This window comes from Meriones unguiculatus (assembly GCF_030254825.1).
Source record: "Meriones unguiculatus strain TT.TT164.6M chromosome 13 unlocalized genomic scaffold, Bangor_MerUng_6.1 Chr13_unordered_Scaffold_34, whole genome shotgun sequence".
NCBI classification, from domain to species: Eukaryota; Metazoa; Chordata; class Mammalia; order Rodentia; family Muridae; genus Meriones; species Meriones unguiculatus.
In genome coordinates, this window is record NW_026843646.1 from 12,408,848 (window position 1) to 12,480,936 (window position 72,089).

Below are 72,089 nucleotides of genomic sequence, written 5' to 3' on the forward strand. Positions count from 1 at the left end.
ATGTGTCGCCTGTTCAATTATTATAACAGGAAAACTGAAAAGTGATATAACGCACTGTACAGCATAGGAATAAGTTTCCATCGAAAGAACAGAAACGCAAAGCACAACTTTGTAAACTAATTCACATATGTGTCGCCTGTTCAATTATTATAACAGGAAAACTGAAAAGTGATATAACGCACTGTACAGCACAGGAACAAGTTTCCATCGAAAGAACAGAAACGCAAAGCACAACTTTGTAAACTAATTCACATATGTGTCGCCTGTTCAATTATTATAACAGGAAAACTGAAAAGTGATATAACGCACTGCACAGCACAGGAACAAGTTTCCATCGAAAGAACAGAAACGCAAAGCACAACTTTGTAAAAGAATTCACATACGTGTCGCCTGTTCAATTATTATAACAGGAAAACTGAAAAGTGATATATCATATTGTACAGCACAAAACAAGTTTCAAATGAAAGAACAAAAAAGAAAATCACTAATTTGTAAACTAAATCACATGTGTGTCACTCGCTCCATTAGGAATACAGAAAAACTGAAAAGGGATATATCTCACTGTACAGCACAAGAACAAGTTTCCAACGAAAGAACAGAAAAGCAAAGCACTACTTTTAAACGGAATCACCTGTGTGTCGCTCGCTCAATTAGGAATACAGGAAAACTGAAAAGTGTTATCTCGCACTGTACGGCACAGAAACAAGTTTCCATTGAAAGAACAGAAACGCAAAGCCCAACTTTGTAAACTAATTCACATATGTGTCGCCTGTTCAATTATTATAACAGGAAACCTGAAAAGTGATATAACCCTAACCCTAACCCTAACCCTACGTCCCTAACCCTAACCCTAACCCTAACCCTAACCCCTAACCCTAACCCTAACCCTAACCCTAACCCTATCCCTTATCCAGCCCTAACCTAACCCTAACCCTAATCCTAACCCTATCCCTTACCGAGCCCTAAACTAACCCTAACCCTAACCCTAACCCTGACCCTAACCCTAACTTATTCCTAACAGGAACAAGTTTCCAACGAAAGAACGTAAATGAAAAGCACTACTTTGTAAACTGAATCACATGTGTGTCACTCGCTCAATTAAGAATACAGGAAAACCGAAAAGTGTTATCTTGCACTGTAAGGCACAGAAACAAGTTTCCATCGAAAGAACAGGAAAGCAAAGCACAACTTTGTAAACTAAATCACATACGTATCGCCCGTTCAATTATTACAACAGGAAAACTGAAAACTGATATATCACACTGCACAGCACAGAAACAAGTTTCCAACAGAAGAACAGAAATCCAAAGCACTACTTTGTACACTAAATCACATTTGTGTCGCTCGTACAATTAGGAATACAGGAAAACCGAAAAGTTTTATCTCGCACTGTATGGCATAGAAACAAGTTTCCATGGAAAGAACAGAACTGCAAAGCACAACTTTGTAAACTAATTCACATACGTGTCCCCTGTTCAATTATTATAACAGGAAAACTGAAAAGTGATATAACGCACTGTACAGCACAGGAACAAGTTTCCATCGAAAGAAAAGAAACTCAAAGCACAACTTTGTAAACGAATTCACATACGTGTCGCCTGTTCAATTATTATAACAGGAAAACTGAAATGTGATATATCATAGTGTACAGCACGGGAACAAGTTTCAAATGAAAGAACAAAAAAGAAAATCACTAATTTGTAAACTAAATCACATGTGTGTCACTTGCTCCATTAGGAATACATAAAAACTGAAAAGTGATATATCTCACTGTACAGCACAAGAACAAGTTTCCAATGAAAGAACAGAAAAGCAAAGCACTACTTTTAAACGGAATCACCTGTGTTTCGCTCGCTCAATTAGGAATACAGGAAAACTGAAAAGTGTTATCTCGCACTGTACGGCACAGAAACAAGTTTCCATTGAAAGAACAGAAACGCAAAGCACAACTTTGTAAACTAATTCACATATGTGTTGCCTGTTCAATTATTATAACAGGAAACCTGAAAAGTGATATAACCCTAACCCTAACCCTAACCCTAACCCTAAGTCCCTAACCCTAACCCTAACCCTAACCCTAACCCCTAACCCTAACCCTAACCCTAACCCTAACCCTAACCCTAACCCTATCCCTTACCCAGCCCTAACCTAACCCTAACCCTAACTCTAACCCTACCCCTAACCCTATCCCTATCCCTTACCGAGCCCTAACCCTAACCCTAACCCTAACCCTAACCCTAACCCTGACCCTAACCCTAACTTATTCCTAACAGGAAAAAGTTTCCAACGAAAGAACGTAAATGAAAAGCACTACTTTGTAAACTGAATCACATGTGTGTCACTCGCTCAATTAAGAATACAGGAAAACCGAAAAGTGTTATCTTGCACTGTACGGCACAGAAACAAGTTTCCATAGAAAGAACAGAACTGCAAAGCACAACTTTGTAAACTAATTCACATACGTGTCCCCTGTTCAATTATTATAACAGGAAAACTGAAAAGTGATATAACGCACTGCACAGCACAGGAACAAGTTTCCATCGAAAGAACAGAAACGCAAAGCACAACTTTGTAAACTAATTCACATATGTGTCGCCTGTTCAATTATTATAACAGGAAAACTGAAAAGTGATATAACGCACTGTACAGCATAGGAACAAGTTTCCATCGAAAGAACAGAAACGCAAAGCACAACTTTGTAAACTAATTCACATATGTGTCGCCTGTTCAATTATTATAACAGGAAAACTGAAAAGTGATATAACGCACTGTACAGCATAGGAATAAGTTTCCATCGAAAGAACAGAAACGCAAAGCACAACTTTGTAAACTAATTCACATATGTGTCGCCTGTTCAATTATTATAACAGGAAAACTGAAAAGTGATATAACGCACTGTACAGCACAGGAACAAATTTCCATCGAAAGAACAGAAACGCAAAGCACAACTTTGTAAACTAATTCACATATGTGTCGCCTGTTCAATTATTATAACAGGAAAACTGAAAAGTGATATAACGCACTGCACAGCACAGGAACAAGTTTCCATCGAAAGAACAGAAACGCAAAGCACAACTTTGTAAACGAATTCACATACGTGTCGCCTGTTCAATTATTATAACAGGAAAACTGAAAAGTGATATATCATATTGTACAGCACAGGAACAAGTTTCAAATGAAAGAACAAAAAAGAAAATCACTAATTTGTAAACTAAATCACATGTGTGTCACTCGCTCCATTAGGAATACAGAAAAACTGAAAAGGGATATATCTCACTGTACAGCACAAGAACAAGTTTCCAACGAAAGAACAGAAAAGCAAAGCACTACTTTTAAACGGAATCACCTGTGTGTCGCTCGCTCAATTAGGAATACAGGAAAACTGAAAAGTGTTATCTCGCACTGTACGGCACAGAAACAAGTTTCCATTGAAAGAACAGAAACGCAAAGCCCAACTTTGTAAACTAATTCACATATGTGTCGCCTGTTCAATTATTATAACAGGAAACCTGAAAAGTGATATAACCCTAACCCTAACCCTAACCCTACGTCCCTAACCCTAACCCTAACCCTAACCCTAACCCCTAACCCTAACCCTAACCCTAACCCTAACCCTATCCCTTATCCAGCCCTAACCTAACCCTAACCCTAATCCTAACCCTATCCCTTACCGAGCCCTAAACTAACCCTAACCCTAACCCTAACCCTGACCCTAACCCTAACTTATTCCTAACAGGAACAAGTTTCCAACGAAAGAACGTAAATGAAAAGCACTACTTTGTAAACTGAATCACATGTGTGTCACTCGCTCAATTAAGAATACAGGAAAACCGAAAAGTGTTATCTTGCACTGTACGGCACAGAAACAAGTTTCCATCGAAAGAACAGGAAAGCAAAGCACAACTTTGTAAACTAAATCACATACGTATCGCCCGTTCAATTATTACAACAGGAAAACTGAAAACTGATATATCACACTGCACAGCACAGAAACAAGTTTCCAACAGAAGAACAGAAATCCAAAGCACTACTTTGTACACTAAATCACATTTGTGTCGCTCGTACAATCAGGAATACAGGAAAACCGAAAAGTTTTATCTCGCACTGTATGGCATAGAAACAAGTTTCCATGGAAAGAACAGAACTGCAAAGCACAACTTTGTAAACTAATTCACATACGTGTCCACTGTTCAATTATTATAACAGGAAAACTGAAAAGTGATATAACGCACTGTACAGCACAGGAACAAGTTTCCATCGAAAGAAAAGAAACTCAAAGCACAACTTTGTAAACGAATTCACATACGTGTCGCCTGTTCAATTATTATAACAGGAAAACTGAAAAGTGATATATCATAGTGTACAGCACGGGAACAAGTTTCAAATGAAAGAACAAAAAAGAAAATCACTAATTTGTAAACTAAATCACATGTGTGTCACTTGCTCCATTAGGAATACATAAAAACTGAAAAGTGATATATCTCACTGTACAGCACAAGAACAAGTTTCCAATGAAAGAACAGAAAAGCAAAGCACTACTTTTAAACGGAATCACCTGTGTTTCGCTCGCTCAATTAGGAATACAGGAAAACTGAAAAGTGTTATCTCGCACTGTACGGCACAGAAACAAGTTTCCATTGAAAGAACAGAAACGCAAAGCACAACTTTGTAAACTAATTCACATATGTGTCGCCTGTTCAATTATTATAACAGGAAACCTGAAAAGTGATATAACCCTAACCCTAACCCTAACCCTAACCCTAAGTCCCTAACCCTAACCCTAACCCTAACCCTAACCCCTAACCCTAACCCTAACCCTAACCCTAACCCTAACCCTATCCCTTACCCAGCCCTAACCTAACCCTAACCCTAACTCTAACCCTACCCCTAACCCTATCCCTATCCCTTACCGAGCCCTAACCCTAACCCTAACCCTAACCCTAACCCTAACCCTAACCCTGACCCTAACCCTAACTTATTCCTAACAGGAAAAAGTTTCCAACGAAAGAACGTAAATGAAAAGCACTACTTTGTAAACTGAATCACATGTGTGTCACTCGCTCAATTAAGAATACAGGAAAACCGAAAAGTGTTATCTTGCACTGTACGGCACAGAAACAAGTTTCCATAGAAAGAACAGAACTGCAAAGCACAACTTTGTAAACTAATTCACATACGTGTCCCCTGTTCAATTATTATAACAGGAAAACTGAAAAGTGATATAACGCACTGCACAGCACAGGAACAAGTTTCCATCGAAAGAACAGAAACGCAAAGCACAACTTTGTAAACGAATTCACATACGTGTCGCCTGTTCAATTATTATAACAGGAAAACTGAAAAGTGATATATCATATTGTACAGCACAGGAACAAGTTTCAAATGAAAGAACAAAAAAGAAAATCACTAATTTGTAAACTAAATCACATGTGTGTCACTCGCTCCATTAGGAATACAGAAAAACTGAAAAGGGATATATCTCACTGTACAGCACAAGAACAAGTTTCCAACGAAAGAACAGAAAAGCAAAGCACTACTTTTAAACGGAATCACCTGTGTGTCGCTCGCTCAATTAGGAATACAGGAAAACTGAAAAGTGTTATCTCGCACTGTACGGCACAGAAACAAGTTTCCATTGAAAGAACAGAAACGCAAAGCCCAACTTTGTAAACTAATTCACATATGTGTCGCCTGTTCAATTATTATAACAGGAAACCTGAAAAGTGATATAACCCTAACCCTAACCCTAACCCTACGTCCCTAACCCTAACCCTAACCCTAACCCTAACCCCTAACCCTAACCCTAACCCTAACCCTAACCCTATCCCTTATCCAGCCCTAACCTAACCCTAACCCTAATCCTAACCCTATCCCTTACCGAGCCCTAAACTAACCCTAACCCTAACCCTAACCCTGACCCTAACCCTAACTTATTCCTAACAGGAACAAGTTTCCAACGAAAGAACGTAAATGAAAAGCACTACTTTGTAAACTGAATCACATGTGTGTCACTCGCTCAATTAAGAATACAGGAAAACCGAAAAGTGTTATCTTGCACTGTACGGCACAGAAACAAGTTTCCATCGAAAGAACAGGAAAGCAAAGCACAACTTTGTAAACTAAATCACATACGTATCGCCCGTTCAATTATTACAACAGGAAAACTGAAAACTGATATATCACACTGCACAGCACAGAAACAAGTTTCCAACAGAAGAACAGAAATCCAAAGCACTACTTTGTACACTAAATCACATTTGTGTCGCTCGTACAATCAGGAATACAGGAAAACCGAAAAGTTTTATCTCGCACTGTATGGCATAGAAACAAGTTTCCATGGAAAGAACAGAACTGCAAAGCACAACTTTGTAAACTAATTCACATACGTGTCCACTGTTCAATTATTATAACAGGAAAACTGAAAAGTGATATAACGCACTGTACAGCACAGGAACAAGTTTCCATCGAAAGAAAAGAAACTCAAAGCACAACTTTGTAAACGAATTCACATACGTGTCGCCTGTTCAATTATTATAACAGGAAAACTGAAAAGTGATATATCATAGTGTACAGCACGGGAACAAGTTTCAAATGAAAGAACAAAAAAGAAAATCACTAATTTGTAAACTAAATCACATGTGTGTCACTTGCTCCATTAGGAATACATAAAAACTGAAAAGTGATATATCTCACTGTACAGCACAAGAACAAGTTTCCAATGAAAGAACAGAAAAGCAAAGCACTACTTTTAAACGGAATCACCTGTGTTTCGCTCGCTCAATTAGGAATACAGGAAAACTGAAAAGTGTTATCTCGCACTGTACGGCACAGAAACAAGTTTCCATTGAAAGAACAGAAACGCAAAGCACAACTTTGTAAACTAATTCACATATGTGTCGCCTGTTCAATTATTATAACAGGAAACCTGAAAAGTGATATAACCCTAACCCTAACCCTAACCCTAACCCTAAGTCCCTAACCCTAACCCTAACCCTAACCCTAACCCCTAACCCTAACCCTAACCCTAACCCTAACCCTAACCCTAACCCTAACCCTAACCCTATCCCTTACCCAGCCCTAACCTAACCCTAACCCTAACTCTAACCCTACCCCTAACCCTATCCCTATCCCTTACCGAGCCCTAACCCTAACCCTAACCATAACCCTAACCCTAACCCTAACCCTGACCCTAACCCTAACTTATTCCTAACAGGAAAAAGTTTCCAACGAAAGAACGTAAATGAAAAGCACTACTTTGTAAACTGAATCACATGTGTGTCACTCGCTCAATTAAGAATACAGGAAAACCGAAAAGTGTTATCTTGCACTGTACGGCACAGAAACAAGTTTCCATAGAAAGAACAGAACTGCAAAGCACAACTTTGTAAACTAATTCACATACGTGTCCCCTGTTCAATTATTATAACAGGAAAACTGAAAAGTGATATAACGCACTGCACAGCACAGGAACAAGTTTCCATGGAAAGAACAGAAACGCAAAGCACAACTTTGTAAACGAATTCACATACGTGTCGCCTGTTCAATTATTATAACAGGAAAACTGAAAAGTGATATATCATATTGTACAGCACAGGAACAAGTTTCAAATGAAAGAACAAAAAAGAAAATCACTAATTTGTAAACTAAATCACATGTGTGTCACTCGCTCCATTAGGAATACAGGAAAACTGAAAAGTGATATATCTCACTGTACAGCACAAGAACAAGTTTCCAACGAAAGAACAGAAAAGCAAAGCACTACTTTTAAACGGAATCACCTGTGTGTCGCTCGCTCAATTAGGAATACAGGAAAACGGAATAGTGTTATCTCGCACTGTACTGCACAGAAACAAGTTTCCATTGAAAGAACAGAAACGCAAAGCACAACTTTGTAAACTAATTCACATATGTGTCGCCTGTTCAATTATTATAACAGGAAACCTGAAAAGTCATATAACCCTAACCCTAACCCTAACCCTAAGTCCCTAACCCTAACCCTAACCCTAACCCTAACCCCTAACCCTAACCCTAACCCTAACACTAACCCTAACCCTAACCCTATCCCTTACCCAGCCCTATCCTAACTCTAACCCTAACCCTAATCCTAACCCTATCCCTTACCGAGCCCTAACCGAACCCTAACCCTAACCCTGACCCTAACCCTAACTTATTCCTAACAGGAACAAGTTTCCAACGAAAGAACGTAAATGAAAAGCACTACTTTGTAAACTGAATCACATGTGTGTCACTCGCTCAATTAAGAATACAGGAAAACGAAAAGTGTTATCTTGCACTGTACGGCACAGAAACAAGTTTCCATCGAAAGAACAGAAAAGCAAAGCACAACTTTGTAAACTAAATCACATACGTATCGCCCATTCAATTATTACAACAGGAAAACTGAAAACTGATATATCACACTGTACAGCACAGAAACAAGTTTCCAACCGAAGAACAGAAATCCAAAGCACTACTTTGTACACTAAATCACATTTGTGTCGCTCGCACAATCAGGAATACAGGAAAACCGAAAAGTTTTATCTCGCACTGTATGGCACAGAAACAAGTTTCCATAGAAAGAACAGAACTGCAAAGCACAACTTTGTAAACTAATTCACATACGTGTCCCCTGTTCAATTATTATAACAGGAAAACTGAAAAGTGATATAACGCACTGCACAGCACAGGAACAAGTTTCCATCGAAAGAACAGAAACGCAAAGCACAACTTTGTAAACTAATTCACATATGTGTCGCCTGTTCAATTATTATAACAGGAAAACTGAAAAGTGATATAACGCACTGCACAGCACAGGAACAAGTTTCCATCGAAAGAACAGAAACTCAAAGCACAACTTTGTAAACGAATTCACATACGTGTCGCCTGTTCAATTATTATAACAGGAAACTGAAAAGTGATATATCATATTGTACAGCACAGGAACAAGTTTCAAATGAAAGAACAAAAAAGAAAATCACTAATTTGTAAACTAAATCACATGTGTGTCACTCGCTCAATTAGGAATACAGGAAAACTGAAAAGTGATATATCTCACTGTACAGCACAAGAACAAGTTTCCAACGAAAGAACAGAAAAGCAAAGCACTACTTTTAAACGGAATCACCTGTGTGTGGCTCGCTCAATTAGGAATACAGGAAAACTGAAAAGTGTTATCTCGCACTGTACAGCACAGAAACAAGTTTCCATTGAAAGAACAGAAATGCAAAGCACAACTTTGAAAAATAATTCACATATGTGTCGCCTGTTCAATTATTATAACAGGAAACCTGAAAAGTGATATAACCCTAACACTAACCCTAACCCTAAGTCCCTAACCCTAACCCTAACCCTAACCCTAACCCCTAACCCTAACCCTAACCCTAACCCTAACCCTAACCCTAACCCCAACCCTATCCATTACCCATCCCTAACCTAACCCTAACCCTAACCCTAACCCTAACCCTAACCCTATCCCTTACCGAGCCCTAACCTAACCCTAACCCTAACCCTGACCCTAACCCTAACTTATTCCTAACAGGAACAAGTTTCCAACGAAAGAACGTAAATGAAAAGCACTACTTTGTAAACTTAATCAAATGTGTGTCACTCGCTCAATTAAGAATACAGGAAAACCGAAAAGTGTTATCTTGCACTGTACGGCACAGAAACAAGTTTCCATCGAAAGAACAGAAAAGCAAAGCACAACTTTGTAAACTAAATCACATACGTATCGCCCATTCAATTATTACAACAGGAAAACTGAAAACTGATATATCACACTGTACAGCACAGAAACAAGTTTCCAACCGAAGAACAGAAATCCAAAGCACTACTTTGTACACTAAATCACATTTGTGTCGCTCGCACAATCAGGAATACAGGAAAACCGAAAAGTTTTATCTCGCACTGTATGGCACAGAAACAAGTTTCCATAGAAAGAACAGAACTGCAAAGCACAACTTTGTAAACTAATTCACATACGTGTCCCCTGTTCAATTATTATAACAGGAAAACTGAAAAGTGATATAACGCACTGCACAGCACAGGAACAAGTTTCCATCGAAAGAACAGAAACGCAAAGCACAACTTTGTAAACTAATTCACATATGAGTCGCCTGTTCAATTATTATAACAGGAAACCTGAAAAGTGATACAACCCTAACCCTAACCCTAACCCTAAGTCCCTAACCCTAACCCTAACCCTAACCCTAACCCTAACCCTAACCCTATCCCTTACCCAGCCCTAACCTAACCCTAACCCTAACCCTAACCCTAACCCTAACCATATCCCTTACCGAGCCCTAACCTAACCCTAACCCTAACCCTAACCCTAACCCTAACTTATTCCCAACAGGAACAAGTTTCCAACGAAAGAACTTAAATGAAAAGCACTACTTTGTAAACTGAATCACATGTGGTCACTCGCTCAATTAAGAATACAGGAAAACCGAAAAGTGTTATCTTGCACTGTACGGCACAGAAACAAGTTTCCATCGAAAGAACAGAAAAGCAAAGCACAACTTTGTAAACTAAATCACATACGTATCGCCCATTCAATTATTACAACAGGAAAACTGAAAACTGATATATCACACTGTACAGCACAGAAACAAGTTTCCAACCGAAGAACAGAAATCCAAAGCACTACTTTGTACACTAAATCACATTTGTGTCGCTCGCACAATTAGGAATACAGGAAAACCGAAAAGTTTTAAAGCGCACTGTATGGCACAGAAACAAGATTCCAAAGAAAGAACAGAAATGCAAAGCACAACTTTGTAAACTAATTCACATACGTGTCCCCTGTTCAAGTATTATAACAGGAAAACTGAAAAGTGATATAACGCACTGCACAGCACAGGAACAAGTTTCCATCGAAAGAACAGAAACGCAAAGCACAACTTTGTAAACTAATTCACATATATGTCGCCTGTTTAATTATTATAATAGGAAAACTGAAAAGTTATATAACGCACTGTACAGCACAGGAACAAGTTTCCATCGAAAGAACAGAAACTCAAAGCACAACTTTGTAAACGAATTCACATACGTGTCGCCTGTTCAATTATTATAACAGGAAAACTGAAAAGTGATATATCATATTGTACAGCACAGTAACAAGTTTCAAATGAAAGAACAAAAAAGAAAATCACTAATTTGTAAACTAAATCACATGTGTGTCACTCGCTCCATTAGGAATACAGAAAAACTGAAAAGTGATATATCTCACTGTACAGCACAAGAACAAGTTTCCAACAAAAGAACAGAAAAGCAAAGCACTACTTTTAAACGGAATCACCTGTGTGTCGCTCGCTCAATTAGGAATACAGGAAAACTGAAAAGTGTTATCTCGCACTGTAAGGCACAGAAACAAGTTTCCATTGAAAGAACAGAAACGCAAAGCACAACTTTGTAAACTAATTCACATATGTGTCGCCTGTTCAATTATTATAACAGGAAACCTGAAAAGTGATATAACCCTAACCCTAACCCTAACCCTAAGTCCCTAAACCTAACCCTAACCCTAACCCTAACCCCTAACCCTAACCCTACCCAACCCTAACCCTAACCCTATCCCTTACCCAACCCTAACCTAACCCTAACCCTAATCCTAACCCTATCCCTTACCGAGCCCTAACCTAACCCTAACCCTAACCCTGAACCTAACCCTAACTTATTCCTAACAGGAACAAGTTTCCAACGAATGAACGTAAATGAAAAGCACTACTTTGTAAACTGAATTACATGTGTGTCACTGGCTCAATTAAGAATACAGGAAAACGAAAAGTGTTATCTTACACTGTACGGCACAGAAACAAGTTTCCATCGAAAGAACAGAAAAGCAAAGCACAACTTTGTAAACTAAATCACATACGTATCGCCCATTCAATTATTACAACAGGAAAACTGAAAACTGATATATCACACTGTACAGCACAGAAACAAGTTTCCAACCGAATAACAGAAATCCAAAGCACTACTTTGTACACTAAATCACATTTGTGTCGCTCGCACAATTAGGAATACAGGAAAACCGAAAAGTTTTATCTCGCACTGTATGGCACAGAAACAAGTTTCCATAGAAAGAACAGAACTGCAAAGCAAAAATATGTAAACTAATTCAAATACGTGTCCCCTGTTCAATTATTATAACAGGAAAACTGAAAAGTGATATAACGCACTGCACAGCACAGGAACAAGTTTCCATCGAAAGAACAGAAACGCGATGCACAACTTTGTAAACTAATTCACATATGTGTCGCCTGTTCAATTATTATAACAGGAAACCTGAAAAGTGATATAACCCTAACCCTAACCCTAACCCTAAGTCCCTAACCCTAACCCTAACCCTAACCCCTGACCCTAACCCTAACTCTAACCCTAACCCTATCCCTTACCCAGCCCTAACTAACCCTAACCCTAACCCTAACCGTAACCCAATCCCTTACCGAGCCCTAACCTAACCCTAAACCTAACCCTAACCCTGACCCTAACCCTAACTTATTCCTAACAGGAACAAGTTTCCAACGAAAGAACGTAAATGAAAAGCACTACTTTGTAAACTGAATCACATGTGTGTCACTCGCTCAATTAAGAATACAGGAAAACCGAAAAGTGTTATCTTGCACTGTACGGCACAGAAACAAGTTTCCATCGAAAGAACAGAAAAGCAAAGCACAACTTTGTAAACTAAATCACATACGTATCGCCCATTCAATTATTACAACAGGAAAACTGAAAACTGATATATCACACTGTACAGCACAGAAACAAGTTTCCAACCGAAGAACAGAAATCCAAAGCACTACTTTGTACACTAAATCACATTTGTGTCGCTCGCACAATTAGGAATACAGGAAAACCGAAAAGTTTTAAAGCGCACTGTATGGCACAGAAACAAGTTTCCAAAGAAAGAACAGAAATGCAAAGCACAACATTGTAAACTAATTCACATACATGTCCCCTGTTCAATTATTATAACAGGAAAACTGAAAAGTGATACAACGCACTGCACAGCACAGGAACAAGTTTCCATCGAAAGAACAGAAACGCAAAGCACAACTTTGTAAACTAATTCACATATGTGTCGCCTGTTCAAAAACAGGAAAACTGAAAACTGATATAACGCACTGCACAGCACAGGAACAAGTTTCCCTCGAAAGAACAGAAACTCAAAGCACAACTTTGTAAACGAATTCACATACGTGTCGCCTGTTCAATTATTATAACAGGAAAACTGAAAAGTGATATATCATATTGTACAGCACAGGAACAAGTTTCAAATGAAAGAACAAAAAAGAAAATCACTAATTTGTAAACTAAATCACATGTGTGTCACTCGCTCCATTAGGAATACAGGAAAACTGAAAAGTGATATATCTCACTGTACAGCACAAGAACAAGTTTCCAACGAAAGAACAAAAAAGCAAAGCACTACTCTTAAACGGAATCACCTGTGTGTCGCTCGCTCAATTAGGAATACAGGAAAACTGAAAAGTGTTATCTCGCACTGTACGGCACAGAAACAAGTTTCCATTGAAAGAACAGAAAGGCAAAGCACAACTTTGTAAACTAATTCACATATGTGTTGCCTGTTCAATTATTATAACAGGAAACCTGAAAAGTGATATAACCCTAACCCTAACACTAAGTCCCTAACCCTAACCCTAACCCTAACCCTAACCCCTAACCCTAACCCTAACCCTAACCCTAACCCTAACCCTAACCCTATCCCTTACCCAGCCCTAACCTAACCCTAACCCTATCCCTTACTGGGCCCTAACCCTAACCCTAACCCTAACCCTAACCCTAACCCTAAACCTAACCCTAACTTATTCCTAACAGGAACAAGTTTCCAACGAAAGAACGTAAATGAAAAGCACTACTTTGTAAACTGAATCACATGTGTGTCACTCGCTCAATTAAGAATACAGGAAAACCGAAAAGTGTTATCTTGCACTGTACGGCACAGAAACAAGTTTCCATCGAAAGAACAGAAAAGCAAAGCACAACTTTGTAAACTAAATCACATACGTATCGCCCATTCAATTATTACAACAGGAAAACTGAAAACTGATATATCACACTGTACAGCACAGAAACAAGTTTCCAACCGAAGAACAGAAATGCAAAGCACTACTTTGTACACTAAATCACATTTGTGTCGCTCGCACAATTAGGAATACAGGAAAACCGAAAAGTTTTAAAGCGCACTGTATGGCACAGAAACAAGTTTCCAAAGAAAGAACAGAAATGCAAAGCACAACTTTTTAAACTAATTCACATACATGTCCCCTGTTCAATTAGTATAACAGGAAAACTGAAAAGTGATATAACGCACTGCACAGCACAGGAACAAGTTTCCATCGAAAGAACAGAAACGCAAAGCACAACTTTGTAAACTAATTCACATATGGGTCGCCTGTTCAATTATTATAACAGGAAAACTGAAAAGTGATATAACGCACTGCACAGCACAGGAACAAGTTTCCATCGAAAGAACAGAAACTCAAAGCACAACTTTGTAAACGAATTCACATACGTGTCGCCTGTTCAATTTTTATAACAGGAAAACTGAAAAGTGATATATCATATTGTACAGCACAGGAATAAGTTTCAAATGAAAAAAGAAAATCACTAATTTGTAAACTAAATCACATGTGTGTCACTCGCTCCATTAGGAATACAGGAAAACTGAAAAGTGATATATCTCACTGTACAGCACAAGAACAAGTTTCCAACGAAAGAACAGAAAAGCAAAGCACTACTCTTAAACGGAATCACCTGTGTGTCGCTCGCTCAATTAGGAATACAGGAAAACTGAAAAGTGTCATCTCGCACTGTACTGCACAGAAACAAGTTTCCATTGAAAGAACAGAAACGCAAAGCACAACTTTGTAAACTAATTCACATATGTGTTGCCTGTTCAATTATTATAACAGGAAACCTGAAAAGTGATATAACCCTAACCCTAACCCTAACCCTAACCCTATCCCTTACCCAGCCCTAACCTAACCCTAACCCTAACCCTACCCCTAACCTTAACCCTATCCCTTACCGAGCCCTAACCCTAACCCTAACCCTAACCCTAACCCTAACCCTAACTTATTCCTAACAGGAACAAGTTTCCAAAGAAAGAACGTAAATGAAAAGCACTACTTTGTAAACTAAATCACATGTGTGTCACTCGCTCAATTAAGAATACAGGAAAACCGAAAAGTGATATATCATATTGTACAGCACAGGAACAAGTGTCAAATGAAAGAACAAAAAAGAAAATCACTAATTTGTAAACTAAATCACATGTGTGTCACTCGCTACATTAGGAATACAGGAAAACTGAAAAGTGATATATCTCACTGTACAGCACAAGAACAAGTTTCCAACGAAAGAACAGAAAAGCAAAGCACTACTTTTAAACGGAATCACCTGTGTGTCGCTCGCTCAATTAGGAATACAGGAAAACTGAAAAGTGTTATCTCGCACTGTACGGCACAGAAACAAGTTTCCATTGAAAGAACAGAAACGCAAAGCACAACTTTGTAAACTAATTCACATATGTGTCGCCTGTTCAATTATTATAACAGGAAACCTGAAAAGTGATATAACCCTAACCCTAACATTAACCCTGAGTCCCTAACCCTAACCCCTGACCCTAACCCTAACTCTAACCGTAACCCTATCCCTTACCCAGCCTAACTAACCCTAACCCTAACCCTAACCGTAACCCAATCCCTTACCGAGCCCTAACCTAACCCTAACCCTAACCCTAACCCTGACCCTAACCCTAACTTATTCCTAACAGGAACAAGTTTCCAACGAAAGAACGTAAATGAAAAGCACTACTTTGTAAACTGAATCACATGTGTGTCACTCGCTCAATTAAGAATACAGGAAAACCGAAAAGTGTTATCTTGCACTGTACGGCACAGAAACAAGTTTCCATCGAAAGAACAGAAAACAAAGCACAACTTTGTAAACTAAATCACATACGTATCGCCCATTCAATTATTACAACAGGAAAACTGAAAACTGATATATCACACTGTACAGCACAGAAACAAGTTTCCAACCGAAGAACAGAAATCCAAAGCACTACTTTGTACACTAAATCACATTTGTGTCGCTCGCACAATTAGGAATACAGGAAAACCGAAAAGTTTTAAAGCGCACTGTATGGCACAGAAACAAGTTTCCAAAGAAAGAACAGAAATGCGAAGCACAACATTGTAAACTAATTCACATACGTGTCCCCTGTTCAATTATTATAACAGGAAAACTGAAAAGTGATATAACGCACTGCACAGCACAGGAACAAGTTTCCATCGAAAGAACAGAAACACAAAGCACAACTTTGTAAACTAATTCACATATGTGTCGCCTGTTCAAAAACAGGAAAACTGAAAACTGATATAACGCACTGCACAGCACAGGAACAAGTTTCCCTCGAAAGAACAGAAACTCAAAGCACAACTTTGTAAACGAATTCACTTACGTGTCGCCTGTTCAATTATTATAACAGGAAAACTGAAAAGTGATATATCATATTGTACAGCACAGGAAAAAGTTTCAAATGAAAGAACAAAAAAGAAAATCACTAATTTGTAAACTAAATCACATGTGTGTCACTCGCTCCATTAGGAATACAGGAAAACTGAAAAGTGATATATCTCCCTGTACAGCACAAGAACAAGTTTCCAACGAAAGAACAAAAAAGCAAAGCACTACTCTTAAACGGAATCACCTGTGTGTCGCTCGCTCAATTAGGAATACAGGAAAACTGAAAAGTGTTATCTCGCACTGTACGGCACAGAAACAAGTTTCCATTGAAAGAACAGAAAGGCAAAGCACAACTTTGTAAACTAATTCACATATGTGTTGCCTGTTCAATTATTATAACAGGAAACCTGAAAAGTGATATAACCCTAACCCTAACCCTAAGTCCCTAACCCTAACCCTAACCCTAACCCTAACCCCTAACCCTAACCCTAACCCTAACCCTAACCCTATCCCTTACCCAGCCCTAACCTAACCCTAACCCTAACCCTACCCCTAACCCTAACCCTATCCCTTACTGGGCCCTAACCCTAACCCTAACCCTAACCCTAACCCTAACCCTAAACCTAACCCTAACTTATTCCTAACAGGAACAAGTTTCCAACGAAAGAACGTAAATGAAAAGCACTACTTTGTAAACTGAATCACATGTGTGTCACTCGCTCAATTAAGAATACAGGAAAACCGAAAAGTGTTATCTTGCACTGTACGGCACAGAAACAAGTTTCCATCGAAAGAACAGAAAAGCAAAGCACAACTTTGTAAACTAAATCACATACGTATCGCCCATTCAATTATTACAACAGGAAAACTGAAAACTGATATATCACACTGTACAGCACAGAAACAAGTTTCCAACCGAAGAACAGAAATCCAAAGCACTACTTTGTACACTAAATCACATTTGTGTCGCTCGCACAATTAGGAATACAGGAAAACCGAAAAGTTTTATCTCGCACTGTATGGCACAGAAACAAGTTTCCAAAGAAAGAACAGAAATGCAAAGCACAACTTTGTAAACTAATTCACATACGTGTCCCCTGTTCAATTATTATAACAGGAAAACTGAAAAGTGATATAACGCACTGCACAGCACAGGAACAAGTTTCCATCGAAAGAACAGAAACGCAAAGCACAACTTTGTAAACTAATTCACATATGTGTCGCATGTTCAATTATTATAACAGGAAAACTGAAAAGTGATATAATGCACTGCACAGCACAGGAACAAGTTTCCATCGAAAGAACAGAAACTCAAAGCACAACTTTGTAAACGAATTCACATACGTGTCGCCTGTTCAATTATTATAACAGGAAAACTGAAAAGTGATATATCATATTGTACAGCACAGGAACAAGTTTCAAATGAAAGAACAAAAAAGAAAATCACTAATTTGTAAACTAAATCACATGTGTGTCACTCGCTCCATTAGGAATACAGGAAAACTGAAAAGTGATATATCTCACTGTACAGCACAAGAACAAGTTTCCAACGAAAGAACAAAAAAGCAAAGCACTACTCTTAAACGGAATCACCTGTGTGTCGCTCGCTCAATTAGGAATACAGGAAAACTGAAAAGTGTTATCTCGCACTGTACGGCACAGAAACAAGTTTCCATTGAAAGAACAGAAACGCAAAGCACAACTTTGTAAACTAATTCACATATGTGTTGCCTCTTCAATTATTATAACAGGAAACCTGAAAAGTGCTATAACCCTAACCCTAACACTAAGTCCCTAACCCTAACACTAACCCTAACCCTAACCCCTAACCGTAACCCTAACCCCTAACCGTAACCCTAACCCTAACCCTAACCCTATCCCTTACCCAGCCCTAACCTAACCTAACCCTAACCCTACCCCTAACCCTAACCCTATCCCTTACTGGGCCCTAACCCTAACCCTAACCCTAACCCTAACCCTAAACCTAACCCTAACTTATTCCTAACAGGAACAAGTTTCCAACGAAAGAACGTAAATGAAAAGCACTACTTTGTAAACTGAATCACATGTGTGTCACTCGCTCAATTAAGAATACAGGAAAACCGAAAAGTGTTATCTTGCACTGTACGGCACAGAAACAAGTTTCCATCGAAAGAACAGAAAAGCAAAGCACAACTTTGTAAACTAAATCACATACGTATCGCCCATTCAATTATTACAACAGGAAAACTGAAAACTGATATATCACACTGTACAGCACAGAAACAAGTTTCCAACCGAAGAAGAGAAATCCAAAGCACTACTTTGTACACTAAATCACTTTTGTGTCGCGCGCACAATTAGGAATACAGGAAAACCGAACAGTTTCAAAGCACACTGTATGGCACAGAAAGAAGTTTCCAAAGAAAGAACAGAAATGCAAAGCACAACTTTGTAAACTAATTCACATACGTGTCACCTGTTCAATTATTATAACAGGAGAACTGAAAAGTGATATAACGCACTGCACAGCACAGGAACAAGTTTCCATCGAAAGAACAGAAACGCAAAGCACAACTTTGTAAACTAATTCACATATGTGTCGCCTGTTCAATTATTATAACAGGAAAACTGAAAAGTGATATAACGCACTGCACAGCACAGGAACAAGTTTCCATCGAAAGAACAGAAACTCCAAGCACAACTTTGTAAATGAATTCACAGACGTATCGCCTGTTCAATTATTATAACAGGAAAACTGAAAAGTGATATATCATATTGTACAGCACAGGAACAAGTTTCAAATGAAAGAACAAAAAAGAAAATCACTAATTTGTAAACTAAATCACATGTGTGTCACTCGCTCCATTAGGAATACAAGAAAACTGAAAAGTGATATATCTCACTGTACAGCACAAGAACAAGTTTACAACGAAAGAACAGAAAAGCAAAGCACTACTCTTAAACGGAATCACTTGTGTGTTGCTCGCTCAATTAGGAATACAGGAAAACTGAAAAGTGTTATCTCGCACTGTACGGCACAGAAACAAGTTTCAATTGAAAGAACAGAAACGCAAAGCACAACTTTGTAAACTAATTCACATATGTGTCGCCTGTTCAATTATTATAACAGGAAACCTGAAAAGTGATATAACCCTAACCCTAACCCTAACCATAAGTCCCTAACCTTAACCCTAACCCTAACCCCCAACCCTAACCCTAACCCTAACCCTAACCCTAACCCTAACCCTATCCCTTACCCAGCCCTAACCTAAACCTAACCCTAACCCTAACCCTAACCGTATCCGTTACCGAGCCCTAACCTAACCCTAACCCTAACCCTAACCCTAACTTATTCCTAACAGGAACAAGTTTCCAACGAAAGAACGTAAATGAAAAGCACTACTTTGTAAACTGAATCACATGTGTGTCACTCGCTCAATTAAGAATACAGGAAAACCGAAAAGTGTTATCTTGCACTGTGCGGCACAAAAACAAGTTTCCATCGAAAGAACAGAAAAGCAAAGCACAACGTTGTAAACTAAATCACATACGTATCGCCCATTCAATTATTACAACAGGAAAACTGAAAACTGATATATCACACTGTACAGCACAGAAACAAGTTTCCAACCGAAGATCAGAAATCCAAAGCACTACTTTGTACACTAAATCACATTTGTGTCGCTTGCACAATTAGGAATACAGGAAAACCGAAAAGTTTTAAAGCGCACTGTAGGGCACAGAAACAAGTTTCCAAAGAAAGAACAGAAATGCAAAGCACAACTTTGTAAACTAATTCACATACGTGTCCCCTGTTCACTTATTATAACAGGAAAACTGAAAAGTGATATAACGCACTGCACAGCACAGGAACAAGTTTCCATCGAAAGAACAGAAACGCAAAGCACAACTTTGTAAACTAATTCACATATGTGTCGCCTGTTCAATTATTATAACAGGAAAACTGAAAAGTTATATAACGCACTGTACAGCACAGGAACAAGTTTCCATCGAAAGAACAGAAACTCAAAGCACAACTTTGTAAACGAATTCACATATGTGTCGCCTGTTCAATTATTATAACAGGAAAACTGAAAAGTGATATATCATATTGTACAGCACAGGAACAAGTTTCAAATGAAAGAACAAAAAAGAAAATCACTAATTTGTAAACTAAATCACATGTGTTTCACTCGCTCCATTAGGAATACAGAAAAACTGAAAAGTGATATATCTCACTGTACAGCACAAGAACAAGTTTCCAACGAAAGAACAGAAAAGCAAAGCACTAATTTTAAACGGAATCACCTGTGTGTCGCTCGCTCAATTAGGAATACAGGAAAACTGAAAAGTGTTATCTCGCACTGTACGGCATAGAAACAAGTTTCCATTGAAAGAACAGAAACGCAAAGCACAACTTTGTAAACTAATTCACATATGTGTTGCCTGTTCAATTATTATAACAGGAAACCTGAAAAGTGATATGACCCTAACCCTAACACTAAGTCCCTAACCCTAACACTAACCCTAACCCTAACCCCTAACCCTAACCCTAACCCTAACCCTAACCCTATCCCTTACCCAGCCCTAACCTAACCCTAACCCTAACCCTACCCCTAACCCTAACCCTATCCCTTACTGGGCCCTAACCCTAACCCTAACCCTAACCCTAAACCTAACCCTAAACCTAACCCTAACTTATTCCTAACAGGAACAAGTTTCCAACGAAAGAACGTAAATGAAAAGCACTACTTTGTAAACTGAATCACATGTGTGTCACTCGCTCAATTAAGAATACAGGAAAACCGAAAAGTGTTATCTTGCACTGTACGGCACAGAAACAAGTTTCCATCGAAAGAACAGAAAAGCAAAGCACAACGTTGTAAACTAAATCACATACGTATCGCCCATTCAATTATTACAACAGGAAAACTGAAAACTGATATATCACACTGTACAGCACAGAAACAAGTTTCCAACCGAAGAAGAGAAATCCAAAGCACTACTTTGTACACTAAATCACTATTGTGTCGCGCGCACAATTAGGAATACAGGAAAACCGAACAGTTTCAAAGCACACTGTATGGCACAGAAACAAGTTTCCAAAGAAAGAACAGAAATGCAAAGCACAACTTTGTAAACTAATTCACATACGTGTCACCTGTTCAATTATTATAACAGGAGAACTGAAAAGTGATACAACGCACTGCACAGCACAGGAACAAGTTTCCATCGAAAGAACAGAAACGCAAAGCACAACTTTGTAAACTAATTCACATATGTGTCGCCTGTTCAATTATTATAACAGGAAAACTGAAAAGTGATATAACGCACTGCACACCACAGGAATAAGTTTCCATCGAAAGAACAGAAACTCCAAGCACAACTTTGTAAATGAATTCACATACGTATCGCCTGTTCAATTATTATAACAGGAAAACTGAAAAGTGATATATCATATTGTACAGCACAGGAACAAGTTTCAAATGAAAGAACAAAAAAGAAAATCACTAATTTGTAAACTAAATCACATGTGTGTCACTCGCTCCATTAGGAATACAGGAAAACTGAAAAGTGATATATCTCACTGTACAGCACAAGAACAAGTTTCCAACGAAAGAACAGAAAAGCAAAGCACTACTCTTAAACGGAATCACTTGTGTGTTGCTCGCTCAATTAGGAATACAGGAAAACTGAAAAGTGTTATCTCGCACTGTACGGCACAGAAACAAGTTTCCATTGAAAGAACAGAAACGCAAAGCACAACTTTGTAAACTAATTCACATATGTGTCGCCTGTTCAATTATTATAACAGGAAACCTGAAAAGTGATATAACCCTAACCCTAACCCTAACCATAAGTCCCTAACCTTAACCCTAACCCTAACCCCCAACCCTAACCCTAACCCTAACCCTAACCCTAACCCTAACCCTATCCCTTACCCAGCCCTAACTAACCCTAACCCTAACCTTAACCGTAACCCAATCCCTTACCGAGCCCTAACCTAACCCTAACCCTAACCCTAACCCTGACCCTAACCCTAACTTATTCCTAACAGGAACAAGTTTCCAACGAAAGAACGTAAATGAAAAGCACTACTTTGTAAACTGAATCACATGTGTGTCACTCGCTCAATTAAGAATACAGGAAAACCGAAAAGTGTTATCTTGCACTGTACGGCACAGAAACAAGTTTCCATCGAAAGAACAGAAAACAAAGCACAACTTTGTAAACTAAATCACATACGTATCGCCCATTCAATTATTACAACAGGAAAACTGAAAACTGATATATCACACTGTACAGCACAGAAACAAGTTTCCAACCGAAGAACAGAAATCCAAAGCACTACTTTGTACACTAAATCACATTTGTGTCGCTCGCACAATTAGGAATACAGGAAAACCGAAAAGTTTTAAAGCGCACTGTATGGCACAGAAACAAGTTTCCAAAGAAAGAACAGAAATGCAAAGCACAACATTGTAAACTAATTCACATACGTGTCCCCTGTTCAATTATTATAACAGGAAAACTGAAAAGTGATATAACGCACTGCACAGCACAGGAACAAGTTTCCATCGAAAGAACAGAAACGCAAAGCACAACTTTGTAAACTAATTCACATATGTGTCGCCTGTTCAAAAACAGGAAAACTGAAAACTGATATAACGCACTGCACAGCACAGGAACAAGTTTCCCTCGAAAGAACAGAAACTCAAAGCACAACTTTGTAAACGAATTCACATACGTGTCGCCTGTTCAATTATTATAACAGGAAAACTGAAAAGTGATATATCATATTGTACAGCACAGGAAAAAGTTTCTAATGAAAGAACAAAAAAGAAAATCACTAATTTGTAAACTAAATCACATGTGTGTCACTCGCTCCATTAGGAATACAGGAAAACTGAAAAGTGATATATCTCACTGTACAGCACAAGAACAAGTTTCCAACGAAAGAACAAAAAAGCAAAGCACTACTCTTAAACGGAATCACCTGTGTGTCGCTCGCTCAATTAGGAATACAGGAAAACTGAAAAGTGTTATCTCGCACTGTACGGCACAGAAACAAGTTTCCATTGAAAGAACAGAAAGGCAAAGCACAACTTTGTAAACTAATTCACATATGTGTTGCCTGTTCAATTATTATAACAGGAAACCTGAAAAGTGATATAACCCTAACCCTAACCCTAAGTCCCTAACCCTAACCCTAACCCTAACCCTAACCCCTAACCCTAACCCTAACCCTAACCCTAACCCTATCCCTTACCCAGCCCTAACCTAACCCTAACCCTAACCCTACCCCTAACCCTAACCCTATCCCTTACTGGGCCCTAACCCTAACCCTAACCCTAACCCTAACCCTAACCCTAAACCTAACCCTAACTTATTCCTAACAGGAACAAGTTTCCAACGAAAGAACGTAAATGAAAAGCACTACTTTGTAAACTGAATCACATGTGTGTCACTCGCTCAATTAAGAATACAGGAAAACCGAAAAGTGTTATCTTGCACTGTACGGCACAGAAACAAGTTTCCATCGAAAGAACAGAAAAGCAAAGCACAACTTTGTAAACTAAATCACATACGTATCGCCCATTCAATTATTACAACAGGAAAACTGAAAACTGATATATCACACTGTACAGCACAGAAACAAGTTTCCAACCGAAGAACAGAAATCCAAAGCACTACTTTGTACACTAAATCACATTTGTGTCGCTCGCACAATTAGGAATACAGGAAAACCGAAAAGTTTTATCTCGCACTGTATGGCACAGAAACAAGTTTCCAAAGAAAGAACAGAAATGGAAAGCACAACTTTGTAAACTAATTCACATACGTGTCCCCTGTTCAATTATTATAACAGGAAAACTGAAAAGTGATATAACGCACTGCACAGCACAGGAACAAGTTTCCATCGAAAGAACAGAAACGCAAAGCACAACTTTGTAAACTAATTCACATATGTGTCGCATGTTCAATTATTATAACAGGAAAACTGAAAAGTGATATAATGCACTGCACAGCACAGGAACAAGTTTCCATCGAAAGAACAGAAACTCAAAGCACAACTTTGTAAACGAATTCACATACGTGTCGCCTGTTCAATTATTATAACAGGAAAACTGAAAAGTGATATATCATATTGTACAGCACAGGAACAAGTTTCAAATGAAAGAACAAAAAAGAAAATCACTAATTTGTAAACTAAATCACATGTGTGTCACTCGCTCCATTAGGAATACAGGAAAACTGAAAAGTGATATATCTCACTGTACAGCACAAGAACAAGTTTCCAACGAAAGAACAAAAAAGCAAAGCACTACTCTTAAACGGAATCACCTGTGTGTCGCTCGCTCAATTAGGAATACAGGAAAACTGAAAAGTGTTATCTCGCACTGTACGGCACAGAAACAAGTTTCCATTGAAAGAACAGAAACGCAAAGCACAACTTTGTAAACTAATTCACATATGTGTTGCCTCTTCAATTATTATAACAGGAAACCTGAAAAGTGATATAACCCTAACCCTAACACTAAGTCCCTAACCCTAACACTAACCCTAACCCTAACCCCTAACCGTAACCCTAACCCTAACCCTAACCCTATCCCTTACCCAGCCCTAACCTAACCCTAACCCTAACCCTACCCCTAACCCTAACCCTATCCCTTACTGGGCCCTAACCCTAACCCTAACCCTAACCCTAACCCTAAACCTAACCCTAACTTATTCCTAACAGGAACAAGTTTCCAACGAAAGAACGTAAATGAAAAGCACTACTTTGTAAACTGAATCACATGTGTGTCACTCGCTCAATTAAGAATACAGGAAAACCGAAAAGTGTTATCTTGCACTGTGCGGCACAAAAACAAGTTTCCATCGAAAGAACAGAAAAGCAAAGCACAACGTTGTAAACTAAATCACATACGTATCGCCCATTCAATTATTACAACAGGAAAACTGAAAACTGATATATCACACTGTACAGCACAGAAACAAGTTTCCAACCGAAGATCAGAAATCCAAAGCACTACTTTGTACACTAAATCACATTTGTGTCGCTTGCACAATTAGGAATACAGGAAAACCGAAAAGTTTTAAAGCGCACTGTAGGGCACAGAAACAAGTTTCCAAAGAAAGAACAGAAATGCAAAGCACAACTTTGTAAACTAATTCACATACGTGTCCCCTGTTCACTTATTATAACAGGAAAACTGAAAAGTGATATAACGCACTGCACAGCACAGGAACAAGTTTCCATCGAAAGAACAGAAACGCAAAGCACAACTTTGTAAACTAATTCACATATGTGTCGCCTGTTCAATTATTATAACAGGAAAACTGAAAAGTTATATAACGCACTGTACAGCACAGGAACAAGTTTCCATCGAAAGAACAGAAACTCAAAGCACAACTTTGTAAACGAATTCACATATGTGTCGCCTGTTCAATTATTATAACAGGAAAACTGAAAAGTGATATATCATATTGTACAGCACAGGAACAAGTTTCAAATGAAAGAACAAAAAAGAAAATCACTAATTTGTAAACTAAATCACATGTGTTTCACTCGCTCCATTAGGAATACAGAAAAACTGAAAAGTGATATATCTCACTGTACAGCACAAGAACAAGTTTCCAACGAAAGAACAGAAAAGCAAAGCACTAATTTTAAACGGAATCACCTGTGTGTCGCTCGCTCAATTAGGAATACAGGAAAACTGAAAAGTGTTATCTCGCACTGTACGGCATAGAAACAAGTTTCCATTGAAAGAACAGAAACGCAAAGCACAACTTTGTAAACTAATTCACATATGTGTTGCCTGTTCAATTATTATAACAGGAAACCTGAAAAGTGATATAACCCTAACCCTAACACTAAGTCCCTAACCCTAACACTAACCCTAACCCTAACCCCTAACCCTAACCCTAACCCTAACCCTAACCCTATCCCTTACCCAGCCCTAACCTAACCCTAACCCTAACCCTACCCCTAACCCTAACCCTATCCCTTACTGGGCCCTAACCCTAACCCTAACCCTAACCCTAACCCTAACCCTAAACCTAACCCTAACTTATTCCTAACAGGAACAAGTTTCCAACGAAAGAACGTAAATGAAAAGCACTACTTTGTAAACTGAATCACATGTGTGTCACTCGCTCAATTAAGAATACAGGAAAACCGAAAAGTGTTATCTTGCACTGTACGGCACAGAAACAAGTTTCCATCGAAAGAACAGAAAAGCAAAGCACAACGTTGTAAACTAAATCACATACGTATCGCCCATTCAATTATTACAACAGGAAAACTGAAAACTGATATATCACACTGTACAGCACAGAAACAAGTTTCCAACCGAAGAAGAGAAATCCAAAGCACTACTTTGTACACTGAATCACTATTGTGTCGCGCGCACAATTAGGAATACAGGAAAACCGAAAAGTTTCAAAGCACACTGTATGGCACAGAAACAAGTTTCCAAAGAAAGAACAGAAATGCAAAGCACAACTTTGTAAACTAATTCACATACGTGTCACCTGTTCAATTATTATAACAGGAGAACTGAAAAGTGATATAACGCACTGCACAGCACAGGAACAAGTTTCCATCGAAAGAACAGAAACGCAAAGCACAACTTTGTAAACTAATTCACATATGTGTCGCCTGTTCAATTATTATAACAGGAAAACTGAAAAGTGATATAACGCACTGCACACCACAGGAACAAGTTTCCATCGAAAGAACAGAAACTCCAAGCACAACTTTGTAAATGAATTCACATACGTATCGCCTGTTCAATTATTATAACAGGAAAACTGAAAAGTGATATATCATATTGTACAGCACAGGAACAAGTTTCAAATGAAAGAACAAAAAAGAAAATCACTAATTTGTAAACTAAATCACATGTGTGTCACTCGCTCCATTAGGAATACAGGAAAACTGAAAAGTGATATATCTCACTGTACAGCACAAGAACAAGTTTCCAACGAAAGAACAGAAAAGCAAAGCACTACTCTTAAACGGAATCACTTGTGTGTTGCTCGCTCAATTAGGAATACAGGAAAACTGAAAAGTGTTATCTCGCACTGTACGGCACAGAAACAAGTTTCCATTGAAAGAACAGAAACGCAAAGCACAACTTTGTAAACTAATTCACATATGTGTCGCCTGTTCAATTATTATAACAGGAAACCTGAAAAGTGATATAACCCTAACCCTAACCCTAACCATAAGTACCTAACCTTAACCCTAACCCTAACCCCCAACCCTAACCCTAACCCTAACCCTAACCCTAACCCTAACCCTATCCCTTACCCAGCCCTAACTAACCCTAACCCTAACCCTAACCGTAACCCAATCCCTTACCGAGCCCTAACCTAACCCTAACCCTAACCCTAACCCTGACCCTAACCCTAACTTATTCCTAACAGGAACAAGTTTCCAACGAAAGAACGTAAATGAAAAGCACTACTTTGTAAACTGAATCACATGTGTGTCACTCGCTCAATTAAGAATACAGGAAAACCGAAAAGTGTTATCTTGCACTGTACGGCACAGAAACAAGTTTCCATCGAAAGAACAGAAAACAAAGCACAACTTTGTAAACTAAATCACATACGTATCGCCCATTCAATTATTACAACAGGAAAACTGAAAACTGATATATCACACTGTACAGCACAGAAACAAGTTTCCAACCGAAGAACAGAAATCCAAAGCACTACTTTGTACACTAAATCACATTTGTGTCGCTCGCACAATTAGGAATACAGGAAAACCGAAAAGTTTTAAAGCGCACTGTATGGCACAGAAACAAGTTTCCAAAGAAAGAACAGAAATGCAAAGCACAACATTGTAAACTAATTCACATACGTGTCCCCTGTTCAATTATTATAACAGGAAAACTGAAAAGTGATATAACGCACTGCACAGCACAGGAACAAGTTTCCATCGAAAGAACAGAAACGCAAAGCACAACTTTGTAAACTAATTCACATATGTGTCGCCTGTTCAAAAACAGGAAAACTGAAAACTGATATAACGCACTGCACAGCACAGGAACAAGTTTCCCTCGAAAGAACAGAAACTCAAAGCACAACTTTGTAAACGAATTCACATACGTGTCGCCTGTTCAATTATTATAACAGGAAAACTGAAAAGTGATATATCATATTGTACAGCACAGGAACAAGTTTCAAATGAAAGAACAAAAAAGAAAATCACTAATTTGTAAACTAAATCACATGTGTGTCACTCGCTCCATTAGGAATACAGGAAAACTGAAAAGTGATATATCTCACTGTACAGCACAAGAACAAGTTTCCAACGAAAGAACAAAAAAGCAAAGCACTACTCTTAAACGGAATCACCTGTGTGTCGCTCGCTCAATTAGGAATACAGGAAAACTGAAAAGTGTTATCTCGCACTGTACGGCACAGAAACAAGTTTCCATTGAAAGAACAGAAAGGCAAAGCACAACTTTGTAAACTAATTCACATATGTGTTGCCTGTTCAATTATTATAACAGGAAACCTGAAAAGTGATATAACCCTAACCCTAACCCTAAGTCCCTAACCCTAACCCTAACCCTAACCCTAACCCCTAACCCTAACCCTAACCCTAACCCTAACCCTATCCCTTACCCAGCCCTAACCTAACCCTAACCCTAACCCTACCCCTAACCCTAACCCTATCCCTTATTGGGCCCTAACCCTAACCCTAACCCTAACCCTAACCCTAACCCTAAACCTAACCCTAACTTATTCCTAACAGGAACAAGTTTCCAACGAAAGAACGTAAATGAAAAGCACTACTTTGTAAACTGAATCACATGTGTGTCACTCGCTCAATTAAGAATACAGGAAAACCGAAAAGTGTTATCTTGCACTGTACGGCACAGAAACAAGTTTCCATCGAAAGAACAGAAAAGCAAAGCACAACGTTGTAAACTAAATCACATACGTATCGCCCATTCAATTATTACAACAGGAAAACTGAAAACTGATATATCACACTGTACAGCACAGAAACAAGTTTCCAACCGAAGAACAGAAATCCAAAGCACTACTTTGTACACTAAATCACATTTGTGTCGCTCGCACAATTAGGAATACAGGAAAACCGAAAAGTTTTATCTCGCACTGTATGGCACAGAAACAAGTTTCCAAAGAAAGAACAGAAATGCAAAGCACAACTTTGTAAACTAATTCACATACGTGTCCCCTGTTCAATTATTATAACAGGAAAACTGAAAAGTGATATAACGCACTGCACAGCACAGGAACAAGTTTCCATCGAAAGAACAGAAACGCAAAGCACAACTTTGTAAACTAATTCACATATGTGTCGCATGTTCAATTATTATAACAGGAAAACTGAAAAGTGATATAATGCACTGCACAGCACAGGAACAAGTTTCCATCGAAAGAACAGAAACTCAAAGCACAACTTTGTAAACGAATTCACATACGTGTCGCCTGTTCAATTATTATAACAGGAAAACTGAAAAGTGATATATCATATTGTACAGCACAGGAACAAGTTTCAAATGAAAGAACAAAAAAGAAAATCACTAATTTGTAAACTAAATCACATGTGTGTCACTCGCTCCATTAGGAATACAGGAAAACTGAAAAGTGATATATCTCACTGTACAGCACAAGAACAAGTTTCCAACGAAAGAACAAAAAAGCAAAGCACTACTCTTAAACGGAATCACCTGTGTGTCGCTCGCACAATTAGGAATACAGGAAAACTGAAAAGTGTTATCTCGCACTGTACGGCACAGAAACAAGTTTCCATTGAAAGAACAGAAACGCAAGGCACAACTTTGTAAACTAATTCACATATGTGTTGCCTCTTCAATTATTATAACAGGAAACCTGAAAAGTGATATAACCCTAACCCTAACACTAAGTCCCTAACCCTAACACTAACCCTAACCCTAACCCCTAACCGTAACCCTAACCCTAACCCTAACCCTATCCCTTACCCAGCCCTAACCTAACCCTAACCCTAACCCTACCCCTAACCCTAACCCTATCCCTTACTGGGCCCTAACCCTAACCCTAACCCTAACCCTAACCCTAACCCTAACTTATTCCTAACAGGAACAAGTTTCCAACGAAAGAACGTAAATGAAAAGCACTACTTTGTAAACTGAATCACATGTGTGTCACTCGCTCAATTAAGAATACAGGAAAACCGAAAAGTGTTATCTTGCACTGTACGGCACAGAAACAAGTTTCCATCGAAAGAACAGAAAAGCAAAGCACAACTTTGTAAACTAAATCACATACGTATCGCCCATTCAATTATTACAACAGGAAAACTGAAAACTGATATATCACACTGTACAGCACAGAAACAAGTTTCCAACCGAAGAAGAGAAATCCAAAGCACTACTTTGTACACTAAATCACTATTGTGTCGCGCGCACAATTAGGAATACAGGAAAACCGAACAGTTTCAAAGCACACTGTATGGCACAGAAACAAGTTTCCAAAGAAAGAACAGAAATGCAAAGCACAACTTTGTAAACTAATTCACATATGTGTCACCTGTTCAATTATTATAACAGGAGAACTGAAAAGTGATATAACGCACTGCACAGCACAGGAACAAGTTTCCATCGAAAGAACAGAAACGCAAAGCACAACTTTGTAAACTAATTCACATATGTGTCGCCTGTTCAATTATTATAACAGGAAAACTGAAAAGTGATATAACGCACTGCACACCACAGGAACAAGTTTCCATCGAAAGAACAGAAACTCCAAGCACAACTTTGTAAATGAATTCACATACGTATCGCCTGTTCAATTATTATAACAGGAAAACTGAAAAGTGATATATCATATTGTACAGCACAGGAACAAGTTTCAAATGAAAGAACAAAAAAGAAAATCACTAATTTGTAAACTAAATCACATGTGTGTCACTCGCTCCATTAGGAATACAGGAAAACTGAAAAGTGATATATCTCACTGTACAGCACAAGAACAAGTTTCCAACGAAAGAACAGAAAAGCAAAGCACTACTCTTAAACGGAATCACTTGTGTGTTGCTCGCTCAATTAGGAATACAGGAAAACTGAAAAGTGTTATCTCGCACTGTACGGCACAGAAACAAGTTTCCATTGAAAGAACAGAAACGCAAAGCACAACTTTGTAAACTAATTCACATATGTGTCGCCTGTTCAATTATTATAACAGGAAACCTGAAAAGTGATATAACCCTAACCCTAACCCTAAGCACAACTTTGTAAACGAATTCACATAGGTGTCGCCTGTTCAATTATTATAACAGGAAAACTGAAAAGTGATATATCATATTGTACAGCACAGGAACAAGTTTCAAATGAAAGAACAAAACAGAAAATCACTAATTTGTAAACTAAATCACATGTGTGTCACTCGCTCCATTAGGAATACAGGAAAACTGAAAAGTGATATATCTCACTGTACAGCACAATAACAAGTTTCCAACGAAAGAACAGAAAAGCAAAGCACTACTTTTAAATGGAATCACCTGTGTGTCGCTCGCTCAATTAGGAATACAGGAAAACTGAAAAGTGTTATCTCGCACTGTACGGCACAGAAACAAGTTTCCATTGAAAGAACAGAAACGCAAAGCACAACTTTGTAAACTAATTCACATATGTGTCGCCTGTTCAATTACTATAACAGGAAACCTGAAAAGTGATATAACCCTAACCCTAACCCTAACCCTAAGTCCCTAACCCTAACCCTAACCCTAACCCTAACCCCTAACCCTAACCCTAACCCTAACCCTAACCCTAACCCTAACCCTAACCCTATCCCTTACCCAGCCCTAACCTAACCCTAACCCTAACCCTAACCCTATCCCTTACCGAGCCCTAACCTAACCCTAACCCTAACCCTAACCCTGACCCTAACCCTAACTTATTCCTAACAGGAACAAGTTTCCAACGAAAGAACGTAAATGAAAAGCACTACTTTGTAAACTGAATCACATGTGTGTCACTCGCTCAATTAAGAATACAGGAAAACCGAAAAGTGTTATCTTGCACTGTACGGCACAGAAACAAGTTTCCATCGAAAGAACAGAAAAGCAAAGCACAACTTTGTAAACTAAATCACATACGTATCGCCCGTTCAATTATTACAACAGGAAAACTGAAAACTGATATATCACACTGTACAGCACAGAAACAAGTTTCCAACCGAAGAACAGAAATCCAAAGCACTACTTTGTACACTAAATCACATTTGTGTCGCTCGCACAATTAGGAATACAGGAAAACCGAAAAGTTTTAAAGCGCACTGTATGGCACAGAAACAAGTTTCCAAAGAAAGAACAGAAACGCAAAGCACAACTTTGTAAACTAATTCACATATGTTTCGCCTGTTCAATTATTATAACAGGAAAACTGAAAAGTTATATAACGCACTGTACAGCACAGGAACAAGCTTCCATCGAAAGAACAGAAACTCAAAGCACAACTTTGTAAACGAATTCACATACGTGTCGCCTGTTCAATTATTATAACAGGAAAACTGAAAAGTGATATATCATATTGTACAGCACAGGAACAAGTTTCAAATGAAAGAACAAAAAAGAAAATCACTAATTTGTAAACTAAATCACATGTGTGTCACTCGCTCCATTAGGAATACAGGAAAACTGAAAAGTGATATATCTCACTGTACAGCACAAGAACAAGTTTCCAACGAAAGAACAGAAAAGCAAAGCCCTACATTTAAACGGAATCACCTGTGTGTCGCTCGCTCAATTAGGCATACAGGAAAACTGAAAAGTGTTATCTCGCACTGTACGGCACAGAAACAAGTTTCCATTGAAAGAACAGAAACGCAAAGCACAACTTTGTAAACTAATTCACATATGTGTCGCCTGTTCAATTATTATAACAGGAAAACTGAAAAGAGATATAAACCTAACCATAACCCTAACCCTAAGTCCCTAACCCTAACCATAACCCTATCCCTTACCCAGCCCAAACCTAACCCTAACCCTAACCCTAACCCTAACCCCTAACCCTAACCCTAACCCTAACCCTATCCCTTACCCAGAGCTAACCTAACCCTAACCCTAACCCTAACCCTAACCCGATCCCTTACTGAGCCCTAACCTAACCCTAACCCTAACCCTATTCCTGACCCTAACCCTAACTTACTCCTAATAGGAACAAGTTTCCAACGAAAGAACGTAAATGAAAAGCACTACTTTGTAAACTAAATCACATGTGTGTCACTCGCTCAATTAAGAATACAGGAAAACCGAAAAGTGTTATCTTGCACTGTACGGCACAGAAACAGGTTTCCATCGAAAGAACAGAAAAGCAAAGCACAACTTTGTTAACTAAATCACATACGTATCGCCCGTTCAATTATTACAACAGGAAAACTGAAAACTGATATATCACACTGTACAGCACAGAAACAAGTTTCCAACCGAAGAACAGAAATCCAAAGCACTACTTTGTACACTAAATCACATTTGTGTCTCTCGCACAATTAGGAATACAGGAAAACCGAAAAGTTTTAAAGCGCACTGTATGGCACAGAAACAAGTTTCCAAAGAAAGAACAGAAACGCAAAGCACAACTTTGTAAACTAATTCACATATGTGTCGCCTGTTCAATTATTATAACAGGAAAAATGAAAAGTTATATAACGCACTGTACAGCACAGGAACAAGTTTCCATCGAAAGAACAGAAACTCAAACACAACTTTGTAAACGAATTCACATACGTATCGCCTGTTCAATTATTATAACAGGAAAACTGAAAAGTGATATATCATATTGCACAGCACAGGAACAAGTTTCAAATGAAAGAACAAAAAAGAAAATCACTAATTTGTAAACTAAATCACATGTGTGTCACTCGCTCCATTAGGAATACAGGAAAACTGAAAAGTGATATATCTCACTGTACAGCACAAGAACAAGTTTCCAACGAAAGAACAGAAAAGCAAAGCACTACTTTTAAACGGAATCACCTATGTGTCGCTCGCTCAATTAGGAATACAGGAAAACTGAAAAGTGTTATCTCGCACTGTACGGCACAGAAACAAGTTTCCATTGAAAGAACAGAAACGCAAAGCACAACTTTGTAAACTAATTCACATATGTGTCGCCTGTTCAATTACTATAACAGGAAACCTGAAAAGTGATATAACCCTAACCCTAACCCTAACCCTAAGTCCCTAAACCTAACCCTAACCCTAACCCAAACCCCTAACCCTAACCCTAACCCTAACCCTAACCCTAACCCTATCCCTTACCCAGCCCTAACCTAACCCTAACCCTAATCCTAACCCTATCCCTTACCGAGCCCTAACCTAACCCTAACCCTAACCCTGACCCTAACCCTAACTTATTCCTAACAGGAACAAGTTTCCAACGAAAGAACGTAAATGAAAAGCACTACTTTGTAAACTGAATCACATGTGTGTCACTCGCTCAATTAAGAATACAGGAAAACCGAAAAGTGTTATCTTACACTGTATGGCACAGAAACAAGTTTCCATCGAAAGAACAGAAAAGCAAAGCACAACTTTGTAAACTAAATCACATACGTATCGCCCGTTCAATTATTACAACAGGAAAACTGAAAACTGATATATCACACTGTACAGCACAGAAACAAGTTTCCAACCGAAGAACAGAAATCCAAAGCACTACTTTGTACACTAAATCACATTTGTGTCGCTCGCACAATTAGGAATACAGGAAAACCGAAAAGTTTTAAAGCACACTGTATGGCACAGAAACAAGTTTCCAAAGAAAGAACAGAAACGCAAAGCACAACTTTGTAAACTAATTCACATATGTGTCGCCTGTTCAATTATTATAACAGGAAAACTGAAAAGTTATATAACGCACTGTACAGCACAGGAAAAAGTTTCCATCGAAAGAACAGACACTCAAAGCACAACTTTGTAAACGAATTCACATAGGTGTCGCCTGTTCAATTATTATAACCGGAAAACTGAAAAGTGATATATCATATTGTACAGCACAGGAACAAGTTTCAAATGAAAGAACAAAAAAGAAAATCACTAATTTGTAAACTAAATCACATGTGTGCCACTCGCTCCATTAGGAATACAGGAAAACTGAAAAGTGATATATCTCACTGTACAGCACAAGAACAAGTTTCCAACGAAAGAACAGAAAAGCAAAGCACTACTTTTAAACGGAATCACCTGTGTGTCGCTCGCTCAATTAGGCATACAGGAAAACTGAAAAGTGTTATCTCGCACTCTACGGCACAGAAACAAGTTTCCATTGAAAGAACAGAAACGCAAAGCACAACTTTGTAAACTAATTCACATATGTGTCGCCTGTTCAATTATTATAACAGGAAAACTGAAAAGTGATATAACCCTAACCCTAACCCTAACCCTAAGTCCCTAACCCTAACCCTAACCCTATCCCTTACCCAGCCCTAACCTAACCCTAACCGTAATCCTAACCCTAACCCTAACCCTAACCCTAACCCTAACCCTAACCCTAACCCTATCCCTTACCGAGCCCTAAACTAACCCTAACCCTAACCCTATCCCTGACCCTAACCCCAACTTATTCCTAACAAGAACAAGATTCCAACGAAAGAACGTAAATGAAAAGCACTACTTTGTAAACTAAATCACATGTGTGTCACTCGCTCAATTAAGAATACAGGAAAACCGAAAAGTGTTAAAGCACTGCTTTGTAAACTGAATCACATGTGTGTCACTCGCTAAATTAAGAATACAGGAAAACCGAAAAGTGTTATCTTGCACTGTATGGCACAGAAACAAGTTTCCATTGAAAGAACAGAAAAGCAAAGCACAACTTTGTAAACTAAGTCACATACGTATCGCCCGTTCAATTATTACAACAGGAAAACTGAAAACTGATATATCACACTGTACAGCACAGAAAAAAGTTTCCAACCGAAGAACAGAAATCCAAAGCACTACTTTGTACACTAAATCACATTTGTTTCGCTCGCACAATTAGGAATACAGGAAAACAGAAAAGTTTTATCTCGCACTGTATGGCACAGAAACAAGTTTCCATAGAAAGAACAGAACTGCAAAGCACAACTTTGTAAACTAATTCACATACGTGTCCCCTGTTCAATTATTATAACAGGAAAACTGAAAAGTGATATAACGCACTGCACAGCACAGGAACAAGTTTCCATCGAAAGAACAGAAACTCAAAGCACAACTTTGTAAACGAATTCACATACGTGTCGCCTGTTCAATTATTATAACAGGAAAACTGAAAAGTGATATATCATATTGCACAGCACAGGAACAAGTTTCAAATGAAAGAACAAAAAAGAAAATCACTAATTTGTAAACTAAATCACATGTGTGTCACTCGCTCCATTAGGAATATAGGAAAACTGAAAAGTGTTATCTCGCACTGTACGGCACAGAAACAATTTTCCATTGAAAGAACAGAAACACAAAGCACAACTTTGTAAACTAATTCACATATGTGTCGCCTGTTCAATTATTATAACAGGAAACCTGAAAAGTGATATAACCCTAACCCTAAACCTAACCCTAAGTCCCTAACCCTAACCCTAACCCTAACCCTAACCCTAAACCTAACCCTAACCCTAACCCTAACCCTAACCCTAACCCTAACCCTATCCCTTACCCAGCCCTAACCTAACCCTAACCTTAACCCTAACCCTAACCCTATCCCTTACCGAGCCCTAACCTAACCCTAACCCTAACCCTAACCCTGACCCTAACCCTAACTCATTCCTAACAGGAACAAGTTTCCAACGAAAGAACGTAAATGAAAAGCACTACTTTGTAAACTGAATCACATGTGTGTCACTCGCTCACTTAAGAATACAGGAAAACCGAAAAGTGTTATCTTGCACTGTACGGCACAGAAACAAGTTTCCATCGAAAGAACAGAAAAGCAAAGCACAACTTTGTAAACTAAATCACATACGTATCGCCCGTTCAATTATTACAACAGGAAAACTGAAAACTGATATATCACACTGTACAGCACAGAAACAAGTTTCCAACCGAAGAACAGAAATCCAAAGCACTACTTTGTACACTAAATCACATTTGTGTTGCTCGCACAATTAGGAATACAGGAAAACCGAAAAGTTTTAAAGCACACTGTATGGCACAGAAACAAGTTTCCAAAGAAAGAATAGAAACGCAAAGCACAACTTTGTAAACTAATTCACATATGTTTCGCCTGTTCAATTATTATAACAGGAAAACTGAAAAGTTATATAACGCACTGTACAGCACAGGAAAAAGTTTCCATCGAAAGAACAGAAACTCAAAGCAAAACTTTGTAAACGAATTCACATACGTGTCGCCTGTTCAATTATTATAACAGGAAAACTGAAAAGTGATATATCATATTGCACAGCACAGGAACAAGTTTCAAATGAAAGAACAAAAAAGAAAATCACTAATTTGTAAACTAAATCACATGTGTGTCACTCGCTCCATTAGGAATACAGGAAATCTGAAAAGTGATATATCTCACTGTACAGCACAAGAACAAGTTTCCAACGAAAGAACAGAAAAGCAAAGCACTACTTTTAAACGGAATCACCTATGTGTCGCTCGCTCAATTAGGAATACAGGAAAACTGAAAAGTGTTATCTCGCACTGTACGGCACAGAAACAAGTTTCCATTGAAAGAACAGAAACGAAAAGCACAACTTTGCAAACTAATTCACATATGTGTCGCCTGTTCAATTACTATAACAGGAAACCTGAAAAGTGATATAACCCTAACCCTAACCCTAACCCTAAGTCCCTAACTCTAACGCTAACCCTAACCCTAACCCCTAACCCTAACCCTAACCCTAACCCTAACCCTAACCCTATCCCTTACCCAGCCCTAACCTAACCCTAACCCTAACCCTAACCCTATCCCTTACCGAGCCCTAACCTAACCCTAACCCTAACCCTAACCCTGACCCTAACCCTAACTTATTCCTAACAGGAACAAGTTTCCAACGAAAGAACGTAAATGAAAAGCACTACTTTGTAAACTGAATCACATGTGTGTCACTCGCTCAATTAAGAATACAGGAAAACCGAAAAGTGTTATCTTGCACTGTATGGCACAGAAACAAGTTTCCATCGAAAGAACAGAAAAGCAAAGCACAACTTTGTAAACTAAATCACATACGTATCGCCCGTTCAATTATTACAACAGGAAAACTGAAAACTGATATATCACACTGTACAGCACAGAAACAAGTTTCCAACCGAAGAACAGAAATCCAAAGCACTACTTTGTACACTAAATCACATTTGTGTCACTCGCACAATTAGGAATACAGGAAAACCGAAAAGTTTTAAAGCACACTGTATGGCACAGAAACAAGTTTCCAAAGAAAGAACAGAAACGCAAAGCACAACTTTGTAAACTAATTCACATATGTGTCGCCTGTTCAATTATTATAACAGGAAAACTGAAAAGTTATATAACGCACTGTACAGCACAGGAAAAAGTTTCCATCGAAAGAACAGAAACTCAAAGCACAACTTTGTAAACGAATTCACATAGGTGTCGCCTGTTCAATTATTATAACAGGAAAACTGAAAAGTGATATATCATATTGTACAGCACAGGAACAAGTTTCAAATGAAAGAACAAAAAAGAAAATCACTAATTTGTAAACTAAATCACATGTGTGTCACTCGCTCCATTAGGAATACAGGAAAACTGAAAAGTGATATATCTCACTGTACAGCACAAGAACAAGTTTCCAACGAAAGAACAGAAAAGCAAACCACTACTTTTAAACGGAATCACCTTTGTGTCGCTCGCTCAATTAGGAATACAGGAAAACTGAAAAGTGTTATCTTGCACTGTACGGCACAGAAACAAGTTTCCATTGAAAGAACAGAAACGCAAAGCACAACTTTGTAAACTAATTCATATATGTGTCGCCTGTTCAATTACTATAACAGGAAACCTGAAAAGTGATATAACCCTAACCCTAACCCTAACCCTAAGTCCCTAACCCTAACCCTAACCCTAACCCTAACCCCTAACCCTAACCCTAACCCTAACCCTAACCCTATCCCTTACCCAGCCCTAACCTAACCCTAACCCTAACCCTAACCCTATCCCTTACCGAGCCCTAACCTAACCCTAACCCTAACCCTAACCCTGACCCTAACCCTAACTTATTCCTAACAGGAACAAGTTTCCAACGAAAGAACGTAAATGAAAAGCACTACTTTGTAAACTGAATCACATGTGTGTCACTCGCTCAATTAAGAATACAGGAAAACCGAAAAGTGTTATCTTGCACTGTACGGCACAGAAACAAGTTTCCATCGAAAGAACAGAAAAGCAAAGCACAACTTTGTAAACTAAATCACATACGTATCGCCCGTTCAATTATTACAACAGGAAAACTGAAAACTGATATATCACACTGTACAGCACAGAAACAAGTTTCCAACCGAAGAACAGAAATCCAAAGCACTACTTTGTACACTAAATCACATTTGTGTCGCTCGCACAATTAGGAATACAGGAAAACCGAAAAGTTTTAAAGCACACTGTATGGCACAGAAACAAGTTTCCAAAGAAAGAACAGAAACGCAAAGCACAACTTTGTAAACTAATTCACATATGTGTCGCCTGTTCAATTATTATAACAGGAAAACTGAAAAGTTATATAACGCACTGTACAGCACAGGAACAAGTTTCCATCGAAAGAACAGAAACTCAAAGCACAACTTTGTAAACGAATTCACATAGGTGTCGCCTGTTCAATTATTATAACAGGAAAACTGAAAAGTGATATATCATATTGCACAGCACAGGAACAAGTTTCAAATGAAAGAACAAAAAAGAAAATCACTAATTTGTAAACTAAATCACATGTGTGTCACTCGCTCCATTAGGAATACAGGAAAACTGAAAAGTGTTATCTCGCACTGTACGGCACAAAAACAAGTTTCCATTGAAAGAACAGAAACGCAAAGCACAACTTTGTAAACTAATTCACATATGTGTCGCCTGTTCAATTACTATAACAGGAAACCTGAAAAGTGATATAACCCTAACCCTAACCCTAACCCTAAGTCCCTAACCCTAACCCTAACCCTAACCCAAACCCCTAACCCTAACCCTAACCCTAACCTAACCCTAACCCTAACCCTATCCCTTACCCAGCCCTAACCCTAACCCTAAGTCCCTAACCCTAACCCTAACCCTAACCCTAACCCCTAACCCTAACCCTAACCCTAACCCTAACCCTAACCCTAACCCTATCCCTTACCCAGCCCTATCCTAACCCTAACCCTAACCCTAACCCTAACCCTAACCCTATCCCTTACCGAGCCCTAACCTAACCCTAACCCTAACCCTAACCCTGACCCTAACCCTAACTTATTCCTAACAGGTACAAGTTTCCAACGAAAGAACGTAAATGAAAAGCACTACTTTGTAAACTGAATCACATGTGTGTCACTCGCTCAATTAAGAATACAGGAAAACCGAAAAGTGTTATCTTGCACTGTACGGCACAGAAACAAGTTTCCATCGAAAGAACAGAGAAGCAAAGCACAACTTTGTAAACTAAATCACATACGTATCACCCGTTCAATTATTACAACAGGAAAACTGAAAACTGATATATCACACTGTACAGCACAGAACAAGTTTCCAACCGAAGAACAGAAATCCAAAGCACTACTTTGTACACTAAATCACATTTGTGTCGCTCGTACTATTAGGAATACAGGAAAACCGAAAAGTTTTAAAGCGCACTGTATGGCACAGAAACAAGTTTCCATAGAAAGAACAGAACTGCAAAGCACAACTTTGTAAACTAATTCACATACGTGTCCCCTGTTCAATTATTATAACAGGAAAACTGAAAAGTGATATAACGCACTGCACAGCACAGGAACAAGTTTCCATCGAAAGAACAGAAACTCAAAGCACAACTTTGTAAACGAATTCACATACGTGTCGCCTGTTCAATTATTATAACAGGAAAACTGAAAAGTGATATATCATATTGTACAGCACAGGAACAAGTTTCAAATGAAAGAACAATAAAGAAAATCACTAATTTGTAAACTAAATCACATGTGTGTCACTCGCTCCATTAGGAATACAGGAAAACTGAAAAGTGATATATCTCACTGTACAGCACAAGAACAAGTTTCCAACGAAAGAACAGAAAAGCAAAGCACTACTTTTAAACGGAAACACCTGTGTGTCGCTCGCTCAATTAGGCATACAGGAAAACTGAAAAGTGTTATCTCGCACTGTACGGCACAGAAACAAGTTTCCATTGAAAGAACAGAAACGCAGAGCACAACTTTGTAAACTAATTCACATATGTGTCGCCTGTTCAATTATTATAACAGGAAAACTGAAAAGTGATATAAACCTAACCCTAATCCTAACCCTAAGTCCCTAACCCTAACCCTAACCCTATCCCTTACCCAGCCCAAACCTAACCCTAACCCTAACCCTAACCCTAACCCCTAACCCTAACCCTAACCCTAACCCTAACCCTATCCCTTACCTAGAGCTAACCTAACCCTAACCCTAACCCTAACCCTAACCCGATCCCTTTCTGAGCCCTAACCTAACCCTAACCCTAACACTATTCCTGACCCTAACCTTAACTTATTCCTAATAGGAACAAGTTTCCAACGAAAGAACGTAAATGAAAAGCACTACTTTGTAAACTAAATCACATGTGTGTCACTCGCTCAATTAAGAATACAGGAAAACCGAAAAGTGTTATCTTGCACTGTACGGCAAAGAAACAGGTTTCCATCGAAAGAACAGAAAAGCAAAGCACAACTTTTTAAACTAAATCACATACGTATCGCCCATTCAATTATTACAACAGGAAAACTGAAAACTGATATATCACACTGTACAGCACAGAAACAAGTTTCCAACCGAAGAACAGCAATCCAAAGCACTACCTTGTACACTAAATCACATTTGTGTCGCTCGCACAATTAGGAATACAGGAAAACCGAAAAGTTTTATCTCGCACTGTATGGCACAGAAACAAGTTTCCATAGAAAGAACAGAACTGCAAAGCACAACTTTGTAAACTAATTCACATACGTGTCCCCTGTTCAATTATTATAACAGGAAAACTGAAAAGTGATATAACGCACTGCACAGCACAGGAACAAGTTTCCATCGAAAGAAGAGAAACGCAAAGCACAACTTTGTAAACTAATTCACATATGTGTCGCCTGTTCAATTATTATAACAGGAAAACTGAAAAGTTATATAATGCCCTGTAGAGCACAGGAACAAGTTTCCATCGAAAGAACAGAAACTCAAAGCACAACTTTGTAAACGAATTCACATACGTGTCGCCTGTTCAATTATTATAACAGGAAAACTGAAAAGTGATATAAACCTAACCCTAATCCTAACCCTAAGTCCCTAACCCTAACCCTAACCCTATCCCTTACCCAGCCCAAACCTAACCCTAACCCTAACCCCTAACCCTAACCCTAACCCTAACCCTAACCCTATCCCTTACCCAGAGCTAACCTAACCCTAACCCTAACCCTAACCCTAACCCTAACCCGATCCCTTTCTGAGCCCTAACCTAACCCTAACCCTAACACTATTCCTGACCCTAACCCTAACTTATTCCTAATAGGAACAAGTTTCCATCGAAAGAACAGAAACTCAAAGCACAACTTTGTAAACGAATTCACATATGTGTCGCCTGTTTAAGTATTATAACAGGAAAACTGAAAAGTGATATATCATATTGTATAGCACAGGAACAAATTTCAAATGAAAGAACAAAAAAGAAAATCACTAATTTGTAAACTAAATCACATGTGTGTCACTCGCTCCATTAGGAATACAGGAAAACTGAAAAGTGATATATCTCACTGTACAGCACAAGAACAAGTTTCCAACGAAAGAACAGAAAAGCAAAGCACTACTTTTCAATGGAATCACCTGTGTGTCGCTCGCTCAATTAGGAATACAGGAAAACTGACAAGTGTTATCTCGCAGTGTACGGCACAGAAACAAGTTTCCATTGAAAGAACAGAAACGCAAAGCACAACTTTGTAAACTAATTCACATATGTGTCGCCTGTTCAATTATTATAACAGGAAACCTGAAAAGTGATATAACCCTAACCCTAACCCTAACCCTAAGTCCCTAACCCTAACCCTAACCCTAACCCTAACCCCTAACCCTAACCCTAACCCTAACCCTAACCCTAACCCTATCCCTTACCCAGCCCTAACCTAAACCTAACCCTAACCCGAACCCGAACCCTATCCCTTACCGAGCCCTAACCTAACCCTAACCCTAACCCTGACCCTGAACCAACCCTAACTTATTCCTAACAGGAACAAGTTTCCAACCAAAGAACGTAAATGAAAAGCACTACTTTGTAAACTGAATCACATGTGTGTCACTCACTCAATTAAGAATACAGGAAAACCGAAAAGTGTTATCTTGCACTGTACGGCACAGAAACAAGTTTCCATCGAAAGAACAGAAAAGCAAAGCACAACATTGTAAACTAAATCACATACGTATCGCCCGTTCAATTATTACAACAGGAAAACTGAAAACTGATATATCACTCTGTACAGTACAGAAACAAGTTTCCAACCGAAGAACAGAAATCCAAAGCACTACTTTGTACACTAAATCACATTTGTGTCGCTCGCACAATTAGGAATACAGGAAAACCGAAAAGTTTTAAAGCGCACTGTATGGCACAGAAACAAGTTTCCAAAGAAAGAACAGAAACGCAAAACACAACTTTGTAAACTAATTCACATATGTGTCGCCTGTTCAATTATTATAACAGGAAAACTGAAAAGTTATATAACGCACTGTACAGCACAGGAACAAGTTTCCATCGAAAGAACCGAAACTCAAAGCACAATTTTGTAAACGTATTCACATACGTGTCGCCTGTTCAATTATTATAACAGGAAAACTGAAAAGTGATATATCCTATTGTACAGCACAGGAACAAGTTTCAAATGAAAGAACAAAAAAGTAAATCACTAATTTGTAAACTAAATCACATGTGTGTCACTCGCTCCATTAGGAATACAGGAAAACTGAAAAGTGATATATCTCACTGTACAGCACAAGAACAAGTTTCCAACGAAAGAACAGAAAAGCAAAGCACTACTTTTAAACGGAATCACCTGTGTGTCCCTCGCTCAATTAGGAATACAGGAAAACTGAAAAGTGTTATCTCGCACTGTACGGCACAGAAACAAGTTTCCATTGAAAGAACAGAAACGCAAAGCACAACTTTGTAAACTAATTCACATATGTGTCGCCTGTTCAATTATTATAACAGGAAACCTGAAAAGTGATATAACCCTAACCCTAACACTAACCCTAAGTCCCTAACCCTAACCCTAACCCTAACCCTAACCCCTAACCCTAACCCTAACCCTAACCCTAACCCTAACCCTATCTTTTACCCAGCCCTAACCTAACCCTAACCCTAACCCTGAACCTAACCCTAACTTATTCCTAACAGGAACAGGTTTCCAACGAAAGAACGTAAATGAAAAGCACTACTTTGTAAACTGAATCACGTGTGTCACTCGCTCAATTAAGAATACAGGAAAACCGAAAAGTGTTATCTTGCACTGTACGGCACAGAAACAAGTTTCCATTGAAAGAACAGAAACGCAAAGCACAACTTTGGAAACTAATTCACATATGTGTCGCCTGTTCAATTATTATAACAGGAAACCTGAAAAGTGATATAACCCTAACCCTAACCCTAACCCTAAGTCCCTAACCCTAACCCTAACCCTAACCCTAACCCCTAACCCTAACCCTAACCCTAACCCTAACCCTAACCCTATCCCTTACCCAGCCCTAACCTAAACCTAACCCTAACCCTAACCCTAACCCTATCCCTTACCGAGCCCTAACCTAACCCTAACCCTAACCCTGACCCTGAACCTAACCCTAACTTATTCCTAACAGGAACAAGTTTCCAACCAAAGAACGTAAATGAAAAGCACTACTTTGTAAACTGAATCACATGTGTGTCACTCGCTCAATTAAGAATACAGGAAAACCGAAAAGTGTTATCTTGCACTGTACGGCACAGAAACAAGTTTCCATCGAAAGAACAGAAAAGCAAAGCACAGCTTTGTAAACTAAATCACATACGTATCACCCGTTCAATTATTACAACAGGAAAACTGAAAACTGATATATCACACTGTACAGCACAGAAACAAGTTTCCAACCGAAGAACAGAAATCCAAAGCACTACTTTGTACACTAAATCACATTTGTGTCGCTCGCACAATTAGGAATACAGGAAAACCGAAAAGTTTTAAAGCGTACTTTATGGCACAGAAACAAGTTTCCAAAGAAAGAACAGAAACGCAAAGCACAACTTTGTAAACTAATTCACATATGTGTCGCCTGTTCAATTATTATAACAGGAAAACTGAAAAGTTATATAACGCACTGTACAGCACAGGAACAAGTTTCCATCGAAAGAACAGAAACTCAAAGCACAACTTTGTAAACGAATTCACATACGTGTCGCCTGTTCAATTATTATAACAGGAAAACTGAAAAGTGATATATCATATTGTACAGCACAGGAACAAATTTCAAATGAAAGAACAAAAAAGAAAATCACTAATTTGTAAACTAAATCACATGTGTGTCACTCGCTCCATTAGGAATACAGGAAAACTGAAAAGTGATATATCTCACTGTACAGCACAAGAACAAGTTTCCAACGAAAGAACAGAAAAGCAAAGCACTACTTTTAAATGGAATCACCTGTGTGTTGCTCGCTCAATTAGGAATACAGGAAAAATGACAAGTGTTATCTCGCAGCGTACGGCACAAAAACAAGTTTCCATTGAAAGAACAGAAACGCAAAGCACAACTTTGTAAACTAATTCACATATGTGTCGCCTGTTCAATTATTATAACAGGAAAACTGAAAAGTGATATATATTATATTGTACAGCACAGGAACAAGTTTCAAATGAAAGAACAAAAAAGAAAATCACTAATTTGTAAACTAAATCACATGTGTGTCACTCGCTCCATTAGGAATACAGGAAAACTGAAAAGTGATATATCTCACTGTACAGCACAAGAACAAGTTTCCAACGAAAGAACAGAAAAGCAAAGCACTACGTTTAAACAGAATCACCTGTGTGTCGCTCGCTCAATTAGGAATACAGGAAAACTGAAAAGTGTTATCTCGCACTGTACGGCACAGAAACAAGTTTCCATTGAAAGAACAGAAACGCAAAGCACAACTTTGTAAACTAATTCACATATGTGTCGCCTGTTCAATTATTATAACAGGAAACCTGAAAAGTGATATAACCCTAACCCTAACCCTAACCCTAAGTCCCTAACCCTAACCCTAACCCTAACCCTAACCCCTAACCCTAACCCTAACCCTAACCCTAACCCTAACCCTATCCCTTACCCAGCCCTAACCTAAACCTAACCCTAACCCTAACCCGAACCCTATCCCTTACCGAGCCATAACCTAACCCTAACCCTAACCCTGACCCTGAACCAACCCTAACTTATTCCTAACAGGAACAAGTTTCCAACCAAAGAACGTAAATGAAAAGCACTACTTTGTAAACTGAATCACATGTGTGTCACTCACTCAATTAAGAATACAGGAAAACCGAAAAGTGTTATCTTGCACTGTACGGCACAGAAACAAGTTTCCATCGAAAGAACAGAAAAGCAAAGCACAACATTGTAAACTAAATCACATACGTATCGCCCGTTCAATTATTACAACAGGAAAACTGAAAACTGATATATCACACTGTACAGTACAGAAACAAGTTTCCAACCGAAGAACAGAAATCCAAAGCACTACTTTGTACACTAAATCACATTTGTGTCGCTCGCACAAATAGGAATACAGGAAAACCGAAAAGTTTTAAAGCGCACTGTATGGCACAGAAACAAGTTTCCAAAGAAAGAACAGAAACGCAAAACACAACTTTGTAAACTAATTCACATATGTGTCGCCTGTTCAATTATTATAACAGGAAAACTGAAAAGTTATATAACGCACTGTACAGCACAGGAACAAGTTTCCATCGAAAGAACCGAAACTCAAAGCACAATTTTGTAAACGTATTCACATACGTGTCGCCTGTTCAATTATTATAACAGGAAAACTGAAAAGTGATATATCCTATTGTACAGCACAGGAACAAGTTTCAAATGAAAGAACAAAAAAGTAAATCACTAATTTGTAAACTAAATCACATGTGTGTCACTCGCTCCATTAGGAATACAGGAAAACTGAAAAGTGATATATCTCACTGTACAGCACAAGAACAAGTTTCCAACGAAAGAACAGAAAAGCAAAGCACTACTTTTAAACGGAATCACCTGTGTGTTGCTCGCTCAATTAGGAATACAGGAAAACTGAAAAGTGTTATCTCGCACTGTACGGCACAGAAACAAGTTTCCATTGAAAGAACAGAAACGCAAAGCACAACTTTGTAAACTAATTCACATATGTGTCGCCTGTTCAATTATTATAACAGGAAACCTGAAAATTGATATAACCCTAACCCTAACACTAACCCTAAGTCCCTAACCCTAACCCTAACCCTAACCCTAACCCCTAACCCTAACCCTAACCCTAACCCTAACCCTAACCCTATCTTTTACCCAGCCCTAACCTAACCCTAACCCTAACCCTGAACCTAACCCTAACTTATTCCTAACAGGAACAAGTTTCCAACGAAAGAACGTAAATGAAAAGCACTACTTTGTAAACTGAATCACGTGTGTCACTCGCTCAATTAAGAATACAGGAAAACCGAAAAGTGTTATCTTGCACTGTACGGCACAGAAACAAGTTTCCATTGAAAGAACAGAAACGCAAAGCACAACTTTGTAAACTAATTCACATATGTGTCGCCTGTTCAATTATTATAACAGGAAACCTGAAAAGTGATATAACCCTAACCCTAACCCTAACCCTAAGTCCCTAACCCTAACCCTAACCCTAACCCTAACCCTAACCCTATCCCTTACCCAGCCCTAACCTAAACCTAACCCTAACCCTAACCCTAACCCTATCCCTTACCGAGCCCTAACCTAACCCTAACCCTAACCCTGACCCTGAACCTAACCCTAACTTATTCCTAACAGGAACAAGTTTCCAACCAAAGAACGTAAATGAAAAGCACTACTTTGTAAACTGAATCACATGTGTGTCACTCGCTCAATTAAGAATACAGGAAAACCGAAAAGTGTTATCTTGCACTGTACGGCACAGAAACAAGTTTCCATCGAAAGAACAGAAAAGCAAAGCACAACTTTGTAAACTAAATCACATACGTATCACCCGTTCAATTATTACAACAGGAAAACTGAAAACTGATATATCACACTGTACAGCACAGAAACAAGTTTCCAACCGAAGAACAGAAATCCAAAGCACTACTTTGTACACTAAATCACATTTGTGTCGCTCGCACAATTAGGAATACAGGAAAACCGAAAAGTTTTAAAGCGTACTTTATGGCACAGAAACAAGTTTCCAAAGAAAGAACAGAAACGCAAAGCACAACTTTGTAAACTAATTCACATATGTGTCGCCTGTTCAATTATTATAACAGGAAAACTGAAAAGTTATATAACGCACTGTACAGCACAGGAACAAGTTTCCAACGAAAGAACAGAAACTCAAAGCACAACTTTGTAAACGAATTCACATACGTGTCGCCTGTTCAATTATTATAACAGGAAAACTGAAAAGTGATATATCATATTGTACAGCACAGGAACAAATTTCAAATGAAAGAACAAAAAAGAAAATCACTAATTTGTAAACTAAATCACATGTGTGTCACTCGCTCCATTAGGAATACAGGAAAACTGAAAAGTGATATATCTCACTGTACAGCACAAGAACAAGTTTCCAACGAAAGAACAGAAAAGCAAAGCACTAATTTTAAATGGAATCACCTGTGTGTCGCTCGCTCAATTAGGAATACAGGAAAACTGACAAGTGTTATCTCGCAGCGTACGGCACAAAAACAAGTTTCCATTGAAAGAACAGAAACGCAAAGCACAACTTTGTAAACTAATTCATATATGTGTCGCCTGTTCAATTATTATAACAGGAAAACTGAAAAGTGATATATATTATATTGTACAGCACAGGAACAAGTTTCAAATGAAAGAACAAAAAAGAAAATCACTAATTTGTAAACTAAATCACATGTGTGTCACTCGCTCCATTAGGAATACAGGAAAACTGAAAAGTGATATATCTCACTGTACAGCACAAGAACAAGTTTCCAACGAAAGAACAGAAAAGCAAAGCACTACGTTTAAACAGAATCACCTGTGTGTCGCTCGCTCAATTAGGAATACAGGAAAACTGAAAAGTGTATTATCTCGCACTGTACGGCACAGAAACAAGTTTCCATTGAAAGAACAGAAACGCAAAGCACAACTTTGTAAACTAATTCACATATGTGTCGCCTGTTCAATTATTATAACAGGAAACCTGAAAAGTGATATAACCCTAACCCTAACCCTAACCCTAAGTCCCTAACCCTAACCCTAACCCTAACCCTAACCCCTAACCCTAACCCTAACCCTAACCCTAACTCTAACCCTATCCCTTACCCAGCCCTAACCTAAACCTAACCCTAACCCTAACCCGAACCCTATCCCTTACCGAGCCCTAACCTAACCCTAACCCTAACCCTGACCCTGAACCAACCCTAACTTATTCCTAACAGGAACAAGTTTCCAACCACAGAACGTAAATGAAAAGCACTACTTTGTAAACTGAATCACATGTGTGTCACTCACTCAATTAAGAATACAGGAAAACCGAAAAGTGTTATCTTGCACTGTACGGCACAGAAACAAGTTTCCATCGAAAGAACAGAAAAGCAAAGCACAACATTGTAAACTAAATCACATACGTATCGCCCGTTCAATTATTACAACAGGAAAACTGAAAACTGATATATCACACTGTACAGTACAGAAACAAGTTTCCAACCGAAGAACAGAAATCCAAAGCACTACTTTGTACACTAAATCACATTTGTGTCGCTCGCACAAATAGGAATACAGGAAAACCGAAAAGTTTTAAAGCGCACTGTATGGCACAGAAACAAGTTTCCAAAGAAAGAACAGAAACGCAAAACACAACTTTGTAAACTAATTCACATATGTGTCGCCTGTTCAATTATTATAACAGGAAAACTGAAAAGTTATATAACGCACTGTACAGCACAGGAACAAGTTTCCATCGAAAGAACCGAAACTCAAAGCACAATTTTGTAAACGTATTCACATACGTGTCGCCTGTTCAATTATTATAACAGGAAAACTGAAAAGTGATATATCCTATTGTACAGCACAGGAACAAGTTTCAAATGAAAGAACAAAAAAGTAAATCACTAATTTGTAAACTAAATCACATGTGTGTCACTCGCTCCATTAGGAATACAGGAAAACTGAAAAGTGATATATCTCACTGTACAGCACAAGAACAAGTTTCCAACGAAAGAACAGAAAAGCAAAGCACTACTTTTAAACGGAATCACCTGTGTGTCGCTCGCTCAATTAGGAATACAGGAAAACTGAAAAGTGTTATCTCGCACTGTACGGCACAGAAACAAGTTTCCATTGAAAGAACAGAAACGCAAAGCACAACTTTGTAAACTAATTCACATATGTGTCGCCTGTTCAATTATTATAACAGGAAACCTGAAAATTGATATAACCCTAACCCTAACACTAACCCTAAGTCCCTAACCCTAACCCTAACCCTAACCCTAACCCCTAACCCTAACCCTAACCCTAACCCTAACCCTAACCCTATCTTTTACCCAGCCCTAACCTAACCCTAACCCTAACCCTGAACCTAACCCTAACTTATTCCTAACAGGAACAAGTTTCCAACGAAAGAACGTAAATGAAAAGCACTACTTTGTAAACTGAATCACGTGTGTCACTCGCTCAATTAAGAATACAGGAAAACCGAAAAGTGTTATCTTGCACTGTACGGCACAGAAACAAGTTTCCATTGAAAGAACAGAAACGCAAAGCACAACATTGTAAACTAATTCACATATGTGTCGCCTGTTCAATTATTATAACAAGAAACCTGAAAAGTGATATAACCCTAACCCTAACCCTAACCCTAAGTCCCTAACCCTAACCCTAACCCTAACCCTAACCCCTAACCCTAACCCTAACCCTAACCCTAACCCTATCCCTTACCCAGCCCTAACCTAAACCTAACCCTAACCCTAACCCTAACCCTATCCCTTACCGAGCCCTAACCTAACCCTAACCCTAACCCTGACCCTGAACCTAACCCTAACTTATTCCTAACAGAAACAAGTTTCCAACCAAAGAACGTAAATGAAAAGCACTACTTTGTAAACTGAATCACATGTGTGTCACTCGCTCAATTAAGAATACAGGAAAACCGAAAAGTGTTATCTTGCACTGTACGGCACAGAAACAAGTTTCCATCGAAAGAACAGAAAAGCAAAGCACAACTTTGTAAACTAAATCACATACGTATCACCCGTTCAATTATTACAACAGGAAAACTGAAAACTGATATATCACACTGTACAGCACAGAAACAAGTTTCCAACCGAAGAACAGAAATCCAAAGCACTACTTTGTACACTAAATCACATTTGTGTCGCTCGCACAATTAGGAATACAGGAAAACCGAAAAGTTTTAAAGCGTACTTTATGGCACAGAAACAAGTTTCCAAAGAAAGAACAGAAACGCAAAGCACAACTTTGTAAACTAATTCACATATGTGTCGCCTGTTCAATTATTATAACAGGAAAACTGAAAAGTTATATAACGCACTGTACAGCACAGGAACAAGTTTCCATCGAAAGAACAGAAACTCAAAGCACAACTTTGTAAACGAATTCACATACGTGTCGCCTGTTCAATTATTATAACAGGAAAACTGAAAAGTGATATATCATATTGTACAGCACAGGAACAAATTTCAAATGAAAGAACAAAAAAGAAAATCACTAATTTGTAAACTAAATCACATGTGTGTCACTCGCTCCATTAGGAATACAGGAAAACTGAAAAGTGATATATCTCACTGTACAGCACAAGAACAAGTTTCCAACGAAAGAACAGAAAAGCAAAGCACTACGTTTAAACAGAATCACCTGTGTATCGCTCGCTCAATTAGGAATACAGGAAAACTGAAAAGTGTTATCTCGCACTGTACGGCACAGAAACAAGTTTCCATTGAAAGAACAGAAACGCAAAGCACAACTTTGTAAACTAATTCACATATGTGTCGCCTGTTCAATTATTATAACAGGAAACCTGAAAAGTGATATAACCCTAACCCTAACCCTAACCCTAAGTCCCTAACCCTAACCCTAACCCTAACCCTAACCCCTAACCCTAACCCTAACCCTAACCCTAACCCTAACCCTATCCCTTACCCAGCCCTAACCTAAACCTAACCCTAACCCTAACCCGAACCCTATCCCTTACCGAGCCCTAACCTAACCCTAACCCTAACCCTGACCCTGAACCAACCCTAACTTATTCCTAACAGGAACAAGTTTCCAACGAAAGAACGTAAATGAAAAGCACTACTTTGTAAACTGAATCACATGTGTGTCACTCGCTCAATTAAGAATACAGGAAAACCGAAAAGTGTTATCTTGCACTGTACGGCACAGAAACAAGTTTCCATCGAAAGAACAGAAAAGCAAAGCACAACATTGTAAACTAAATCACATACGTATCGCCCGTTCAATTATTACAACAGGAAAACTGAAAACTGATATATCACACTGTACAGTACAGAAACAAGTTTCCAACCGAAGAACAGAAATCCAAAGCACTACTTTGTACACTAAATCACATTTGTGTCACTCGCACAAATAGGAATACAGGAAAACCGAAAAGTTTTAAAGCGCACTGTATGGCACAGAAACAAGTTTCCAAAGAAAGAACAGAAACGCAAAGCACAACTTTGTAAACTAATTCACATATGTGTCGCCTGTTCAATTATTATAACAGGAAAACTGAAAAGTTATATAACGCACTGTACAGCACAGGAACAAGTTTCCATCGAAAGAACCGAAACTCAAAGCACAATTTTGTAAACGTATTCACATACGTGTCGCCTGTTCAATTATTATAACAGGAAAACTGAAAAGTGATATATCCTATTGTACAGCACAGGAACAAGTTTCAAATGAAAGAACAAAAAAGTAAATCACTAATTTGTAAACTAAATCACATGTGTGTCACTCGCTCCATTAGGAATACAGGAAAACTGAAAAGTGATATATCTCACTGTACAGCACAAGAACAAGTTTCCAACGAAAGAACAGAAAAGCAAAGCACTACTTTTAAATGGAATCACCTGTGTGTCGCTCGCTCAATTAGGAATACAGGAAAACTGAAAAGTGTTATCTCGCACTGTACGGCACAGAAACAAGTTTCCATTGAAAGAACAGAAACGCAAAGCACAACTTTGTAAACTAATTCACATATGTGTCGCCTGTTCAATTATTATAACAGGAAAACTGAAAAGTGATATAAACCTAACCCTAACCCTAAGTCCCTAACCCTAACCCTAACCCTAACCCTATCCCTTACCCAGCCCGAACCTAACCCTAACCCTAACTCTAACCCTAACCCTAACCCCTAACCCTAACCCTAACCCTAACACTAACCCTAACCCTAACCCTATCCCTTACCCAGCCCTAACCTAACCCTAACCCTAACCCTAACCCTAACCCTATCCCTTACCGAGCCCTAACCTAACCCTAACCCTAACACTATCCCTGACCCTAACCCTAACTTATTCCTAACAGGAACAAGTTTCCAACGAAAGAACGTAAACGAAAAGCACTACTTTGTAAACTGAATCACATGTGTGTCACTCGCTCAATTAAGAATACAGGAAAACCGAAAAGTGTTAAAGCACTACTTTGTAAACTGAATCACATGTGTGTCACTCGCTCAATTAAGAATACAGGAAAACCGAAAAGTGTTATCTTGCACTGTACGGCACAGAAACAAGTTTCCATCGAAAGAACAGAAAAGCAAAGCACAACTTTGTAAACTAAATCACGTACGTATCGCCCGTTCAATTATTACAACAGGAAAACTGAAAACTGATATATCACACTGTACAGCACAGAAACAAGTTTCCAACCGAAGAACAGAAATCCAAAGTACTACTTTGTACACTAAATCACTTTTGTGTCGCTCGCCCAATTAGGAATACAGGAAAACAGAAAAGTTTTATCTCGCACTGTATGGCACAGAAACAAGTTTCCATAGAAAGAACAGAACTGCAAAGCACAACTTTGTAAACTAATTCACATACGTGTCCCCTGTTCAATTATTATAACAGGAAAACTGAAAAGTGATATAACGCACTGCACAGCACAGGAACAAGTTTCCATCGAAACAACAGAAACGCAAAGCACAAGTTTGTAAACTAATTCACATATGTGTCGCCTCTTCAATTATTATAACAGGAATACTGAAAAGTTATATAACGCACTGTACAGCACAGGAACAAGTTTCCATCGAAAGAACAGAAACTCAAAGCACAACTTTGTAAACGAATTCACATACGTGTCGCCTGTTCAATTATTATAACAGGAAAACTGAAAAGTGATATATCATATTGTACAGCACAGGAACAAGTTTCAAATGAAAGAACCAAAAAGAAAATCACTAATTTGTAAACTAAATCACATGTGTGTCACTCGCTCCATTAGGAATACAGGAAAACTGAAAAGTGATATATCTCACTGTACAGCACAAGAACAAGTTTCCAACGAAAGAACAGAAAAGCAAAGCACTACTTTTAAACGGAATCACCTGTGTGTCGCTCGCTCAATTAGGAATACAGGAAAACCGAAAAGTGTTATCTTGCACTGTACGGCACAGAAACAAGTTTCCATCGAAAGAACAGAAAAGCAAAGCACAACTTTGTAAACTAAATCACATACGTATCGCCTGTTCAATTATTACAACAGGAAAACTGAAAACTGATATATCACACTGTACAGCACAGAAACAAGTTTCCAACCGAAGAACAGAAATCCAAAGCACTACTTTGTACACTAAATCACATTTGTGTCGCTCGCACAATTAGGAATACAGGAAAACCGAAAAGTTTTAAAGCAGACTTTATGGCACAGAAACAAGTTTCCAAAGAAAGAACAGAAGCGCAAAGCACAACTTTGTAAACTAATTCACATATGTGTCGCCTCTTCAATTAATATAACAGGAAAACTGAAAAGTGATATATCATATTGTACAGCACAGGAACAAGTTTCAAATGAAAGAACAAAAAAGTAAATCACTAATTTTTAAACTAAATCACATGTGTGTCACTTGCTCCATTAGGAATACAGGAAACCTGAAAAGTGATATATCTCACTGTACAGCACAAGAACAAGTTTCCAACGAAAGAACAGAAAAGCAAAGCACTACTTTTAAATGGAATCACCTGTGTGTCGCTCGCTCAATTAGGAATACAGGAAAACTGAAAAGTGTTATCTCGCACTGTACGGCACAGAAACAAGTTTCCATTGAAAGAACAGAAACGCAAAGCACAACTTTGTAAACTAATTCACATATGTGTCGCCTGTTCAATTATTATAACAGGAAAACTGAAAAGTGATATAACCCTAACCCTAACACTAACCCTAAGTCTCTAACCCTAACCCTAACCCTAACCCTAACCCTAACCCTAACCCTAACCCCTAACCCTAACCCTAACCCTAACACTAACCCTAACCCTAACCCTATCCCTTACCCAGCCCTAACCTAACCCTAACCCTAACCCTAACCCTAACCCTATCCCTTACCGAGCCCTAACCTAACCCTAACCCTAACACTATCCCTTACCCTAACCCTAACTTATTCCTAACAGGAACAAGTTTCCAACGAAAGAACGTAAACGAAAAGCACTACTTTGTAAACTGAATCACATGTGTGTCACTCGCTCAATTAAGAATACAGGAAAACCGAAAAGTGTTATCTTGCAATGTACGGCACAGAAACAAGTTTCCATCGAAAGAACAGAAAAGCAAAGCACAACTTTGTAAACTAAATCACGTACGTATCGCCCGTTCAATTATTACAACAGGAAAACTGAAAACTGATATATCACACTGTACAGCACAGAAACAAGTTTCCAACCGAAGAACAGAAATCCAAAGCACTACATTGTACACTAAATCACATTTGTGTCGCTCGCACAATTAGGAATACAGGAAAACAGAAAAGTTTTATCTCGCACTGTATGGCACAGAAACAAGTTTCCATAGAAAGAACAGAACTGCAAAGCACAACTTTGTAAACTAATTCACATACGTGTCCCCTGTTCAATTATTATAACAGGAAAACTGAAAAGTGATATAACGCACTGCACAGCACAGGAACAAGTTTCCATCGAAAGAACAGAAACGCAAAGCACAACTTTGTAAACTAATTCACATATGTGTCGCCTCTTCAATTATTATAACAGGAAAACTGAAAAGTTATATAACGCACTGTACAGCACAGGAACAAGTTTCCATCGAAAGAACAGAAACTCAAAGCACAACTTTGTAAACGAATTCACATACGTGTCGCCTGTTCAATTATTATAACAGGAAAACTGAAAAGTGATATATCATATTGTACAGCACAGGAACAAGTTTCAAATGAAAGAACAAAAAAGAAAATCACTAATTTGTAAACTAAATCACATGTGTGTCACTCGCTCCATTAGGAATACAGGAAAACTGAAAAGTGATATCTCGCACTGTACGACACAGAAACAAGTTTCCAACGAAAGAACAGAAAAGCAAAGCACTACTTTTAAACGGAATCACCTGTGTGTCGCTAGCTGAATTAGGAATACAGGAAAACTGAAAAGTGTTATCTCGCACTGTACGGCACAGAAACAAGTTTCCATTGAAAGAACAGAAAGGCAAAGCACAACTTTGTAAACTAATTCACATATGTGTCGCCTGTTCAATTATTATAACAGGAAACCTGAAAAGTGATATAACCCTAACCCTAACCCTAACCCTAAGTCCCTAACCCTAACCCTAACCCTAACCCTAACCCCTAACCCTAACCCTAAGTCCCTAACCCTAACCCTAACCCCTAACCCTAACCCTAACCCTAACCCTAACCATATCCCTTACCCAGCCCTAACCTAACCCTAACCATAACCGTAACCCTAACCCTATCCCTTACCGAGCCCTAACCTAACCCTAACCCTAACCCTAACCCTGACCCTAACCCTAACTTATTCCTAACATGAACAAGTTTCCAACGAAAGAACGTAAATGAAAAGCACTACTTTGTAAACTGAATCACATGTGTGTCACTCGCTCAATTAAGAATACAGGAAAACCGAAAAGTGTTATCTTGCACTGTATGGCACAGAAACAAGTTTCCATCGAAAGAACAGAAAAGCAAAGCACAACTTTGTAAACTAATTCACATACGTGTCCCCTGTTCAATTATTAAAACAGGAAAACTAAAAACTGATATATCACACTGTACAGAACAGAAACAAGTTTCCAACCGAAGAACAGAAATCCAAAGCACTACTTTGTACACTAAATCACATTTGTGTCGCTCGCACAATTAGGAATACAGGAAAACCGAAAAGTTTTAAAGCGCACTGTATGGCACAGAAACAAGTTTCCAAAGAAAGAACAGAAATGCAAAGCACAACTTTGTAAACTAATTCACATAAGTATTCCCTGTGCAATTATTATAACAGGAAACCTGAAAATTGATATAACCCTAACTCTAACCCTAACCCTAAGTCCCTAACCCTAACCCTAACCCTAACCCCTAACCCTAATCCTAACCCTAACCCTAACCCTAACCCTATCCCTTACCCAGCCCTAACCTAACACTAACCCTAACCCTAACCCTAACCCTAACCCTAACCCTAACCCTAACCCTTACCGAGCCCTAACCTAACCCTAACCCTAACCCTAACCCTGACCCTAACCCTAACTTATTCCTAACAGGAACAAGTTTCCAACGAAAGAACGTAAATGAAAAGCACTACTTTGTAAACTGAATCACATGTGTGTCACTCGCTCAATTAAGAATACAGGAAAACCGAAAAGTGTTATCTTGCACTGTACGGCACAGAAACAAGTTTCCATCGAAAGAACAGAAAAGCAAAGCACAACTTTGTAAACTAAATCACATATGTGTCGCCCATTCAATTATTACAACAGGAAAACTGAAAACTGATATATCACACTGCACAGCACAGAAACAAGTTTCCAACCGAAGAACAGAAATCCAAAGCACTACTTTGTACACTAAATAACATTTGTGTCGCTCGCACAATTAGGAATACAGGAAAACCGAAAAGTTTTAAAGCGCACTGTATGGCACAGAAACAAGTTTCCAAAGAAAGAACAGAAATGCAAAGCACAACTTTGTAAACTAATTCACATACGTGTCCCCTGTTCAATTATTATAACAGGAAAACTGAAAAGTGATATAACCCACTGCACAGCACAGGAACAAGTTTCCATGGAAAGAACAGAAACGCAAAGCACAACTTTGTAAACTAATTCACATGTGTGTCGCCTGTTCAATTATTATAACAGGAAAACTGAAAAGTGATATAACCCACTGCACAGCACAGGAACAAGTTTCCATCGAAAGAACAGAAACTCAAAGCACAACTTTGTAAACAAATTCACATAGTGTCGCCTGTTCAATTATTATAACAGGAAAACTGAAATGTGATATATCATATTGTACAGCACAGGAACAAGTTTCAAATGAAAGAACAAAAAAGAAAATCACTAATTTGTAAACTAAATCACATGTGTGTCACTCGCTCCATTAGGAATACAGGAAAACTGAAAAGTGATATATCTCACTGTACAGCACAAGAACAAGTTTCCAACGAAAGAACAGAAAAGCAAAGCACTACTTTTAAACGGAATCACCTGTGTGTCGCTCGCTCAATTAGGAATACAGGAAAACTGAAAAGTGTTATCTCGCACAGTACGGCACAGAAACAAGTTTCCATTGAAAGAACAGAAACACAAAGCACAACTTTGTAAACTAATTCACATATGTGTCGCCTGTTCAATTATTATAACAGGAAACCTGAAAAGTGATATAACCCTAACCCTAACCCTAACCATAAGTCCCTAACCCTAACCCTAACCCTAACCCTATCCCTTACCCAGCCCTAACCTAATCCTAACCCTAACCCTAACCCTAACCCTATCCCTTACCGAGCCCTAACCTAACCCTAACCCTAACCCTAACCCTGATTCTAACCCTAATTTATTCCTAACAGGAACAAGTTTCCAACGAAAGAACGTAAATGAAAAGCACTACTTTGTAAACTAATTCACATATGTGTCGCCTGTTCAATTATTATAACAGGAAAACTGAAAAGTTATATAACGCACTGTACAGCACAGGAACAAGTTTCCATCGAAAGAACAGAAACTCAAAGCACAACTTTGTAAACGAATTCACATACGTGTCGCCTGTTCAATTATTATAACAGGATAACTGAAAAGTGATATATCATATTGTACAGCACAGGAACAAGTTTCAAATGAAAGAACTAAAAAGAAAATCACTAATTTGCAAACTAAATCACATGTGTGTCACTCGCTCCATTAGGAATACAGGAAAACTGAAAAGTGATATATCTCACTGTACAGCACAAGAACAAGTTTCCAACGAAAGAACAGAAAAGCAAAGCACTACTTTTAAACAGAATCACCTGTGTGTCGATCGCTCAATTAGGAATACAGGAAAACTGAAAAGTGTTATCTCGCACTGTACGGCACAGAAACAAGTTTCCATTGAAAGAACAGAAACGCAAAGCACAACTTTGTAAACTAATTCACATATGTGTCGCCTGTTCAATTATTATAACAGGAAACCTGAAAAGTGATATAACCCTAACCCTAACCCTAACCCTAAGTCCCTAACCCTAACCCTAACCCTAACCCCTAACCCTAACCCTAACCCTAACCCTATCCCTTACCCAGCCCTAACCTAACCCTAACCCTAACCCTAACCCTAACCCTTACCGAGCCCTAACCTAACCCTAACCCTAACCCTAACCCTGACCCTAACCCTAACTTATTCCTAACAGGAACAAGTTTCCAACGAAAGAACGTAAATGAAAAGCACTGCTTTGTAAACTGAATCACATGTGTGTCACTCGCTCAATTAAGAATACAGGAAAACCGAAAAGTGTTATCTTGCACTGTACGGCACAGAAACAAGTTTCCATCGAAAGAACAGAAAAGCAAAGCACAACTTTGTAAACTAAATCACATACGTGTCGCCCATTCAATTATTACAACAGGAAAACTGAAAACAGATATATCACACTGCACAGCACAGAAACAAGTTTCCAACCGAAGAACAGAAATCCAAAGCACTACTTTGTACACTAAATCACATTTGTGTCGCTCGCACAATTAGGAATACAGGAAAACCGAAAAGTTTTAAAGCGCACTGTATGGTACAGAGACAAGTTTCCAAAGAAAGAACAGAAATGCAAAGCACAACTTTCTAAACTAATTCACATACGTGTCCCCTGTTCAATTATTATAACAGGAAAACTGAAAAGTGATATAATGCACTGCACAGCACAGGAACAAGTTTCCATCGAAAGAACAGAAATGCAAAGCACAACTTTGTAAACTAATTCACATACGTGTCCCCTGTTCAATTATTATAACAGGAAAACTGAAAAGTGATATAACCCACTGCACAGCACAGGAACAAGTTTCCATGGAAAGAACAGAAACGCAAAGCACAACTTTGTAAACTAATTCACATGTGTGTCGCCTGTTCAATTATTATAACAGGAAAACTGAAAAGTGATATAACCCACTGCACAGCACAGGAACAAGTTTCCATCGAAAGAACAGAAACTCAAAGCACAACTTTGTAAACAAATTCACATAGTGTCGCCTGTTCAATTATTATAACAGGAAAACTGAAATGTGATATATCATATTGTACAGCACAGGAACAAGTTTCAAATGAAAGAACAAAAAAGAAAATCACTAATTTGTAAACTAAATCACATGTGTGTCACTCGCTCCATTAGGAATACAGGAAAACTGAAAAGTGATATATCTCACTGTACAGCACAAGAACAAGTTTCCAACGAAAGAACAGAAAAGCAAAGCACTACTTTTAAACGGAATCACCTGTGTGTCGCTCGCTCAATTAGGAATACAGGAAAACTGAAAAGTGTTATCTCGCACAGTACGGCACAGAAACAAGTTTCCATTGAAAGAACAGAAACACAAAGCACAACTTTGTAAACTAATTCACATATGTGTCGCCTGTTCAATTATTATAACAGGAAACCTGAAAAGTGATATAACCCTAACCCTAACCCTAACCATAAGTCCCTAACCCTAACCCTAACCCTAACCCTAACCCTAACCCTATCCCTTACCCAGCCCTAACCTAATCCTAACCCTAACCCTAACCCTAACCCTATCCCTTACCGAGCCCTAACCTAACCCTAACCCTAACCCTAACCCTGATTCTAACCCTAATTTATTCCTAACAGGAACAAGTTTCCAACGAAAGAACGTAAATGAAAAGCACTACTTTGTAAACTAATTCACATATGTGTCGCCTGTTCAATTATTATAACAGGAAAACTGAAAAGTTATATAACGCACTGTACAGCACAGGAACAAGTTTCCATCGAAAGAACAGAAACTCAAAGCACAACTTTGTAAACGAATTCACATACGTGTCGCCTGTTCAATTATTATAACAGGATAACTGAAAAGTGATATATCATATTGTACAGCACAGGAACAAGTTTCAAATGAAAGAACTAAAAAGAAAATCACTAATTTGCAAACTAAATCACATGTGTGTCACTCGCTCCATTAGGAATACAGGAAAACTGAAAAGTGATATATCTCACTGTACAGCACAAGAACAAGTTTCCAACGAAAGAACAGAAAAGCAAAGCACTACTTTTAAACAGAATCACCTGTGTGTCGATCGCTCAATTAGGAATACAGGAAAACTGAAAAGTGTTATCTCGCACTGTACGGCACAGAAACAAGTTTCCATTGAAAGAACAGAAACGCAAAGCACAACTTTGTAAACTAATTCACATATGTGTCGCCTGTTCAATTATTATAACAGGAAACCTGAAAAGTGATATAACCCTAACCCTAACCCTAACCCTAAGTCCCTAACCCTAACCCTAACCCTAACCCCTAACCCTAACCCTAACCCTAACCCTAACCCTATCCCTTACCCAGCCCTAACCTAACCCTAACCCTAACCCTAACCCTAACCCTTACCGAGCCCTAACCTAACCCTAACCCTAACCCTAACCCTGACCCTAACCCTAACTTATTCCTAACAGGAACAAGTTTCCAACGAAAGAACGTAAATGAAAAGCACTGCTTTGTAAACTGAATCACATGTGTGTCACTCGCTCAATTAAGAATACAGGAAAACCGAAAAGTGTTATCTTGCACTGTAAGGCACAGAAACAAGTTTCCATCGAAAGAACAGAAAAGCAAAGCACAACTTTGTAAACTAAATCACATACGTGTCGCCCATTCAATTATTACAACAGGAAAACTGAAAACAGATATATCACACTGCACAGCACAGAAACAAGTTTCCAACCGAAGAACAGAAATCCAAAGCACTACTTTGTACACTAAATCACATTTGTGTCGCTCGCACAATTAGGAATACAGGAAAACCGAAAAGTTTTAAAGCGCACTGTATGGTACAGAGACAAGTTTCCAAAGAAAGAACAGAAATGCAAAGCACAACTTTCTAAACTAATTCACATACGTGTCCCCTGTTCAATTATTATAACAGGAAAACTGAAAAGTGATATAACGCACTGCACAGCACAGGAACAAGTTTCCATGGAAAGAACAGAAAGGCAAAGCACAACTTTCTAAACTAATTCACATATGTGTCGCCTGTTCAATTATTATAACAGGAAACCTGAAAAGTGATATAACCCTAACCCTAACCCTAACCCTAAGTCCCTAAACCTAACCCTAACCCTAACCCTAACCCTAAGTCCCTAACCCTAACCCTAACCCTAACCCTAACCCTAACCTTATCCCTTACCCAGCCCTAACCTAACCCTAACCAAAACCCTAACCCTAACCCTATCCCTTACCAAGCCCTAACCTAACCCTAACCCTAACCCAAACCCTAACTTATTCCTAACAGGAACAAGTTTCCAACGAAAGAATGTAAATGAAAAGCACTACTTTGTAAACTGAATCACATGTGTGTCACTCGCTCAATTAAGAATACAGGAAAACCGAAAAGTGTTATCTTGCACTGTACAGCACAGAAACAAGTTTCCATCGAAAGAACAGAAAAGCAAAGCACAACTTTGTAAACTAAATCACATACGTATCGCCCGTTCAATTATTACAACAGAAAAACTGAAAACTGATATATCACACTGTACAGCACAGAAACAAGTTTCCAACCGAAGAACAGAAATCCAAAGCACTACTTTGTATACTAAATCACATTTGTGTCGATCGCACAATTAGGAATACAGGAAAACCGAAAAGTTTTATCTCGCACTGTATGGCACAGAAAAAAGTTTGCAAAGAAAGAACAGAAATGCAAAGCACAACTTTGTAAACTAATTCACATATGTGTCGCCTGTTCAATTATTATAACAGGAAAACTGAAAAGTTATATAACGCACTGTACAGCACAGGAACAAGTTTCCCTCGAAAGAACAGAAACTCAAAGCACAACTTTGTAAACGAATTCACATAGGTGTCGCCTGTTCAATTATTATAACAGGATAACTGAAAAGTGATATATCATATTGTACAGCACAGGAACAAGTTTCAAATGAAAGAACAAAAAAGAAAATCACTATTTTGTAAACTAAATCACATGTGTGTCACTCGCACAATTAGGAATAGAGGAAAACCGAAAAGTTTTAAAGCGCACTGTATGGCACAGAAACAAGTTTCCAAAGAAAGAACAGAAATGCAAAGCACAACTTTGTAAACTAATTCACATACGTGTTCCCTGTTCAATTATTATAACAGGAAAACTGAAAAGTGATATAACGCACTGCACAGCACAGGAATAAGTTTCCATGGAAAGAACGGAAACGCAAAGCACAACTTTGTAAACTAATTCACATATGTGTCGCCTGTTCAATTATTATAACAGGAAAACTGAAAAGTGATATAACGCACTGCACAGCACATGAACAAGTTTCCATCGAAAGAACAGAAACTCAAAGCACAACTTTGTAAACTAAATCACATACTTGTCGCCCATTCAATTATTACAACAGGAAAACTGAAAACTGATATATCACACTGTACAGCACAGAAACAAGTTTCCAACCGAAGAACAGAAATCCAAAGCACTACTTTGTACACTAAATCACATTTGTGTCGCTCGCACAGTTAGGAATACAGGAAAACCGAAAAGTTTTATCTCACACTGTATGGCACAGAAACAAGTTTCCAAAGAAAGAACAGAAATGCAAAGCCCAACTTTGTAAACTAATTCACATACGTGTCGCCTGTTCAATTATTATAACAGGAAAACTGAAACGTGATATATCATATTGTACAGCACAGGAACAAGTTTCAAATGAAAGAACAAAAAAGAAAATCACTAATTTGTAAACTAAATCACATGTGTGTCACTCGCTCCATTAGGAATACAGGAAAACTGAAAAGTGATATATCTCACTGTACAGCACAAGAACAAGTTTCCAACAAAAGAACAGAAAAGCAAAGCACTACTTTTAAACGGAATCACCTGTGTGTCGTTAGCTCAATTAGGAATACAGAAAATTGAAAAGTGTTATCTCGCACTGTACGGCACAGAAACAAGTTTCCATTGAAAGAACAGAAACGCAAAGCACAACTTTGTAAACTAATTCACATATGTGGCGCCTGTTCAATTATTATAACAGGAAACCTGAAAAGTGATATAACCCTAACCCTAACCCTAAACCTAAGTCCCTAAAACTAACCCTAACCCTAACCCTAACCCCTAACCCTAACCTTAACCCTAACCCTAACCCTATCCCTTACCCAGCCCTAACCAAACCTTAACCCTAACCCTAACCCTAACCCTATCCCTTACCGAGCCCTAACCTAACCCTAACCCTAACCCTGACCCTAACCCTAACTTATTCCTAACAGGAACAAGTTTCCAACGAAAGAACGTAAATGAAAAGCACTACTTTGTAAACTGAATCACATGTGTATCACTCGCTCAATTAAGAATACTCGAAAACCAAAAAGTGTTGTCTTGCACTGTACGGCACAGAAACAAGTTTCCATCGAAAGAACAGAAGAGCAAAGCACAACTTTGTAAACTAAATCACATACGTGTCGCCCATTCAATTATTACAACAGGAAAACTGAAAACTGATATATCACACTGTACAGCACAGAAACAAGTTTCCAACCGAAGAACAGAAATCCAAAGCACTACTTTGTACACTAAATCACATTTGTGTCGCTCGCACAATTAGGAATACAGGAAAACCGAAAAGTTTTATCTGGCACTGTATGGCACAGAAACAAGTTTCCATAGAAAGAACAGAACTGCAAAGCACAACTTTGTAAACTAATTCACATACGTGTCCCCTGTTCAATTATTATAACAGGAAAACTGAAAAGTGATATAACGCACTGCACAGCACAGGAACAAGTTTCCATCGAAAGAAAAGAAACGCAAAGCACAACTTTGTAAACTAATTCACATATATGTCGCCTGTTCAATTATTATAACAGGAAAACTTAAAAGTTATATAACGCACTGCACAGCACAGGAACAAGTTTCCATCGAAAGAACAGAAACTCAAAGCACAACTTTGTAAACGAATTCACATACGTGTCGCCTGTTCAAATATTATAACAGGAAAACTGAAAAGTGATATATCATATTGTACAGCACAGGAACAAGTTTCAAATGAAATAACAAAAAAGAAAATCACTAATTTGTAAACTAAATCACATGTCTGTCACTCGCTCCATTAGGAATACAGGAAAACTGAAAAGTGATATATCTCACTGTACAGCACAAGAACAAGTTTCCAATGAAAGAACAGAAAAGCAAAGCACTACTTTTAAACGGAATCACCTGTGTGTCGCTCGCTCAATTAGGAATACAGGAAAACTGAAAAGTGTTATCTCGCAGTGTATGGCACAGAAACAAGTTTCCATTTAAAGAACAGAAACGCAAAGCACAACTTTGTAAACTAATTCACATATGTGTCGCCTGTTCAATTATTATAACAGGAAACCTGAAAAGTGATATAACCCTAACCCTAACCCTAAGTCCCTAAACCTTACCCTAACCCTAACCCTAACCCCTAACCCTAACCCTAAACCTAACCCTAACCCTAACTCTAACCCTATCCCTTACCCAGCCCTAACCTAACCCTAACCCTAACCCTGACCCTAACCCTAACTTATTCCTAACAGGAACAAGTTTCCAACGAAAGAACATAAATGAAAAGCACTACTTTGTAAACTGAATCACATGTGTGTCACTCGCTCAATTAAGAATACAGGAAAACCGAAAAGTGTTATCTTGCACTGTACGGCACAGAAACAAGTTTCCATCGAAAGAACAGAAAAGCAAAGCACAACTTTGTAAACTAAATCACATACGTATCGCCCATTCAATTATTACAACAGGAAAACTGAAAACTGATATATCACACTGTACAGCACAGAAACAAGTTTCCAACCGAAGAACAGAAATCCAAAGCACTACTTTGTACACTAAATCACATTTGTGTCGCTCGCACAATTAGGAATACAGGAAAACCGAAAAGTTTTATCTCGCACTGTATGGCACAGAAACAAGTTTCCAAAGAAAGAACAGAAACGCAAAACACAACTTTGTAAACTGATTCACACATGTGTCGCCTTTTCAATTATTATAACAGGAAAACTGAAAAGTTATATAACGCACTGCACAGCACAGGAACAAGTTTCCATCGAAAGAACAGAAACTCAAAGCACAATTTTGTAAACGAATTCACATACGTGTCGCCTGTTCAATTATTATAACAGGAAAACTGAAAAGTGATATATCATATTGTACAGCACAGGAACAAGTTTCAAATGAAAGAACAAAAAAGAAAATCACTAATTTGTAAACTAAATCACATGTGTGTCACTCGCTCCATTAGGAATACAGGATAATTGAAAAGTGTTATCTCGCACTGTACGGCACAGAAACAAGTTTCCATTGAAAGAACAGAAACGCAAAGCACAACTTTGTAAACTAATTCACATATGTGTCGCCTGTTAAATTATTATAACAGGAAAACTGAAAAGTGATATAACGCACTGCACAGCACAGGAACAAGTTTCCATCGAAAGAACAGAAACTCAAAGCACAATTTTGTAAACGAATTCACATACGTGTCGCCTGTTCAAATATTATAACAGGAAAACTGAAAAGTGATATATCTCACTGTACAGCACAAGAACAAGTTTCCAACGAAAGAACAGAAAAGCAAAGCACTACTTTTAAACGGAATCACCTGTGTGTCACTCGCTCAATTAGGAATACAGGATAATTGAAAAGTGTTATCTCGCACTGTACGGCACAGAAACATGTTTCCATTGAAAGAACAGAAACGCAAAGCACAACTTTGTAAACTAATTCACATATGTGTCGCCTGTTCAATTATTATAACAGGAAAACTGAAAAGTGATATAACGCACTGCACAGCACAGGAACAAGTTTCCATCGAAAGAACAGAAACTCAAAGCACAACTTTGTAAACTAAATCACATACTTGTCGCCCATTCAATTATTACAACAGGAAAACTGAAAACTGATATATCACACTGTACAGCACAGAAACAAGTTTCCAACCGAAGAACAGAAATCCAAAGCACTACTTTGTACACTAAATCACATTTGTGTCGCTCGCACAGTTAGGAATACAGGAAAACCGAAAAGTTTTATCTCGCACTGTATGGCACAGAAACAAGTTTCCAAAGAAAGAACAGAAATGCAAAGCACAACTTTGTAAACTAATTCACATACGTGTTGCCTGTTCAATTATTATAACAGGAAAACTGAAACGTGATATATCATATTGTACAGCACAGGAACAAGTTTCAAATGAAAGAACAAAAAAGAAAATCACTAATTTGTAAACTAAATCACATGTGTGTAGCTCGCTCCATTAGGAATACAGAAAAACTGAAAAGTGATATATCTCACTGTACAGCACAAGAACAAGTTTCCAACGAAAGAACAGAAAAGCAAAGCACTACTTTTAAACGGAATCACCTGTGTGTCGTTAGCTCATTTAGGTATACAGAAAATTGAAAAGTGTTATCTCGCACTGTACGGCACAGAAACAAGTTTCCATTGAAAGAACAGAAACGCAAAGCACAACTTTGTAAACTAATTCACATATGTGTCGCCTGTTCAATTATTATAACAGGAAACCTGAAAAGTGATATAACCCTAACCCTAACCCTAACCCTAAGTCCCTAACCCTAACCCTAACCCTAACCCTAACCCCTAACACTAACTCTAACCCTAACCCTAACCCTATCCCTTACCCAGCCCTAACCTAACCCTAACCCTAACCCTAACCCTAACCCTATCCCTTACCGAGCCCTAACCTAACCCTAACCCTAACCCTGACCCTAACCCTAACTTATTCCTAACAGGAACAAGTTTCCAACGAAAGAACGTAAATGAAAAGCACTACTTTGTAAACTGAATCACATGTGTATCACTCGCTCAATTAAGAATACTCGAAAACCGAAAAGTGTTGTCTTGCACTGTATGGCACAGAAACACGTTTCCATCGAAAGAACAGAAAAGCAAAGCACAACTTTGTAAACTAAATCACATACGTGTCGCCCATTCAATTATTACAACAGGAAAACTGAAAACTAATATATCACACTGTACAGCACAGAAACAAGTTTCCAACCGAAGAACAGAAATCCAAAGCACTACTTTATACACTAAATCACATTTGTGTCGCTCGCACAATTAGGAATACAGGAAAACCGAAAAGTTTTATCTGGCACTGTATGGCACAGAAACAAGTTTCCATAGAAAGAACAGAACTGTAAAGCACAACTTTGTAAACTAATTCACATACGTGTCCCCTGTTCAATTATTATAACAGGAAAACTGAAAAGTGATATAACGCACTGCACAGCACAGGAACAAGTTTCCATTGAAAGAACAGAAACGCAAAGCACAACTTTGTAAACTGATTCACATATGTGTCGCCTGTTCAATTATTATAACAGGAAAAATGAAAAGTTATATAACGCACTGTACAGCACAGGAAAAAGTTTCCATCGAAAGAACAGAAACTCAAAGCACAATTTTGTAAACGAATTCACATACGTGTCGCCTGTTCAATTATTATAACAGGAAAACTGAAAAGTGATATATCATATTGTACAGCACAGGAACAAGTTTCAAATGAAAGAACAAAAAAGAAAATCACTAATTTGTAAACTAAATCACATGTGTGTCACTCGCTCCATTAGGAATACAGAAAAACTGAAAAGTGATATATCTCACTGTACAGCACAAGAACAAGTTTCCAACGAAAGAACAGAAAAGCAAAGCACTACTTTTAAACGGAATCACCTGTGTGTCGCTCGCTCAATTAGGAATACAGAAAATTGAAAAGTGTTATCTCGCACTGTACGGCACAGAAACAAGTTTCCATTGAAAGAACAGAAACGCAAAGCACAACTTTGTAAACTAATTCACATATGTGTCACCTGTTCAATTATTATAACAGGAAAACTGGAAAGTGATATAACGCACTGCACAGCACAGGAACAAGTTTCCATCGAAAGAACAGAAACTCAAAGCACAACTTTGTAAACTAAATCACATACTTGTCGCCCATTCAATTATTACAACAGGAAAACTGAAAACTGATATATCACACTGTACAGCACAGAAACAAGTTTCCAACCGAAGAACAGAAATCCAAAGCACTACTTTGTACACTAAATCACATTTGTGTCGCTCGCACAGTTAGGAATACAGGAAAACCGAAAAGTTTTATCTCGCACTGTATGGCACAGAAACAAGTTTCCAAAGAAAGAACAGAAATGCAAAGCACAACTTTGTAAACTAATACACATACGTGTCGCCTGTTCAATTATTATAACAGGAAAACTGAAACGTGATATATGATATTGTACAGCACAGGAACAATTTTCAAATGAAAGAACAAAAAAGAAAATCACTAATTTGTAAACTAAATCACATGTGTGTCACTCGCTCCATTAGGAATACAGAAAAACTGAAAAGTGATATATCTCACTGTACAGCACAAGAACACGTTTCCAACGAAAGAACAGAAAAGCAAAGCACTACTTTTAAACGGAATCACCTGTGTGTCGCTCGCTCAATTAGGAATACAGAAAATTGAAAAGTGTTATCTCGCACTGTACGGCACAGAAACAAGTTTCCATTGAAAGAAGAGAAACGCAAAGCACAACTTTGTAAACTAATTCACATATGTGTCGCCTGTTCAATTATTATAACAGGAAACCTGAAAAGTGATATAACCCTAACCCTAACACTAGCCCTAAGTCCCTAACCCTAACCCTAACCCTAACCCTAACCCCTAACCCTAACCCTAACCCTAACCCTAACCCTAACCCTAACCCTTACCTAGCCCTAACCTAACCCTAACCCTAACCCTAACCCTAACCCTATCCCTTACTAAGCCCTAACCTAACCCTAACCCTAACCCTGACCCTAACCCTAACTTATTCCTAACAGGAACAAGTTTCCAACGAAAGAACGTAAATGAAAAGCACTACTTTGTAAACTGAATCACATGTGTATCACTCGCTCAATTAAGAATACTCGAAAACCGAAAAGTGTTGTCTTGCACTGTACGGCACAGAAACACGTTTCCATCGAAAGAACAGAAAAGCAAAGCACAACTTTGTAAACTAAATCACATACGTATCGCCCATTCAATTATTACAACAGGAAAACTGAAAACTGATATATCACACTGTACAGCACAGAAACAAGTTTCCAACCGAAGAACAGAAATCCAAAGCACTACTTTGTACACTAAATCACATTTGTGTCGCAAGCACAATTAGGAATACAGGAAAACCGAAAAGTTTTATCTGGCACTGTATGGCACAGAAACAAGTTTCCAAAGAAAGAACAGAACTGCAAAGCACAACTTTGTAAACTAATTCACATACGTGTCCCCTGTTCAATTATTATAACAGGAAAACTGAAAAGTGATATAACGCACTGCACAGCACAGGAACAAGTTTCCATCGAAAGAACAGAAACGCAAAGCACAACTTTGTAAACGAATTCACATACGTGTCGCCTGTTCAAATATTATAACAGGAAAACTGAAAAGTGATATATCATATTGTACAGCACAGGAAAAAGTTTCAAATGAAAGAACAAAAAAGAAAATCACTAATTTGTAAACTAAATCACAT